The sequence below is a fragment of the Perognathus longimembris genome, chromosome 10, assembly GCF_023159225.1.
Source record: "Perognathus longimembris pacificus isolate PPM17 chromosome 10, ASM2315922v1, whole genome shotgun sequence".
Lineage (NCBI taxonomy): Eukaryota > Metazoa > Chordata > Mammalia > Rodentia > Heteromyidae > Perognathus > Perognathus longimembris.
In genome coordinates, this window is record NC_063170.1 from 31,516,897 (window position 1) to 31,588,660 (window position 71,764).

Genomic DNA, 71,764 nt, shown 5'->3' on the forward strand with positions numbered 1-71,764 from the left:
AACGAAATGTGGTAAGGCGAGATAAAATTGGACAACAAGCTTCAGCTTAGAAATGAAAATAAATGATGGTACTTTTTCTACTTATTTTTTTTCCTGAGGAGACTATTCACAATGGGAAAAGTAAATTTGGATAAAATAGATACATGCTCTCCTGTTATAATTCTAGTCCTTTTGTTATGCCAAGTCGCGAAACGACCACCAAGAAGGCCACCGAGACTCAGACATTCCGAAATGCAAAAGCAAGGCAAGACTTTATTCAAGCGAGCTGCAACTCAGGCTTTGTCCTACCCACCCACACAGCGGAGGTTAGGAGGAAGCCCCAAGCTGGGATTGCACAGGGCTTATAAAGGCAAAAAACAAAGTTACACCCATCAGGTGTTCAAGCAAGACAAAAAACAAAGTTACAGCCATCGAGTGTTCAAGCAAGACAAAGAAACAAAGTTACAGCAATCAGGTGTTCAAGCAAGCAAGATTAGGACACGGGTACAAATCTGATTGGCTCAGGGCTGGAGGCATTCTGGGGGCAGTTAGAGTTAAGCATTCCCAGCGTTTAGAGTTCTTGACCAGCTGGGCCCTAATAAGCTTGTCCTGGGTTTGCTCACAGGGCCTGCTTATCTCAGGTTCACGTGGTAAAGTAGGGGTAAAGTAGGGTTCGCGTGGTAAAGTGGGGCCTGACTTCAAAGTCTGGCTCTTCACTTTATCAAGAGTAAGGCTTTCTACAAGAGTTTCTTTGTATTCACTTGTCTTTGATGATTTAGAAATAATACTTTTTTTGATTGGTTGTAGGGCTTGAACTCTGGGCCCAGGCGCTGTTCCTGAGCTCTTCAGCTCAAGGCTAAGCACTCTACCACTGGAGACACAGCACCACTACTGGTTTTCTGGTGGTTAAGTGGAGATAAGAGTCTCACGGCCTTTCCTGCCTGGGCTGGCTTTGAACCATGATCCTCAGGTCTCAGCCTCCTGAGTAGCTAGGATTACAGGTGTAAGCCACCGGCGCCCAGCTGATTTAGAAATAATTGGCATAGTCAAGCACTATTCGTTTGTGCCTATAAGCCTAACTACTCAGGAGGCTGAGATCTGGAGGGTGAGGTTCAAAGCCATCCCAGGCAGCAAAGTTTGTGAGACTTTCATCAGGAAGCTGGAATTGGAGCTGTGACCAAAGTGGTAGAATTCCAGCTTTAAGCTGAAAAATCAAGACAGAATGTGAGGTCTTGAGTTCAAACCCCAGTACGTACACACACATACACACACACAGTATCAATTGATGTCAACTTTTTTCATTGATTCTTCATATGCAGAATTACTTTACAGCCAAACACCAGTGGTTCATGCCTGTAAATGCTATTCAAGAGGCTGAGATATGAGGATCTAGGTTTAAAGCTAGCCAGGTCAATAAAGTCCAGAAGACTCTGATTTCCAGTTAACTAGCAAAAAACTGGAAGTGATGCAATGGCACCAATGCTAGAGTACCAGCCCTGAGCTAAAAAGCTGGGGACCGGGCCTAGGCCTGAATTCTCAAGTCCACACAATAAAAAAACAAAACAACAACAAAAAAACCCAACAAACAAAAACCCAGATACTTACCTGGCAGGGGCGATACCATGTTCACGAAGGTGGTTTTCCCAAAACGAGGCTTAGCCATTGCACTTGAATGTGCTGCGTTCGCGCTCTCCCCTGGTCCTGCTGTTATAAAGTAGAATGGCGCTTTCTCTTCAGAATTTCCTGTTTCGTGTCCTTTACTGTTTCCTGCGAGGATGTAGGAGGTTCATGTTTGGGCTGAAGGTCTTGCTTTAGCCACCCCTTACGAGTTGGCCCTAACACGAGGCCGGTCCCACAATTTTCTGAAAGCCGTCTTTATGCGAGTCGTTGCCCACCGCCCGGCTCCGTGCGTCTGCTGGTATCTTGGCACAGAGCGTCCTCTGAGGTTTGCTAATGGGCGTTTTAATGCAGTGGGGCAGCTAAACGACAGGGCTTCTAACTTTGTGCTAAAGGGGCAGGCCTGCTTTTACCGCCCGGTGCGCTCAGTGCCAACTCACAAATGTGTCGACGCCGCCAGGCGCCAGCGGCTCACGACTGCCCACTCGGACTGCTGGAAGAGGCCTCCACGGGGATGGGGCCTGAGGAGCTGCCCAGGAGCCCCACGGCAGAGACTCTTCTTCCACGACACCAGCAAAATTTGCCAGACTGGACAGACAAGGGGGTGGGGGAAGACCAGGCAAAGCCACGACTGTCACACAACACGGACAGGTACTCACCCACTCGTGTCGCGCGTCCAGAACGTGGGCACACTTGCCTGACTACTTACTGACTTCCCCGCTTGAGGGTGTTCACAACCTTGCCTCTCGCGCGCTCCTGCCAGCCTGCCTATTCTTCTCTCTCCCTATCTTTGTCCTTGCCGGGCTGGATGGCCCTCAAGCTCGAGATCCCCACCTCAAGACGGCCCGCCCATGGGACAACGGGCTACAGGCTCAAGTTCCCGTGCCCCGCCTGTCTCCCTCGTAAAAGGTGTGCGAGTAAACGCCCGTGCTCACAGCTGTGGAGCGGGCTGCGGCCTGGCTAAATACACGGCGGCTAGAGTCCGGGGTCGGTCCCGATTGCACCGCGAGACTCGCGCGCGGACGGACCTCCCTTCCCGTGCATCTCCAGACGCGCGCACGTGGCCACGCAACCAGCGCGGGCCCGGTGAGGGCAGCACGCCCGGTGCGCGGCGGGGAGGACCCGCCCCTTCCGCCTCAGCCGACCCCGAGATGACCCCGGCCTGCAGGACTGTGTCACACCGGGCCTCCTCGTGCGCGAAGCGGGGATGGCCGTTCCCTCTCCTCCGGGGCAGGGAAGTCGTCTGGAAGGAGCCTTCTAGAACGCAGCTTTAGAAACGACATGGAGGGAGGTGGCAGGGGTGTGTGTGTGTGTGTGTGTGTGTGTGTGTGTGTGTGTGTGTGTCTTTTTTTGGGGGGGGGGGGAGGAGGAGAGGCTGTTTTTGTTCTTATTCCCGGGCTGAGGCCGGCTCGGGCGGGCAGCCAAGATGAATTAGGCACCCGGCCTAATTTTTTTTTTTTAAACGTCGCGTTTATTGCTTAGATGGCTTGATCCAGAACAGCTTTCTTTTCATTCGGAATTTGGAAGTTCTGTACAACTGCGTACACAAAGAGGAACGAACAAAAAGCACCCAAACCAAGACTGTGGCACTGTTGGTGTGGCACAAACCAGTTCTGTACATGACACTTGTCGGCTAAGTTCTCTTCAGGAAAGAAAAAAGGAATGATACACACTTAGCGTCTCCTGCAACGCGTGGGCTGAAGGAGCCGGGCTGTGTCGTAGAACTTTTCATCCTTCCTGAGTCCAGCTCAGATGGGCAAACATCCCTGGAGCCCCACAGCTATGTGCTTACGATTTGTGTCCCTTTGAGACTTGTGTTCCCCTTTGAGCTGGGCCATGCTCAGTCCATTGTGAAAATGTTCTAGCAGCCGTATTGTTTTATAAAGAAAACAGTGGCTTCTGGTTCTAGAGAGAGAAAAAGCAAGAAAGAAAAAGAGAAAGGAAGGAAAGAAATAGGAAGGGAGGGAGAATTTAGGATAAGCGAGATCATTAATCTCACTTGTTCTCCAGAAAGGACCTAAGCACTCACTTGGGCAGCTCTATGATATAGCACACTTAATGAAAGCCCCTTCGACAACCTGTCACACACACACACACACACACACACACACTCAGCAGGACTGAGGACTGTGATCAGAATACACATTCAGGTGCATGTGCACGAGAGACAGGGAGAGGGTGATGGGGGTATGAGACAGGTGAACGAGGACATGTTGCACTGTGTGAGACATTATGACCTGTGAAATATGTGTAAATGAAACTAAAAGGAACAAAATCTGGAGAGAAGGAAGGAGGGAATGCACCCCTAAGGGCAAAACAATATCCGGCATGCTGTCACCACCCAGGGGGCAGGGGAGAGGGGGTGCTGTAAACTCAGTGGCAGACATGGTCTTTAGCATGCCAGGCAAACAAAGCCTCACAAAGCCTGGGGCCACAAGTTTTCTGAGAAAAAAGGAGGTCATGAAAAACAAAATACCTTCTCAAGCCTGATTCTGTACCGCCTGGTGGAGAAAAAGTTTTGTATACAGACCCGGTGCGGGACCAATGTCATTGCTTTTATCCTCACTGCTAAGCTAGATGCTGTGCACATAAAATAATAATAATACCCCCCCCCCAAAACAAACAGAAAAACCCCACAAAATAATAACTTCCCCTGGTCACTTTCCAATTACGAGGATCCACTTAGGAAGTAATGGGAAGTGGTGAGAAGTATGGGAGGAATGAGAAATGCGGAAGGTGAAGTCCTGTGGAGATCCAAAGCACATGCTGAAGGTTTTAATGCTGTCTCTCTTGCAGCCCCCTTAGAGCCAGTTTGCATTTCACAATGTGTCCTACCATTTATCTCCTCCCCCCCTAGGCAAAATGAAGATGACTCTGGTGCAGGCCTCTTTGATGCTGTTTCTGCTGCTACTGGGGCTGGGGCTGGGGCTGGGGCTAGGGCTCCACATGGCTGCAGCAGTCTTGGAAGACAGTGATCAACCACTGAATGAGTTTTGGTCTAGTGACTCACAGGACAAAAGCTGGGCCACTGGAGAGGAAGAAGGCACCCGAACCCCAGAAATCCTGATACTTCGCATTAAAGAAATGGTGCGGCCTGGCGGGCCAGAAGAGCCCATCCTCAGTGAAGATGAAGTAAGAAGAAGCAAGATGATCAAGGCAGAGGCTCTTTTTCAGACAAATGAAGACTATCTTAGGTTTGACTTGAGTGACAGAGAGTGTAATGCCATGATGGCACCCAAGAACCAGGGGCACAATCGGAGCTGCATTGCCCAGTATACATTCATCCATGAAGACCCAAGCATAGTCACAGCTGTCTGTAAAAGTCCTGTTGTTGTCTGTGCTATCAAGGGGGCCAAATGTCACAGAAGTCCCCGTCCTTTTGACTTGACAATATGCAAACTGTCCAAACCAGGACTAGTTACACCTAACTGCAGTTACCTGACATTCATTATGGAAAAGGTCATTCTTATAGCCTGTGATGATGTAACCCATCCATTGTCATTAGGGCAATGAAGTAGCTCATTTTTTTTTTTTCTCTCACCTGGTCCTCTTCCTTTTCCTATTGCTTCCTTTTTCATGTTGCTCTTCTCTTCGAAATGTTGCTGAAAAGGTTCTGGAAAGAGAGGGTGGATTATTCTTTCCTTTAAAAAAACCTTAGCTTAGGGCTGGGAATATGGCCTAGTGGCAAGAGTGCTTGCCTCATATACATGAAGCCCTGGGTTCAATTCCTCAGCACCACATATATAGAAAAGGTCAGAAGTGGCACTGTGGCTCAAGTGGTAGAGTGCTAGCCTTGAGCAAAAAGAAGCCAGGGACAGTGATCAGGCCCTGAGTTCAAGCCCCAGGACTGGAAAAAAAAAAAAAAAGAAAAGAAAAGAAAGAAAAACCCTAGCCTACATTAATCCTACAGAGGGGGTTCACTGTGACATTTCTACAGTTGTATACAGTGTAAATCATCTCAACACCACCCCCATCACTGTCCTTCTTCCCATTCCCCCTTCTTAAAAACAATTTTGATAGGTTTCTTTGCTCTATTTTCATACCTGCAAATAAAGGAAGGGCTATTCTTTATTATTAATTTTGAAAATGTTTCTTCTTTGCCTCAGGGTTTATTCAACTTGTCTTTGGTTTGGGGCTCAGAGGTAACAGAATAATAAGTAGTTTCTCTGGGTTCTCTGTCTCTCCTCTCCAACTCTTGCCCTTGAGAGAGATAAGCAAAGAGCTGCTTTGGCGATGAACATAGCCCTACTTTAAGTCAGTTCCCTGGTCTCAGTTGGTGTCCAGCATGAATTGGAAGAGTTTAATACATCATTTCCCATCTCCTTCCCTGAAACCCACCTTGAGCTAAGATGGAAATCAGAGTCTTGGGATATCATTCTTAGGCTTGGCACAATGTCACTATCCTCTGTGAATGCAATTAAATGATTATATCAGTGACTGCATCTGGAAAAATATGTGGACTGGATTAATTGTGACCATTATGCCTCTAACAGCTATTTTGCTTCTATACCTTTGCTTGCTAACCCATGGGGAAGTGGAAAAATACCAGCAGTCTTCCTATAGCTACTCTGTAACCACATGCCCCCCTCCCCCACCCCTTCTGTGAACTCTGTACTACCTGACTCTGGCCATTATCTGGCCCAGGACGTGATTAATTGTCCACGCCTGGAGCCCACTCAAGGTTGGACACGACTAAGTGCCCGGTCTCAGACCCCGGCCCTGGATCTGGACACAGAGACAAGAACCATCTGGCCCCAGGAATGTGGCTACGTGACCACTCCTGGAGGCCCACCTGAATCTGTACTCTAAGTAAGGTTAAAGCCTTCTGGTGCCATACTTCGGCGGGAAGACCCAGGCCAATCCTGAGACAACCTGTAAACTAGGGCAAATGTCAACCAATCGTGTACTTGTAACCAGGGGTCTTCCTCATCTTCCCTCATCTTCCCTATACTTGTCTATAAAAGCTGTGCCGGAATTGTGCTCGGGGCCTCTCAGCGTCACTGACAATGAGTGCGCAGGGGGGACTGGGTTCGAATTCGCAATAAACAACCCTTGCGGTTTGGCTTTGACTGTGGACTTTGATGGTTGTGTTTGGGGGCCTTAAAATCTGGGCATTACATTTGGTTCCCTGACTGGGAAACCCCAGACCCACCAGACGCCTAGTCAACGGGTCGCTGAAAGCCGATCGGTAAGTGAGCTAGCTCTGTCTGTCTCTGTGTTGTCTGTCATTGTCTGAATCTGAGTCTGAGTCTGTAATCAGGCATGAAGTGAGAGTTCGTGCCTGGTCTAAGCTCTGTCTGTCTCTGTGTTGTCTGTCATTGTCTGAATTTGAATTTGCAATTTGAATATTTGTTGTCTGGGGAATTTTGAGGCTGGCGAATAGTCCTGGCAGACGTGCCCATAGGGCTGCCGGTGGGCCGGTGGGAGACATCCTCCGGACCCCCGCCATTTGGGGCTATTCAAGCCCGTTTGGTCAGGTATGGAGTGGCAACGTGCCTGCATTTGGGGCTATTCAAGCCCATTTGGTCAGGTACAGACTGCCTGCATTTGGGGCTATTCAAGCTCCTTTGGAGGCTCTTTTAAACAGGCAGCCAGGAGGCTGGATGCCCCCTGGGTTTCAGAGCTTCTGGATGAAAAAAAGGCTGAGGCAAAGTGTAAAAGCCTTGACTTTAAAGGCTTTTAAAAATACATTTCTAGATAAAGAATTTGAGCAGCCAGAGCGCTAAAGAGTAAATATTAGACTTTAAATTAAAACAAAATGCATTTCAAGGTAAGAGATTTGAAAGTAAAACTTGTCCTAAATGTTTGTTTCAAGTTGGATAGAGGAAAATTATGGCTACCAAAATGAATGTTTAATTGCCATTCCAGTTTGTTTGTAGGTTTTTTGGTAACAATTTCCAGCAGGCCCACAGAGAAGGACAAATGATTCCTACAAGTTTGTCAAGATCTAACATTGGCCCTTAATAAGTTCCAGGTAAGAGCATGCTTAAAAACTACTTCTGTGTGGACCACCTTGTTGCTTTTAATTGGAGTAAAGTGGCCTCTTGTAAGACTCATTGATCTGAATCTGCAATTTGTGGCCAGCCCGGGCAGAGAAATGTCCCGGTGAGAGTTTTCATGTCCAGTTGGCCAGCAGAAGTGCTGGGAACAGAGTCGTGAGTTGCTTTGAGGCTCAAAGTGGTAGGGTGCTAGTCTTGAGCTGGAGAGCTGAGGGACAGCACTCAGGCCCTGAGTCCAAGTCCAGTGACGGACCAAGAGAAATGCCAAAGGTGCATTTATACCAGCATGGAAAATCACTCCTGGGACAAAAGTGATGGAGCATCCAGAGGCAGTAAGCCCTTGCTTGGGTGGCAGGGATGGTGTCAGATCCTAGAGTCACTCCTGTTTGGCCTTTCAAAAGTTAATCAGAGCCGGGAGGTCCTAGAAGAATAGTTCATAAGCATGCCTTTCTAATGCCCATGTCTGTCTACTGGGTAGGAACTTGCCAGTCATCTGTGATAGTGGATAGTAAAGGTAAATTTGTCAAATGGAAGGATAGTTTGAAAATCCCAACCTTCTGCATCTGCTCAAAGCCCTAACTAGCAGTGAATTTTGAGCTGGTACACCTGCTCAGGAAAAAAGCTTGTAGACCTGAGATTGTATCCTTATTGGTATCTGCTAAAGGCCTGCAAAGGTAATGTAGACATTTTTTAGACCACCAGAGATCAGTTCCCCAGCCAGTCAGGAAACAGCTTTTACTAACTAGAACGTTAAAAGGCTAAACTGCAGTAGCCCAAAAAAAAGTCTGTATAGTTGAAAGTTAAAATGCTGAATGTAATTTCCAGTTTGGAGTAAAGCTCCTAATGGACATCTAATCCTGCAGCCCCTTGGTAAAGTAAAATAAAATTATAAATTCCTGGCGAGGTAAGGTTAACGTCTCTCAGTCAGCCTGAAGAAGTTACAGAAGATGGATGATCTTCACCCATCAGCCCCCCCCCCCTTAGGACCAAGGGACCAGAGTTGTTTTTGGGAAGGTGAGGCAGGATAGACTAGAGGCATGGAAAACAGAGGTAACAGTATACAGAGACTGCACTTGTGAAAAATGCCCAAGCCTTCTATGTTGATTTAAAAAAAATATTCCTAGCCTTATTGGAAATATCTGATTTAAACTTATTGCCCTGGCAAAATGACCCAAGGGCCATTGATTACCTAAAGCTGTCTTGACATTTAGTGATGTGCCAGCCTACAAAAGGAATCAGGAAAATACTAGGAAATTTGACTAAAGTTAGGCTTTAGGTTAACTTATGTTAAGCTTCTCTAACCAGTCTTTGGAGAAAGTTGCAGGTAACCCAGCAGAAGGTGTGACATTCTACTGGAACCACTGGTAGCCACTACTGCCTTACACCACCATGGCCCCTGCCCATTGCATTTGAGTGAGGATCAAGGAGAGTCTAACAGTCATCTGGAAGAATCTACATCTTCAGATGGGACTCTTATCACATGCAGCTGATTTCTGCTGGAAAGTGCTTCGGATCTGCTAGAACTAAAATTTTGGGGGGACATTCTTGTGTTGACTGGAGTTAGCTAGCTCTATTAAGAAAATTGGATATTGTAAGAAATTTTCAAGCAGACTGGCCTGCTGCTAAATTCAAAGCATGTATGACAGGCTGGAGAGTCACTTCCAGGCAATGCCTGGGGTGGGAGGGGTGTCCAAGAGTATTAAAATATGTCCAGATGGATTAGGATGGGACCTCAGAAAAGAGAGGGAGGTAACTGCCATCAGGTGTGTGTCAGTTACCAAGGTAGCTGGACAGAGATTTAAACTGTTGGGGGCATCTTCATGGAGCCCTCCTGGGGGTGGATCTTACAGATGCCACTGGCCAACCTTAAAACTCTAGCAGCAAAGGAGCCCCAGGAAATGTAAAGAGGAAAGTTAGTATAGAAAGCCTTGGAGAAAGGGATAAATGGTTTCCTCTGGATAAAAAAGGGATTTAAAAAGTCAATTATCACAGAATGTTCCAGTAAGTCGCTGATGGCGTGAGGAAGTAAAAGATGATGTGAGTGGGGACATGTTAAATTTTACTTTAGAGAGAAAATTGGGAAAGCAAAAAGTTTCCTTTAGATTAAAAGGTTTTGGCATGTTAAAAGTGAAAAAGACAATCCCTAGAAAGTTTGAGTATGTAACAAATGGTATCAGTATATCTTAAAATTAGAGCATATGAGTAAAGTTGGGGAATGGATCAGGTAGTAGAGAACAAGCTAATGAGAGAAAGTGACAGATACCAAGTTCAAATCCTAGTTTCAAAAAAAAAATGGGATTAGAAAGTAGAAGATATATCACACAGCTCTCCATAGATGTGGAATGAATGACATGGGAGGAAGTCTTATTCTCTTTCATCACCTTTATCCCTTTCTTGTTCAAAAGAACTAGGAAATTGGTGGAAGAATCATTTCAACAGAAAACGATTAGATCTACTTCAGGAGGGGTAAAGCTGTAGGACTTAACAGAGGATGGAAGTGGCTCCCTCAACCTACTTCTTAATTCAATGTATCAAAATTAAGTGCAGTTAGACATGCATGGGCCAAAGGAAATTTGAGAAAATGTTTTTGAGATTTCCTTCCTTCCCTTGAGGCATTTCTCAGCTACACCTCCCTAGATTGTAACAGTCTCAAGAGTCAGCAACATGTGTACCTGGGGGGACTGTATTTGCTTTACTCTGATCTGGATTTTGTTTTCCTCTCCTTTTCTTTCACCCCCCTCTCCCAAGTTGACTCCCATTTCCTTTATCCTTCCTGTTTCTCCGGAAGCAAGAGAGGTTTGAATGCTATTGTGTCTGGTGTCCTCCCAGTTTCCCTGAGTCAACATTTCCTTTTACACCTGTGACTCACCTCTGCTGGCAATGACCTCTTAGAATAGTGCTGTTTAGGTAGGAAGTCTGTCTGTTCTGTGCTGACATTTTAGAAGTAGGCAGATGAGTGAGAGTGATGTTGACCTAGCCAAGACAGGCTTCTTTCCTTTATTCCTTTCTTTCCCTTCCTTTTTTTTTTTGTGCCAGTACTGGGGCTTGGACTCAGGGCCTAGGCACTGTCCTTGAGCTTCTTTTTTCTCTAAACTAGCACTTTACCACTTGAGCCATAGTGCATGTAGCTTTTTCGGAGGAGATAAGAGTCTCACAGACTTTTCTGCCTGGGCTGGCTTTAAACTATGATCCTCACATCTCAGCCTTCTGAGTAACATGAACCAGCAGCAATCTGCTTTTTATTTTATTTTTTTTTGTGTTGGCACAGGACTTGAACTCACTTGGCTCTCACTTGGCTTTTTCAAGGCTGGTGCTCTGCCACTTGAGACACAGCTCCACTTCCAGCTTCTTGCTGGTTAATTGGAGAGAAGACTCTCATGGATTTGTCTGCCTAGGCTAGCTTTACATTACAATCCTCAGCTCTTGAGTAGCTAAGCTTACAAGTGTGAACTACCAGCACCTGGCCAAAATTCTAACTCTTAGAGACAAAAGATTGCTTGTGGCAAGGGAGAAAAGAGAGAAGTAGGGACAAGGAAAATGAGTATCAAACAAAACCAGCCACACTGGGAATTTGTCTAGTGGATGAACCCAGAGCCTTAAGATTGAGAATGAATGTGAAAGAGGCCCAAGCCCGACTTTTTACCTTTACTAAAAAGGCAATGGATGGAGAGACTGGATGTAAGTGACAGGATTCCTAGTAACAGAAAGCTGCATTCTGCATTCTTTGCCCTGCAGATATGACTAACCTCTCACAGTTTCCCTCAGCTCCTCTCTTCAGGGTTCCTATAATGCTCAATAGTAAGTTACCCATCTCCCACTCTGATCTCCATTCTGGACATATCTCAGTGGTCAGTTTTTACTATGACAGTGGAGATCAGCTCAGGAAAGCAATTTACTCCATAGGTGACTCCAGTATAATGTTAAGTCTCTATAGATGTCTCACCTTCTCAAGGTGGAAAATTAACTCATCATAGCTTATCATTCTTGCATCCCAGTGTAAATGCTCAGCCCATGTGGCAGGTTCCTGGTTTTGTAGGCACAGTTCCTAAGTCCTCTAAACTCTTAAAAACCAAGTGGCTTTGAAAATTACAGGCATGAGACACCGGTGCCTAGATCTTTTATTTTTTATTAGCATACATTAGTGTACAAGAGGGAATTCATTGTGCCACGCATACATTATACCCTGATCAGCTTCACCCCTCCCCCATTCTGCATTAATATGTGACAGTTGACTAAATTGATGGCATGAAGCTATTCCATTTTCTTTCTTCATGCTATGTGACCATTAGACATTCTATAATTGTGGTAGGGATTTTTTCCGTGTGTGTGTGTGTGTGTGTGTGTGTGTGTGTGTGTGTGTCTGTGTGCATGTGTGTGTGCGCGCGCATGCATACACAAACCTGTAGTGGGGCTTGAACTAAGGACCCTATATTCTCAAGCCTGCTGCTTTTTGACTTGACCCATATCTCTGGCATCTTGCTAGTTAAGTAGAGATGAAGGACTTTCAGATTTGTCTGCCCTGGCTTTCTTTGAACCACAATCCTCAGATCACAGCCTCCTGAATGACTAGGATTACAGGAATGAGCCACTGGTGCCTGGCTCTTTCCTTTCCTTCCTTCCTTCCTTCCTTCTTCTTTTTCTCTTTCTTCCTTCCTTCTCCTTCCTTCCTTCCTTCCTTCCTTCCTTCCTTCCTTCCTTCCTTCCTTCCTTCCTTCCTTCCTCTCTCTCTTTTTCTTTCTTTCTTCTGAGCATGCTTAGTTGTACTGTTGTGCCAAGTCACGAAACCACCACCAAGAAGACCACCGAGACCCAGACATTCCGAAATGCAAAAGCAAGGCAAGGCTTTATTTAAGCGAGCTGCAACTCGGGCCTCGTCCTACCCACCAACACAGCGGAGGTTAGGAGGGAGCCCCGAGCTGTGATTACACAGGGCTTATAAAGGCAAACAACAAGGTTACAACAATCAGCTGTTCAAGCAAGCAAGATTAGGACACAGGTACAAATCTGATTGGCTCAGGGTTCGATTCTAAAATGGGGCTCACGTGGTAAAATGGGGTTCACGTGGTAAAGTGGGGCCTGACTTCAAAGTCTGGCACTTCAGTACAAGGGGAGGTTTCCAGTGACATGTACACAGTGTAACCTGATCAACTTCAGCTCAATCATTCTCCACGTCCTCTTCCTTTGTTTTCTTCTTTGCGGGTACAGGGACTTGTACTCTTGCTTGCCTTTTTTTTGCTCAAGATAAGTAGTCTACCACTTGAGCCACACCTCTACTTTCAGCTTTTTGATAACTCAGATTTGTTTGCCTGGGCTAGCTTTGAACCTCAATTCTCTGTTCTCAGCCTTCTGAGTAGCCCATTCCCCTTTCTTTTCTTTTTTTTTTTTGGCCAGTCCTGGGCCTTGGACTCAAGGGCCTGAGCACTGTCCCTGGCTTCTTCCCGCTCAAGGCTAGCACTCTGCCACTTGAGCCACAGCGCCGCTTCTGGCCGTTTTCTGTATATGTGGTGCTGGGGAATTGAACCTAGGGCCTTGTGTATCCGAGGCAGGCACTCTTGCCACTAGGCTATATCCCCAGCCCCCATTCCCCTTTCTTATAACAATTCTACATGTTTCACTGTTTTATTTTTATACATGCAAATTAACCATATGAATAGGCCCTTGGGATTCCTTACACTTTCAAGTGCCTGCTACACAGGAAGATCCCTGTATCCTATTTCTCCTTAGAGCACTGCTTCCCCAGCGTCCCATGTATGGTCAATTAGATGCCTTGAAACAGTTCTTTTGTTTCTTTTTTGCTGGTCCTGGGGCTTGAACTCAGGGCCTGGGGGCTGTTCCTGAGATTCCTTTGCTCAAGGCAAGCATTCCACCATTTGAGCTACAATGCCACTTCTGCCTTTTCCTGAGTAATTTATTAGAGATAAGAGTCTCACAGACCTTTCTACCTGGGATGTCTTCAAACCTCTCAGCATCTTGAGTAGCTAGGATTATAGGTTTGAGCCACCAGCACCTAGCTTCGTGTTTTTTTTTTTTTTTTATTTGCCAGTCCTGGGGCTTGGACTCTGGGCCTGAGCACTGTCCCTGGCTTCTTTTTGCTCAAGGCTAGCACTCTGCCACTTGAGCCACAGCACCACTTCAGGCCATTTTCTGTATATGTGGTGCTGGGGACTTGAACCCAGGGCCTCATGTATACGGGGAAAGCACTCTTGCCACTAGGCCATATCCCCAGCTCCTCAGCTTCGCTTTTTGGAGGCAGAATTTTGTTATGCAGCCTAGGCTGGTCTCAAACTTTCAATCATCCAGCCTTAGTCTCTTGAACACTGGAAATGTGCAGGTAGACACCACTATGCCCTGTTTCTTGAAAGAGTTCTGAGATTGCATCTATTGAGCTATACTAGGTCTCCAAGGCTGGTTCTGGTTCGAGATTGGCCTGGCAAGTAGACTGCTCTACCTGGCTGATGGGGATTTTGTGATCATGTGGGATTCTACTGAATACTGTGAAATTAACCACGAGATTGGTTTGCTTTCATTCAATTCAGATTCTGTGTCTGCATCAGGCTGTCACCTGCTTGTTCTTCCCACTACTTCCTCCAGAGCCAAGTATAGTTAGGTTTACTTTGTTCATTTGGTAAGGAGGACTCTCCTCAGCTCTTTAATAAAGAAAACTTTATTTTTATTTCTAACTAGCACGTATTATTGGTAGACATATTTTTGAAATTATATTAAATGCTTAAATTATTTTTTGTCAGTCATGGTCTTGAACTCAGGACCTAGGTGCTATCCCTGAGCTCTGCTCTTCAGCTCAAGGCTAGCACTCTACCACTTGAGTCACACAGCACCACTTCCCATTTTCTGGTGGTTAAATGGAGATAAGAGTCTCATGGCCTTTCCTGCCTGGGCTGGCTTTGAACTATGATCCTCAGATCTCAGCCTCCTGAGTAGCTAGGATTACAGGGGTGAGACACTGGCATCAAGCTAAATGTTTAATCTTTAGCTCATTCAAAGGCTTTCATTTAGTTATATTACTATAGATTAATAGAATTAGGCTGCCCAAATTAGCTAGTGAAAGCCTTCTCACTCTGGTTTTTGCATACTTTTTGATATATTCCCTTAAAAAAACAATAGCAAAAAAAAAACAAAAAACAGATATAGGCTGTCACTGAACTCCCAATCTTCTTGTCTCATCTTCCTAAGTGCTGGGATTATAGACAGGCACCACTACATGTGGTTCCCTCATTTTTTAGGAATTTTCTTCCTTTGAGGAACAACAAGGTGCTTCAAACTTGTTCTATGTATTCCTTGCCCTGGAACCAGATGTTTCTCTACAACTTGGTTGTGTTTCATGCAGAGCAGTATTTTAAATTGAGATGTGACAAACTGACTTTACTACAGTCTACTCAGGGGAGAAATCCAATGATGTATACCTCACAGGATCAACTAGCTTACAGTCTAACAAAGTAAGTACCAAGCTGAAACTGTTAGAAGGTGAGAAAACAGAGAAGCCACATTTTGATAGGGCAAATTTTAGAGTCTTTATTAAAAGGCCAGAAACGGCATAGTAGACTCCTGTCTCAAAGACCAGCAGCCAGAAAAATGCACTTAACACTGTTAGGAAACTGAGCCATGAAGGCCAGAGAGGAAAGAAAGAACAAAAACAATACCAACAAGCCAATTCCGGATGCCATGGTGATCAGAGAAGAGCCAGGAGACAAAAGACAGAAACACAGACTCACTTTGCATGGCATCCTGGTGCCTGAGCTGGTCCGGGCCTAAATAGGGTCAAGTCAGTGGGCAGGATCACAGGAAATTCCCAGTCCCAGGCACTGGACTGACAGATTTAGTAACCTATTAGCCAAGTGCCCACCTCTGCCTCCAGGGATTCATCAGGCCCATACCCTACCATCCACCATGTGGCCAAGATGGCACTGACTAGACCTAATCATCCTATTTCAAAACATGTTGTCAGGAGCATGGGAGGTTGGGGAAGGGAGAGCATATGAGTGGTAAGAGGGAAGGTGGAAAAATACAGTCATAAGATTCAGTGTGAAAATGGAATCAGGTAACTTGAGAGAGATGTGTGGGGTTGGGAGAGATGGGAGAGAAGGATAGAAGGGGCAACATTATTCTTTTTTCTTTTATTTGGCCAGTCCTGGAGCTTGAACTCAGGGCCTGATCACTGTCCCTGGCTTCTTTTTGCTCAAGGCTAGCACTCTGCCACTTGAGCCACAGCACCACCTCTGGCCTTTTCTATATATGTGGTGCTGAGGTATCAAACCCAGGGCTTCATGTATACGAGGCAAGCACTCTTGCCACTAGGCCATATTACCAGCCAGGGGGCAACATTATTCAAGATGCATTGTACTCATAACTTATGGATCTGAAAACTATACATCTACACGATGATAATAATGCATTGTATTCATAAGATGATGTGTTAAATGGAGACTCTTTTGTACAAAAATAAATAAGTAAATAATAAAGTAAAGCAAACAGATAAGACTAAGATATGAGTACTAAGTATAAGACTAAGATATGAGTACTAAGTATAAGACTAAGATATGAGTACTAAGTATTTACTCATTACCATTGGGTTGGGAGAACACCAATCTGGCATTACTGCTCTCTGGTTCCTCCCTCAGATTCCTTCTACCTGCTCTGGTTCTCATTCTGTGCCAGGCTGCCCCTTACAGGATGCCCCTCCTTTGGGTCTAATGTCTTACACTCAGCCAGCCCTCACAGTGGAAACCTCCTTGCTGCTCAGGTCTGACTCACCATGCTGGACTGCCTTTGGCCTTTGACTTTCCACTATTAAGGCCGGACTGCCCCTCTACCTGTGTCCAGAACCACCTAAAATACTTAAGAGGGGAAGAGAAGGAAAGCAGTCTTCTATCTTTTGAAAATAAAATTATTTGACATTATTTTCCACATCATTGGATAGTTCTATGAAACTATGCCATCATAATTACAAATTTTTTCACCGCCCCAAACAGAAGCTATCCTATAGGTCTTGCTGTATATTTATCTTTGTGTGTACCTGTGTTCTAGACCTTGGGCTTGAACTCAGAACTGAGCTTCTTTGTTCTAGGTGAGCATTCTACAACTCCACTTCTGGCTTTTTTTCTGCTTACAGCTCCACTTCTGGCTTTTTTTTATGATTAACTGGAGATAAGAATATCTCACACTTTCCTGCTCAGGTTGGCTTCAAACTTTGATTCTCAGATCTCAGCCTCTTGAATACCTAGGAGTATAGGCATGAGCCACCAGAGGCTGGATCATTTTGTATTTAGCAAAAGTTTTTTTTCCATATAGAAATAGCCCCAATCTTTTATACCTTTTAGCTTGACATATCATTCACACATAGCTTTCCCCCCTTGGTACTGGAGTTTGAGTCAGGATTTCTGTGCTAGGCCCTAGGTAAGTTCTCTACCACCTGAGCGACACCCCCAGCACTAAGAGCTTGTCTCTACTCACCAGTTCCTAACTCTAGTACAAGTTCTAAGTGGCACCACTTCTTGCTCTTAATTCATATCACTTTATTCTCTACTTCTTTTTTTTTTTTTTTTTTTTTTTTGGCCAGTCCTGGGCCTTGGACTCAGGGCCTGAGCACTGTCCCTGGCTTCTTCCCGCTCAAGGCTAGCACTCTGCCACTTGAGCCACAGCGCCGCTTCTGGCCGTTTTCTGTATATGTGGTGCTGGGGAATCGAACCTAGGGCCTCGTGTATCCGAGGCAGGCACTCTTGCCACTAGGCTATATCCCCAGCCCCTATTCTCTACTTCTTAAGTTATTTATATTTGCTATGTCATTTATTTCCTTCCTAACTTAAGAACGTACTAGGCTCCTAGTGTCTGTTTCATATGAATCTTTATTATGTCCCCTGTCCTAGATGACACATATGGGTGAAAATACATGATAGTTATCTTGGTAGTACTGACATTTCATTGAACACAATAATCTCTAAAGCTTTAGCCTCTAATCTCTGCAATATTTCTTTTACTCCAATTTTTAGTGTTGAGTATCACACCACGTATTTCACACATAGTAAACAAGCACATCCCAGCACCTGATTTCATATTTTTGCAAGGGTAATCTTAAAAAAATTATAAATTAAAAAGCGGGCAATTCAATATGTGAAACTGTTGTGCCAAGTCGCAAGACCACCACCAAGAAGACCACCGAGACTCAGACATTCCGAAATGTAAAAGCAAGGCAAGGCTTTATTTAAGCGAGCTGCAACTCGGGCCTCGTCCTACCCACCAACACAGCGGAGGTTAGGAGGGAGCCCCGAGCTGTGATTACACAGGGCTTATAAAGGCAAAGAACAAGGTTACAACAATCAGGTGTTCAAGCAAGCAAGATTAGGACACAGGTACAAATCTGATTGGCTCAGGGTTTGATTCTAAAATGGGGTTCACGTGGTAAAATGGGGTTCACGTGGTAAAATGGGGCCTGACTTCAAAGTCTGGCACTTCATTTCTCCCTTTTTCTTTTTGGTACCTTGGGAGCCAATCATGGCTCCATTCTGTCCATTTCAATGGCTTGTATGTCTAGGGGATGATATAGAGATAAGGCATGGGCCAATAGGGCCTAAAGTAGTAACCAAAGGGCCTGTCACCATTTCTCACAAGTACAGTCTCTGTACCTCTGTTTTGCATGCCTCTAGTTTATCCTGCCTCATCTTCCCAAAAATAACTCTGGTCCCTCGGTTTTAAAGGGGGACTGATGGATAAAGATCATCCATCTTCTGTAACTTCTTCAGGCTGACTCAGGGGCGTTGACCTTACCTAGCCAGGAACATATAACCTTATCTACTTTACCAAGGGACTGCACGATTACTGCAAACTGAAAATTAACTTTCAGCTATACAGACTTACCATTAGCTGTATAGTGTTTAGTATCCAAATGTAAGCAACAAAATAATACATAAACTTCTCAGCTGTGCTCTAAGGGTCAGGTGGCTATACCCGTATTCCTGAGCAAGCCCAAAACTACCTAAAATAAGGGAGTGAGCTGCCAAAATAACATCAACATTAGCCTGGGTAGCAAGGAAAGAAGGCAAAAAGAAAATTATAACAATATTCAGTCTAACTTTCTTTTCTTGAGGCGAAGGTGAAGCGGCTGAGTTGGGTGCTTGGAGACCTCCCATGTTCCACCACGGTAGTCGTCGTCCAGGGCAAAGGGGTCAGCTGGCCTGGCGTGGAAGCAATGAACCCAAGTGGCGATGCCATCTAGGGTTCCTTCCACCGTGGTTCTAAGGATTTCAGTCCCCTGGTCTTAATAAATGGGGGGTAGGGACAGAAGCAGAATCATATAATGCCTTAAGTTGGGGTCACATTCTTGTGCACGAGCTGCAAATAATCAAATTTACACAAAAATTCAGCATCATCCCAATCAGCAAGCAATTCAGTCTGAAGGCTAGGGATAATGGGCGAGGGGTACCCGTACATCATTTCAAAAGGAGTAAAGCCAAGCTGATAGGGAGAATTTCTTACTCTAAGCAGAGAAAAAGGAAGGAGTGACACCCAGTCTGTGCCAGTCTCTAAGGCCAGTTTAGTTAAGGTTTCTTTCAGAGTCCGATTCATTTTCTCTACCTGTCCTGAACTCTGGGGTCTATAAGCACAATGCAATTTCCAATCCGTCCCCAGTGTGGCGACTATTCCCTGACTTACTTCTGAGACGAAGGCCGGTCCATTGTTCGACCCAGTGGTGGATGGGAAGCCATACCTGGGTAGGATTTCTTCCAGGATCTTCTTAATCACTACATTCGCGGTCTCATGCTTTGTTGGATAGGCTTCAACCCATCCTGAAAAGGTATCTACAAAAACTAGCAAATATTTGTATCCAAATTTTCCAGGTTTAAGTCTACTTCCCAATACACACCTGGCCTATCCCCCCAGAGGCGAGCTCCTTTAGTAATTTGTTGATTGGGGGCATTGGTAAGCTGACAGGCCTTGCAATTTTTAACAGTATCTTCAATAAGTTGATCTCCTTGTCTAATTTTCATTTTGGAGTGTCGGAGCAAGTCCTGCATTTTTCGGGTTCCCATGTGAGAAGCTCAGATTCTCTTAAGGATCCCCTTACCCAGCCCTTGTGGCAGGATAAGTTTCCCTTCACAAGTTTTCCACCAGTCATTGTTTCCTTCTCTGTCCAGGCGTTTTGTGGGCCATGGGAATTTTCTTTATCCACTCCAAGCCTTCTTGGGAATACTGGGGCACAGGAGGCAAAGCTCATGGCCCTGGGTCTACTAAAGTCTGTTCCCAGGAACTCTCACTTGACATTCTCAGCAAACCCAGGTATCCACAGCCGGCAAAAGCCTGCTGTTGCTGTTCCCAGGAACTCTGACTTGTCTGGCTGATTTAGGCACAGGGATTTTCAGCACAGTCTGTTTACGTGCATCTGACAGCCAATGCTTGCCCTCTTTTAATATGAAGCCCAGATGGGTGACTTCAGGTTTACAAATTTGTGCCTTTTAACATTCTAGTTTGTAAAAGCATTTTCCTGATTGGCTGGGGAACTGATCTCTGATGACCTAAAAAGTTACCTCTGCAGGCCTTTAACAGATCTCAATAAGGACACAATCTCAGGGCTACAAGCTTTAAACAGATGTATCAGCTTAAAATTCTCACTGCCAGTCAGAGCTTTGAGTAAATGCGGGGGGTGGTGGTGGTGGTGGTGGTGGTGAGATTTTAATCTATCCTCTCATTTGACAAACTTCCCCTTACTAACCACTATAAGGGTCAGTATTAGATCTCGACAAACTTGTAGGAATCACCTGTGCTTCTCTGTGGGCCTGCTGGAAACTGTTACAAAAAACCTACAAAGAAGCTGGAATGGCAACTAAACATTTTGGTAGCCATAATTCTCCTTTTCTCACTTTGCAATAATTATTTAGGACAATTTTACTTCCAAATTTCTTATCTAGAAATGTATTCTTGATTTCCAAAGCCTTTTTTTAACACTAACACAACATTTTAGCTTTTATCTGCATCGGAAAAACTGAAGCTCACAGGCATTCTGAAACCAGGTGCCGCCCTTTGCCTACGGGCTGCTTGTTTCAAAACAGCCTCTTTTTTTTTTTTTCTACAGTCCCAGTTACTGCATGGCATGAAGACCTTTGAATTTTTCCTTAATGCAAGAATTACAATTAGAAATACTTATCCATTCAGCTTTCCAATATATTAGTGAGAAACATTGGCCCATTTTGCCTTTTCTTCCTACGTACATAGAGTTAATGAGAGTTTACTTCTATCCCCATTAGTTTTATATATATATATATATATCCTTTTAAATCCAAATTTCTGACACTTAGCTCTGATATTTTTTAAATTTTAATTAAAGAACCCTGAGAAATCCTTTCTTAACTCTAGTTCCTCTTTAAAACAATGCAATAATACCTTTAAAGCATTTGGTAATGCCCAAACTTGATGACCATTTGAATTTAAACTTAAACTTAGTTTTGCATCATACCGCAATCTTGAAAATGTTCACACTCACACATATACACACACATACATTTTCAAAAGCTCTTAAACCACGCTGAATAAGCATTGGCCGTACATTTTAAGACAAAAACCTTTAACAAATGATTTTAGCATTCTCCAGCCTCATTTTCCATGGCGTGATAGTTTTAGTAAAACAGTTTTAGTCTTAGTAAAACATTTTAGCGCACCTAACAATTTTCTGCTTAAGGAGGCTGGGTGGGGGTCCCCCTAGAGTTCTTTTTTGCGGACACTCTCATTGATTGACTGATTGTGGGCTGTCACCTATACATCTTTCCAGTGACCTAAAGTCAAGTCCTGGGGAGTGGAAGGAACGTTCCCCATCATCCGTTTGTCAGTCAGGCACAGCGCAAGAAAGAAACACACAAAAATAATCACAGGCACAAAGACCAGACAACACTTACAGACAGACTTAGGAAGCCGCGGCTTACAGGTTCGACTGTGTCTCTCCTGCCCCTGTGAGGAGGCAGACCACACAGTCTCACTGTGCCTCTCCTGCCCCTGTGAGGGGGCAGACCACACAGTCTCAATGTGTCTCTCCTGCCCCTGTGAGGGAGCAGACCACACAGTCTTGAGGCTCTCTCTCTCCTGTTCCTGTGTAGGAACGGACCAGACAACCCCGAATATAGAGTGGACTAGACGGGCGCCCGTTAGAAGGGCCTCCCAGTCCAGTCCTTCAGGTTCAGGGTGGTAGTGGGAAGCCTGAGCCCCCTGTGGAGGGCTTGAGGTGTTCCCCAAATCCTCCAGGACTGCCCATACGAGCGTGTCCACTCCGGCTGGTCCTTCACTACCTACAGGTTCAGATTCAAGCGGCTGGCCTAAACAGAAAACAAAACTACAAATCACACAGACACAGACACACAGAATGAACAGCGCTATTTTCTTACCTTCGGAGTCTGGGGTCTCGGGGGTCTCTGGGGCCATCCCGGATGAAACCCCAAATGTTGTGCCAAGTCACGAAACCACCACCAAGAAGACCACCGAGACCCAGACATTCCGAAATGCAAAAGCAAGGCAAGGCTTTATTTAAGCGAGCTGCAACTCCGGCCCCATCCTACCCACCGACACAGCGGAGGTTAGGAGGAAGCCCCGAGCTGTGATTACACAGGGCTTATAAAGGCAAAGAACAAGGTTACAACAATCAGGTGTTCAAGCAAGCAAGATTAGGACACAGGTACAAATCTGATTGGCTCAGGGTTCGATTCTAAAATGGGGTTCACGTGGTAAAATGGGGTTCACGTGGTAAAATGGGGCCTGACATCAAAGTCTGGCACTTCAAAATGGCAGTGTAATGGGGGTCCCCCCCAAGGGAGGGGACCACAATGTAATGGGGTCTGATGTGTGTGTGAGAAATCCCCCATCCCTCCAAGAGTCCACCACTGATAGACAGTCTCAAGTAAAAAGATGGATTTATTGGGGAAGTATTCTGAAGGGCTAACTGTCACAGCCCAGACTTGGGAGCTGCCACCACAACTGTGAAAAGCAGGCTGGCCGGCCAGGGCCACAACCCAGACTGGCAAGGGCCACAGCCCAGACTCAGGAGCTGGGACCATAATCCAGGGGGTCATGGGCTTGGGGTCAGGTTATAAAGGCAAACACCACATGGTCAAGCCTGCCATGCACGGGTGGCCAATGAGGTTACAACACGTACAGAGCATGCCAGGTCACACACAGGTGGCCAATGGAGTTACAATGTGCCCCATAGCAACTGTTTGAACCAACCTATCATTTTAGTTGGACTTGGCACACAGATTTGGCGGGGCTCACATGATGCAAGCCCTACTCATGGGAGGGCACAGGTTTAACCTTGAGCATTCCACTACTCAGGTGGTTAAGCAGTTTACACAATCTTATCATAGCGAAGGGGAACTTCCCTAGATAGGGCGGGGGAGATCTTACTGAAGATGGAGTCGGCTTATGTTCTCTTTAACTAATCTGAGATGGAGTCACTCTGACACCCCTCAACAGCCAATGATGGCGCTGGCCAGATCTGACCTCCATGTTACAGGCAGGACCTTGCAAACATAGCTAATTCTACATCCTTGTGTAAATAAATTTTTGTTTAAAGTAAATATAAATATTAAAATTTTACACTCACACACAACATGTTAGAAGTTTACAGTAGCTCTCATTTTTTCTTGCCTATAGCAAGCATAATGCACACAACATATGTGCCACCAGATGGCGAAAGCATACCAGTCCCTTGATGGAATTGTGGAAACAAGAACAAAAAAGTCCCTGCAACTTCACCTTCACAGCATGCCGCTTTCTAAAAATTCAAAAGGGGGGCTGGGGATATGGCCTAGTGGCAAGAATGCTTGCCTTGTATACATGAGGCTCTGGGTTCAATTCCTCAGCACCACATATACAGAAAACGGCCAGAAGTGGCGCTGTGGCTCAAGTGGCAGAGTGGTAGCCTTGAGCAAAAAGAAGCCAGGGACAGTGCTCAGGTCCAGGACTGGCCAAAAAAAAAAACAAAAACAAAAAAAAAAGGACATGTACCAACAATTTAACTGTAATTTTCTCTGGATGATGGATTATGGTTAAATTTTATTTATCTATCTTTCAAAATTCTTTTAAAGTTAATATCTGCTGCTCTACCAGTTGAGCCACACCTGTACTTCAGGCCTTTTGGTGGTTAATTGAAGATGATAGTCTTATGGACTTTCCTGCTCAGGCTGCCTTTGAATAGTGGTCCTCAGCTCTCAGCCTCCTGAGTAGCTAAGATTATACACATGAGCAATAGGTACCCAGATAAGAAAAAAGTTTAAAAATAATATTAAAAAGAATGGTTTCTTTTCTCCTTTTGTTTATTTTTTATTATCTTTAAATAGTTATAAAAGGGGCCTAGCATTCAGCATGCCAACCTGCCAGTTTATGAGTACACTGTGTCTTGATCAATATCACCTCTTTCATCTTCTTTCCCATCCCTCCTGGGAGGGAGGATTTCTCTTTTATTTCTCCTCAGTACAGTGATATTTATTCATGCATAAAGTGTAGACATTTATTTTTTATGTATCTTTTGTTTATTGAAAAAGTAATGCCTGATACAGGGGCAACTAGTCCTCACATTCCAAGCCATCATCACCTTTGCTAGTAACAAAAACTTTGTAAGTCTCCTTGTCAGATGCAACCACTCAAAACCAATCACATAGGTTACTCTTCTTCTTGGTAATGTATTTCAAATACCTGTTAGAGAACTGTTTCTCTGAACAGCAGTGATATTGTTTTTGAAGTGTTCAATGTGAACAACATTCCCAAGATTTCTAGTTTTCTTATTAATTTTAACCCTCTGAAGACACTGTTCAAAATTTCCAGAGTCCAAAAATTCCAAATCCAATGGATATTAAAAAGACAAATAATTACAGTTAGACATGATTAATTAAACAGCCTTCTAAACATTCACACACTGAGAACAAAGGAAGATATTCTTAGGAGAGGATCACAAGGCTCAATAGTTACATGCATACAAGCTTATAAAGTTATAGAATGAATGAATTACAAGAAATGGAAACAAAAGAGTTTTTTATTGTTTGTAGTTTTTCCCCTCTTTGGTTTGTTCCCTTTTGTCTCTGTTTTTTATTTCTGTAGTCTTTGTCTTGTATGTAAGTTTGTCTGATTTGGAGAGGGGAAAGGAAAGCATAGAAATGGTGGGACAAAGGGTAAACTAATTCAGCAGTGATATTCACTAGACACTATGTTGGAAATGAGCTATACAGCCTTCCTCCTAACCTCCGCTGTGTCAGTGGGTAGGATGAGGCCCGAGTTGCAGCTCGCCTGAATAAAGCCTTGCTTTTGCATTTTGAAATAAAAAAAAAGAAAAGAAATGAGCTATACAACTTGGAGGGGAAGAAGTTGGGAGGCAAAAAACAGTGAGGGACTGAGGGAGAGGATGACTGTTGAAAGGAAATATACTTATTACCTGATTTATGTAACTGTAACCCCTCTGTACATCACCTTTGTAATAATATTTAAAAATAAAAATTTCATTGTCTCTTGGGTGAGTAAGGCAGTAAGACCTCTTAGGCTTCTTATCTTTTGGCACCATCTTGCCTGCCAGCCGTAGGGCAGGAGGATTTCTTAATAAGATACAAAAGGTCTCAACCATATAGGAAATTATAGCTACATGCAATCATAAGAACATCAAGATTATTTTATTCACTATAGCCTTTGAGCTAGTGTTGTGTCTTTTATTTAATGATCAAGTGAGTCCAGTCAGGTAGCACAGGAGGGGCTCTGAAAAATAAAATGTGTTATGTTAAATTGCTAGGCCTTGGGGGTGAGGTAATTATGCCACAGACAAGGGGTCATGGATAAGGAAACATGCTTTGGTCAAGTGGCAGAAGATCAAGGCAGTGGGGAGTACTGGGTCATAACCTTTACTGAGATGTCAGTGGAAAGGCAGGTCAGGGAAGCATAAAGTCCAAGATTTGCTCTTGTGAATAATGTTGGCAGGCTTTAAACTTTAGGGATTGTCCCTAGGAGCCTGGCACCTGCTCCAGGCACAAACAAGGCAGAGAAATTTGTCTTCTGTAGATGAGGGGCAGTTATAAATGGTCTGGTTCTGATTGATTTGTTTACATATCAAAGGCACAGGTTGATTCCTTTTACTGCACATAACCAGGAGATATTGTTTCTTCTCAGCTAGAAGGATTTTTAAAGATGTTAGAACATCATAATACAGCCAGGCTCTAGTTGCTTACTTGCCTGTTGTCTGAGATTTGGGAGGCTGAGATTGGGAGCATCTCAGTTCCAGGCCAGTTTTGGCAGAAAAGCTTCAAGAGAGCTTTTCTCAAGTAATATCTGGGTGTGCTGTGTTATCCTAACAACATGGGTGTTGTTAACATGGGTGTTCTCAAGTAATAGCTGGGTGTGCTGTGCCTGTCATCCTAACAACATGAGAAACTGAGATTAGAATTGTAGTTCCAGGTTAAGCCTGTGAGACTCCATCTCAAAGGAAAAAAGCTATGTGAGGTGCAGCTGGCCTGTCATCCTATCTATGGTAGGAAGAAGAAAAAAAAAAAGGAGGATTGCAATTCAATCCTGGACAGGATGTGAGACACTATCTCAAAGGTAATCAGCATATGACAGGTGCTGGTAGCCCATGCCTTGTAATCTTAGCTACTCAGCAGGCTACTCAGATCTGCCAGCCCAAGTAGAAAATGCTGCAAGATTTCATCTCAAAAATAACTAAGTTACTAGCAAAAAGCCAAAATTGCAGAGCAACAGTGGTAAGCAAGAAAGCTGAGCAAGGGCTCAAGGCCCTGAATTCAAACTCGGGTACTGAAAAAGACAAGTAAGCATGAACAAAAATACCCAGCAAAGAAAAGGTGCTCTACCTGAGCACCTCTGATGCTCAGAGGTAGAGCACCTGCCTTGCAATTATAAGGCTGTGGTCTCAAAACTCAGCAATGCAAAAACAAAACCTATGTAACACACTAAAATTCAAAATAAAGACAAAAGGGCTGGGAATGTGGCTTGGTGGTAAAGTGCTTGCCTAGCATTCATGAAGTCCTGGGTTTAATTCCTTAGTACCACATGAACAGAAAAAGCCAGAAGTGGTGCTGTGGCTCAAGTGGTAGGGTACTAGCCTGGAGCAAAAGAAGTTCAGGGACAGTGCCCAGGCCCTGAGTTCAAACCCCAGGATTTGCAAAAATAGAGAATTAAAAAAAAAAAACCACCACTTTGGCCAGGTGCTGGTGGCTCATATCTGTTATCCTAGCTACTCAGTATGAAGGATTGACCCCCACCCTATTGCCTCAGGCCCATACAGACACCAGGCAGGAACCTCAATATGTGAACCTGCTTTTATATGCAGGGAGTGAAATGCCCAGATTTTAAGGCCCCCAAAGACAACCATCAGAGTCCACAGTCAAAGCCAAACCGCAAGGGTCGTTTATTGCGAGTTTGAACCCGGTCCCCCCTGCGCACTCATTGTCAGTGACACTGAGAGGCCCCGAGCACAATTCCAGCACAGCTTTTATACACAAGTACAGGGAAGATGAGGAAGACCCCTGGTTACAAGTACATGATTGGTTGACATTTGCCCTAGTTTACTGGTTGCCTCAGGATTGGCCTGGGTCTTCCCGCCGAAGCATGGGTCAGATGACCTTAACCCTGGGGGTGGGCCTCCAGGAGTGGTCATGTAGCCACATTCCTGGAGCCAGCCGGTTCCTACCTTGGGCCGGGGTCTGAGAGCTGACACTTAGTTATGTCCAACCTTGAGTGGGCTCCGGGCGCAGACAATTAGTCATGTCCCGGGCCAGATGGCCGTTATCTTGTGCTTGGATTCGAGTATGTACAGAGTTCACAGAGGGGTGTGGGGGGTTACAGAGTAGCTATAGGAAGACTGCTGGTATTTTTTCACTTCCCCATGGGTTAGCAAGCAAAGGTACAGAAACAAAATAGCTGTTAGGGGCATAATGGTCACAATTTTATTCTCTACACTCTTCATTCCCTCCTTTCTATTGAACCTTTAAGAGCCAATCTTGGATCTTACATATTTGAGTCTCTAATTTTAGGGTCAATGGGTTGGAATTGGGCTCTAAGAACCATGAGTTAATCCTATCATTAACAAAAAGCAGCTAACTTATTAATAATACAGGATACTATAATCAGAACAAGCATAATCACAAACAAGGGGCTGGTCACAACTGAAAGTGTTTTACGGTGGGGCCATGATCTCATGACTCCAGTAGGAGTAATAATAGTGGCCAGGGGAGTAACAGTAGCTCATCCCCAAGTCACCCATAGGTAAGGTTTATGAGTGTCTAGGCTCTCTCCATAGCTACGGAAGCACCAACCATACATAGCAGGCCTAGCAAGGTAAAGTTAGCCAAGTCCATCTTTTGGTACACAGCCTCTGTTGTGCCACCAGGGTAGAATATTCTCTCCCACTGCAAATGACTCCACAGGCTCCAGTAATCCAAGTTTCCTTGTGGTGGCGCTTTACTCAGTTGGTAACCGCTGTGGCTCAGCTCAAGAGGAGGTTCAGTCTCATAAAGGGCCCTTAGCTTGGGCCAGATCTCTTGGTGGACCTGCTATAGGGCTCTGAGGGGGGACAAAAGCTCATAACAAATGCGATTGCAAGTTAGGAATTATGGGAGGGGGATCCCAAATCTGATCCTAAGGCTACACATGAGCAAATCCAACCTTTAACATACAAAAACCATCTTAGCAAGGGAATCAAGTAGTTAAAGATACATGAGATCTTTCTGGTTAACATTTAGATGACATCACCCAAGTCCCTTAGCCCTGCAGATGCAGGTACAGATAAACATAGTGTCACACCGAAGTCCCAATTTTGACCCTATTTATATTATAGCCAATTTGATTACATACCAACTTTACTCATATGCTCTAATTTTAAGATATACTGATACCATTTGTTACATACTCAAACTTTCTAGGGATTGTCTTTTTCACTTTTAATATACCAAAACCTTTTAATCTAAAGAAAACTTTTTGTTTTCCCAATTTTCTCTCTAAAGTAAAATTTAACATGTCCCTACTCACATCATCTTTTACTTCCTCACGCCATCAGTGACTTACTGGAACATTCTGTGATAATTGACTTTTAAATCCCTTTTTTATCCAGAGGAAACCATTTATCCCTTTCTCCAAGGCTTTCTATACTAACTTTCCTCTTTACATTTCCTGGGGCTCCTTTGCTGCTAGAGTTTTAAGGTTGGCCAGTGGCATCTGTAAGATCCACCCCCAGGAGGGCTCCATGAAGATGCCCCCAGCAGTTTAAATCTCTGTCCAGCTACCTTGGTAACTGGCACACACCTGATGGCAGTTACCTCCCTCTCTTTTCTAAGGTCACACCCTAATCCATCTGGACATATTTTAATACTCTTGGACACTCCTCCCACCCCAGGCATTGCCTGGAAGTGACTCTCCAGCCTGTCATACATGCTTTGAATTTAGAAGCAGGCCAGTCTACTTGAAAATTTCTTACAATATCCAATTTTCTTTTTTTTCTTTTTATTTATTTTTTATTTATTTTTATTTATTTGTTTATTAATTGAACACAAATTTTTTGACAAGGTGTTGTGCAAAAAGGGTAGAGTTACATAGTAGGGCAGTGTGTACATTTCTTGTGATATCTTACGTCCTGTTTTTCTATCTCTTCTCTAGGTCAGGTAGACATATATACAATATACAATGTATCAAGAACATATACAGGGGCTGGGGATATAGCCTAGTGGCAAGAGTGCCTGCCTCGGATACACGAGGCCCTAGGTTCGATTCCCCAGCACCACATATACAGAAAACGGCCAGAAGCGGCGCTGTGGCTCAAGTGGCAGAGTGCTAGCCTTGAGCGGGAAGAAGCCAGGGACAGTGCTCAGGCCCTGAGTCCAAGGCCCAGGACTGGCCAAAAAAAAAAAAAAAAAAGAACATATACAGTAGCCATGTGGCCACGCCCAAGAAAGTTCGCCTAGGGCTTTAAATGTAATGTCAATATTAGACCATATGTCGACAGTAGTCTTATATGAACGTATATACCTAGCTTTTGAGCTATTGTATTCCCCTGAGAGGTCAATTTTTGACCTTTATATGTTGAGTAATTGTTTGGTTTTAGTTACATACTGTTGGGTCGCTGCCCCAGTCCGGTGGGAAATCCTATTTGACAAGCAGTTTTTGTGTCACAGACTTGGTCTCTACTGTCTCTCCGTCTCCCTTTGTTAACAGTCATATATCAGGGAGATCATGCCCCTTTGTTTTCTGTGTTCTAGGCTTGTCTCACTCAACATTATTTGTTCGAGTTCTGACCATTTCCCTGCAAATAACAATATTTCACATTCCTAATCGCTATGTAGTATTCCATTGTGTATAAGTACCATATTTTTTGGATCCATTCGTCTGTGCAGGGGCATCTGGGTTGTTTCCATATTTTGGCTATTGTGAATTGTGCCACGATAAACATGGAAGTACAAATGTCTTTTTGATATCTTGGGGTTTGCTGTTTAGGATAGATGCCTAGGAGTGGTATGGCTGGGTCATAGGGTAGGTCTATATTGAGGTTTTTGAGAAACCTTCATATTGTTCTCCAAAGTGGTTGTACTAATTTGCACTCCCACCAACAATGGAGAAGGGTTCCTCTTTCCCCGCACCCCCTCCAGCATTTGTTGTTGGCTGAGTTCAGAGTATAGGCCATTCTAACTGGGGTGAGGTGGTATCTCAGGGTTGTTTTTATTTGCATTTCCTTTACTACCAGGGATGGTGAACATTTCCTCATATGTTTCTTTGCCATTTTTATTTCTTCTCTTGTGAAGCCTCTCTTTAGCTCCTTTGCCCATTTCCTAATTGGTTTATTGGGCTTGGAGGGGCTTAGTTTTTTTGAGTTCTCTGTAGATGATAGATATTAGGCCTTTGTCTGTTGCTGTGCTGGTAAATATCCTTTCCCATATCGCTGGCTGTCTTTCTGTTTGGGTGGCTATGTCCTTAGCTGTGCAGAAACTTTTTAATTTGTAGTTGTCCCATTTGTCGAGTCTCTCCCCTACTTGTTGTGCCCCTGGGCCTCGATTCAGGAAGTTCCTTCCTATGCCTGTAAGTTCTAGCGTCTTTCCTACTCTGTCCTTCAGTAGTTTGAAGGATTCAGGTCTGATATTGAGGTCCTTGATCCATTTTGAGTTGATCTTGGTGCATGGTGATAGGCTTGGGTCTACTTTGAGTTTTCTGCATATGGCTGCCCAGTTCTCCCAGCACCAGTAGTTGAAGAGGCTATGTTTATTCCACTGTATGTCTTTAGCTCCTTTGTCCAATATCAGTTGGCTGCAAGAATGCAGTTTTATTTCTGAGTCTTCAATTCTAATCCATTGGTCTTCCGATCTGTTTTTATACCAATACCATGCTGTTTTTGTTATGATGGCCTTGTAGTAGAGCTTGAAGTCTGGTTTTGTGATACCTCCTGCACTGCTTTTTTTTTGCCTAGATTTGCTTTGGCTATTCTAGGTTTTTTGCTGTTCCATATGAATTGATGGATTGTTTTCTCTATTTCAGTGAAGAATGTGGCTGGGGTTTTGATAGGTATTGCATTGAATTTGTATAACAATTTGGACAATATGGCCATTTTCACTATATTGTTTCTACCTACCCATGAGCATGGGAGGTCTTTCCATCTCCTTGTGCCTTCTTTGATTTCCCTTATTAGATTTTTATAGTTTTCACTAAATAGGTCTGTCACGTCCTTGGTTAAGTTGATCCCTAGGTACTTTATTCTTTTTTTGGCTACTGTAAATGGAATTGTTTCCATAATTTCCTTTTCTGGTTGTCTATTGCTGGTGTACAGAAAAGCTACTGACTTTTGTGGATTGATTTTGTATCCTGCTACTTTGCCAAATTGGTTTATTAGGTGTAGGAGTTTGGGGACTGAGTTTTTTGGGTCCTTCAGAAATAAGATCATGTCGTCTGCGAATAGGGATAACTTGATTTCTTCCTTGCCGATGTGGATCCTTTTGATGTCCTTCTCTTGCCTTATTGATATGGCTAGGGATTCCAGCACTATGTTGAAAAGAAGTTGGGAGAGTGGGCATCCTTGTCTTGTTCCTGAGTTTAGGGGGAATGATTTAAGTTTCTCTCCATTTAATATGATATTAGCAGCTGGTCTGTTGTATATGGCTTTTATTGTTTTGAGGAATGTTCCATTTATTCCTGTTCTCTCCAAAGCTTTTAATAGGTATGGATGTTGTATTTTGTCAAAGGCTTTTTGGGCATTGACTGAGATAACAATGTAATTCTTAATTTTAGATCTGTTTATGTGGTGAATTACGTTGATTGATGTACGGATGTTGAACCATCCTTGTGACTGTGGGATGAAGCCTACTTGGTCATGATGTATGATTTTCTTGATCAGTTTCTGGATCCTGTTAGCTAATATTTTATTGAGGAGCTTTGCGTCTGTGTTCATTAGTGATATTGGTCTGTAGTTCTCTTTTTTTGTTGGGTCTTTGCCTGGTTTGGGAATGAGTATGATATTAGCTTTGTAGTATGAGTTTGGGATTTCTCCCTCTGTTTCTATTTCACGGAAGAGTTTGAGGAGTATTGGTATTAGCTCATCACTAAAGATTTTGTAGAATTCGTTGGTGAATCCATCTGGGCCTGGGCTTTTCTTTGTTGGGAGGTTCTTGATTTCCTCCTGTATCTCACTGTAAGTTATTGGTTTATTTAGTTGATTTATTTCTTCTTGGTTCAGTTTGGGCAGTTTGTACTTCTCTAAGAATTGATCCATTTCTGTAAAATTATTGTTTTTTGCTGAGTAGAGGTTTTGGAAATAGCTTCTTATGATTATTTGAATATCGTGTGTACTTGTTGTAATTTTTCCAGTGGATTCCTTGATTTTACGTATATGAGTCTCTTCTCTTCTTTTTTTTGTAAGTCTTGCAAGGGGTCTGTCAATTTTGTTTATTTCCTCAAAGAACCAGCTTTTAGTCTTATTTATTTGTTGAATGGTCTTTCTATTTTCAATCAGATTTATCTCTTCTTTAATCTTTGTTATCTCTCCCCTCCTAGTCATTTTAGAGTCTGTCATTTCTTGTTTCTCCAGTTGTTTTAGTTTCATGGTGAGGTTATTCACCTGCTCTGCTTCCATTCTTTTAATGTGAGTGCTGAGCACAATGATCTTGCCCCTCAGTACTGCCTTAGCTGTGTCCCATAGGTTTCTTTGTGATGTGTTTTCTTTGTCATTGTGGCTTATGAATTCATTGATTTCATCTTTAATTTGGTCTGTGGCCCTAGTGTTGGATAGCAGTGTGGGGTTTAGCCTCCAAGAGTGTGTATAGCCTCTGTGGTATCCTTTGTTGTTGAGGGTTACCTTTAATCCACTGTGATCAGATATAATACATGGGATGACGTCAATACTTTTGTATTTGCTGAGGTTCTTTGTGTGGGCTATGAAGTGGTCTATTTTGGAATATGATCCATGTGCTGCTGAAAAGAAGGTGTATTGGGTCTCTGCAGGGTGGAAGATTCTATATAGGTCTGTCATATCCATTTGGGAAATGGTGTTTCGTAGGTCTTCAGCTCCCTTGCTAATCCTCTGGGTGTTGGATCTGTCTCTTGGAGAGAGTGGACTATTAAAGTCTAAACACTATGATTGTGTTTGTATCTATCTTGTTCTGTAATTCTGTGAGAATTTGCTTGACATATGTAGGGCCTCTTTTGTTCGGTGAGTATACATTTGTCACCGTGATGTCTTGATTCTGGATTTTTCCTTGTATTAATATGTAGTGTCCTTCTTTGTCCTTTTGAGTTGATTTTAATGAAAAGTACAGCTTGTCTGAGATCATGATGGCTACACCTGCCATTTTGGTAGGTGCATTTGCTTGGTAGATCTTGCTCCATCCTTTCATTGGAAGCCTGTTTTTGTCCCTTGCTGTAAGGTGGGTCTCTTGTAGACAGCATTTGTCAACTTTTTGTTTGCAGATCCATCCTGCCAGTCTGCTCCTCTTTATCGGGGAGTTTAAACCATTTATATTTAAAGAGATCAAGGATAAGGGTGTTTTTTCTCCTTCCATTTTCTTGTTGGGCTGTTTTTTCCTCTTTTTTTTTTTTCTTGTCTTTAGTGAGTTGTTCTTTCTGTTGGACTTTGGCTATTGTAGTTTCTTTCTGTTTCTGTCTGTGTGTCTTGAACGATCTCTGTTGGGTGGGGCTCCCTTCTTAAAATTCGCTGTAGGGCTGGTTTTTTATTCACATACTCCTTTAGCTCCTCTTTGGTGTGGAAAGATCTGGTTTTCCCTTCGAATGTAAACTCCAATTTTGCTGGATATTTGATCCGAGGTTACATATTGTTAGCCTGAAGTACTTGGATGGTGTTCTTCCACTCACTTCATGGTTGGTAAGTTAGTGTGGATAAGTCAGCTGTTATTTGAATCCTCTTCCCAGTGTAGAAAATTTCTTTCTTCGCTTTGGCTGAAGTCAGAATTTGCTCTTTAATCTTGAGGTCTGAAGTCTTGAATATTATGTGCCTTGGGGTGGCTTTTCTGGGGTCTGGCCTGCCAGGTGTCCTATAGCCTTTGGTTACCTGGATGGGGTCCCCTGTGAGACTGGGAAAGTTTTCTGCAATAACTTTATTGAGAACATTTTTAAGCCCTCTGCTCTGGTGTTCGGCTCCTTCTTCTATTACAGTTATGCGCAGATTATATCTCTTGTCTTTGTCCATTAGTTCCTGGATTAGTCTGCCCTGAAGCTTCACTGTTTCTTGGAGTGTGGTCATTTTCTCATTGTTGTTGGCTGCTTCATCGTCCAGGCGAGAGATTCTGGATTCCATATGGTCCACTCTTTGTGTTATGGTTTCAATTGCGGAGTTTATGGATGTCAGAGAGGTATTTATGGTTGTCAGATCAGCTCTGATCATGGAAATTTCTTCCTTTATAGAGTTGCATTTTAAATCTATTTTTTCACGCATTTCAATTCTCAGTATGTTAAGATTTTCTTTAAAGGAGACTTGCATTGTATCCATTTTTGCTTCCATTTCTTTAAAGGAGGCTTGCATTGTATCCATTTTTGCTTCCATTTCTTTCTTGGCTTCCTGGGTGTCCTTCAAGATTTCCGCTCTAAACTCCTGGAATTGTTTTCTGATTTCATTTCTGACGCTTTCGATCATTCCTGTTAACATGGCCTCGTTTGCTTTTTTAATCTCCATCTCCTCTTCAGTCGTGCTGCTTTTTGGAGCTGGCGAGTTGGCTTGCTCTTTGATGAACTGAGTTATGTTTCTTTGTGATTTGCGCATCTGGAGATCTGTGGATAGCTTCTAAGGTTTGGTTTGTAGCTCTTCCCTCCCTCCTGTGTAGGTGCGTCTACCAGAGCAGATGCTGCCACTGTGGCCCCGCCCACCAGTGCGGGGTACGCCTACCAGAGCAGGCGCTGTTGCCGGGGCCCCCGCCCACCTGTGCGCTGTGCGCCCGCTACAATAGGCCCTGGCGCTGTGGCCCTGTCCACTTTAGCGGGGTACGCCTCCCAGAGCGAGCCCCGGGTTGTTGTGTTGTGTTTGTGCCCTCCCACGAGTCCGTTGGGGGGGCGGTATGTGTGGGGCCTAGTGGGATGGACTGTCTGGGTGTGGGCTAGCACCCTCAGACCTCGCCTCCGCTGCGAGGGGGCATCGTGATCAGGCCCAGGTGTCCCTGCTCTGCTAGTATTGCCCACCAGTGCCTGTGATTTTAGTTGTAAATGTCCTCGAGGTCCAGGCACCTCAGGTGGGGCTTGCACTGCTGGCCAGCCCCTGTTGGGAAGGGGGCAGGGCCGATTCGGCCAGATCTGAATCCTGTGTGGCCTTGGGGCTGCTCCGCCCTTCCCCTGCTAAACTGACTTCCCAGCGCCTGATGGGAGCTTTCCGCCTGATTTGGGGGTTCTTTGTTCCCTCGGGGTGGGGAGGGGGAGGGAGGGAGATCTAGCTTCTTGTAGGGCTTGGATCTCTGATAGCTGGTCTCCCGTTGGGTGAGGGGGTAATGGGGGACTCACTGACCTGGGCTGTGTGTGTGTCCCGTGCAGCCGTTGGTCTTTCAGGGGGTGGTGAAGTGTCGTGGTGGCTTCCCCAGTTCCCTCCTTCTGCCGTGCTGGGTTCCCCAGCCGCCGTCTGTCCGAACTCAGTGTGGACCCGAACTTCTCCTCGCTGCCGTTGTATGTCTTGGTCCGCACCCTCCCTAGTGACCGTGGGTTCTCCCGCTGTCTGAATTCCGCACTCCGGGCAGCCTGTCTGCCGATTGCCGGGTTCCCCTTTCCCAGCCTGGCCCTGTTTGGGCCAGGGTCAGCTGATGGGTGGAGGGTGCCATGGAGATTCTCCGGCTCTGTGTAGGTTTTCGGCTCTTCTTTTTTACTCCTTTGTATTTTCCTGCGTATCTCCACTGCTTCTGGCTGCTGGTTTTGCTGGGTTCTTGATGGGCTGTTAGGTGTTGGAGTTCCCAGCTCGCTATTCAGTTGTAGTGAGTCGGGTGTCTCCCTACTGTGTCGGTGCCATCTTTCTCTCCCCCCAATTTTCTTAATAGAGCTAGTTAACTCCAGTCAACACAAGAATGTCCCCCCAAAATTTTAGTTCTAGCAGATCCGAAGCACTTTCCAGCAGAAATCAGCTGCATGTGATAAGAGTCCCATCTGAAGATGTAGATTCTTCCAGATGACTGTTAGACTCTCCTTGATCCTCACTCAAATGCAATGGGCAGGGGCCATGGTGGTGTAAGGCAGTAGTGGCTACCAGTGGTTCCAGTAGAATGTCACACCTTCTGCTGGGTTACCTGCAACTTTCTCCAAAGACTGGTTAGAGAAGCTTAACATAAGTTAACCTAAAGCCTAACTTTAGTCAAATTTCCTAGTATTTTCCTGATTCCTTCTTAAGCACACTAGCTTTTGTAGGCTGGCACATCACTAAATGTCAAGACAGCTTTAGGTAATCAATGGCCCTTGGGTCATTTTGCCAGGGAAATAAGTTTAAATCAGATATTTCCAATAAGGCTAGGAATATTTTTTTTTAAATCAACATAGAAGGCTTGGGCATTTTTCACAAGTGCAGTCTCTGTATACTGTTACCTCTGTTTTCCATGCCTCTAGTCTATCCTGCCTCACCTTCCCAAAAACAACTCTGGTCCCTTGGTCCCAAGGGGGGGGGGGCTGATGGGTGAAGATCATCCATCTTCTGTAACTTCTTCAGGCTGACTGAGGGACGTTAACCTTACCTCGCCAGGAATCTATAATTTTATTTTACTTTACCAAGGGGCTGCAGGATTAGATGTCCATTAGGAGCTTTACTCCAAACTGGAAATTACATTCAACATTTTAACTTTCAACTATACAGACTTCTTTTTGGGCTACTGCAGTTTAGCCTTTTAACGTTCTAGTTAGTAAAAGCTGTTTCCTGACTGGCTGGGGAACTGATCTCTGGTGGTCTAAAAAATGTCTACATTACCTTTGCGGGCCTTTAGCAGATACCAATAAGGATACAATCTCAGGTCTACAAGCTTTTTTCCTGAGCAGGTGTACCAGCTCAAAATTCACTGCTAGTTAGGGCTTTGAGCAGATGCAGAAGGTTGGGATTTTCAAACTATCCTTCCATTTGACAAATTTACCTTTACTATCCACTATCACAGATGACTGGCAAGTTCCTACCCAGTAGACAGACATGGGCATTAGAAAGGCATGCTTATGAACTATTCTTCTAGGACCTCCCGGCTCTGATTAACTTTTGAAAGGCCAAACAGGAGTGACTCTAGGATCTGACACCATCCCTGCCACCCAAGCAAGGGCTTACTGCCTCTGGATGCTCCATCACTTTTGTCCCAGGAGTGATTTTCCATGCTGGTATAAATGCACCTTTGGCATTTCTCTTGGTCCGTCACTGGACTTGGACTCAGGGCCTGAGTGCTGTCCCTCAGCTCTCCAGCTCAAGACTAGCACCCTACCACTTTGAGCCTCAAAGCAACTCACGACTCTGTTCCCAGCACTTCTGCTGGCCAACTGGACATGAAAACTCTCACCGGGACATTTCTCTGCCCGGGCTGGCCACAAATTGCAGATTCAGATCAATGAGTCTTACAAGAGGCCACTTTACTCCAATTAAAAGCAACAAGGTGGTCCACACAGAAGTAGTTTTTAAGCATGCTCTTACCTGGAACTTATTAAGGGCCAATGTTAGATCTTGACAAACTTGTAGGAATCATTTGTCCTTCTCTGTGGGCCTGCTGGAAATTGTTACCAAAAAACCTACAAACAAACTGGAATGGCAATTAAACATTCATTTTGGTAGCCATAATTTTCCTCTATCCAACTTGAAACAAACATTTAGGACAAGTTTTACTTTCAAATCTCTTACCTTGAAATGCATTTTGTTTTAATTTAAAGTCTTTAATATTTACTCTTTAGCGCTCTGGCTGCTCAAATTCTTTATCTAGAAATGTATTTTAAAGCCTTTAAAATCAAGGCTTTTACACTTTGCCTCAGCCTTTTTTTCATCCAGAAGCTCTGAAACCCAGGGGGCATCCAGCCTCCTGGCTGCCTGTTTAAAAGAGCCATTTTTTTTCTTCAGTCCCAGCTACTGCGTGAAGACCTTTAAACTCAAATGACAATTTTTCTCATGCAAGAGTTACAACTAATTACAATTACAAAATTAGAAATATTTATCCATTCAGCTTTCCAATAAATTAGTGAGAAACATTAGCTCGTTTTGCCATATTTTTCCTACATACAGAGAGTTAATGAGAGTTTACTTTCATCCTCATTAGTTATATATATATATATATAAATATATATACATAAATATATATATATTTTAAAATACTTACCTGATCATATGTAACTTAAGATAGTTAAGAGTCTTACTTATTACATCACAGTATACACATAAAATTTAGTACCTGAATCCTTAAACTGATATCCAAAACAATTGTAAAAAAAGTACTTTTAACAGTTTACCATAATTACAAACAGAAGAAATTCAGTCTCAGCATCTTTGCTTTTTCAATATATCTGAGTTGCAAAAATAGCACAGGAATCAAATCACATCAGGTAAATAAACTTTTTTAACTTAGTACCTCTCAAGGGGCAGTTTTAGAAATTTTAGTCAAATCATTTGTTTTTACCACCAGGTTTCCAATGTTTACCTGAAAACAAAGAGACAAAAGAAAGCCCTCTATTGGCTCCATCTTGACTCCATAGGGCTTGATGAGTTCACGACCACCTGCCCTTTTTTAAATCAAATCTTAATTCATTAAGATACCTCCCTTTTTTTTTTACTGCTAATTAAAGAACCCTGAGTAATCTTTTTTTAACTCTAGTTTGTTTTGTTTTATTTTTTTTAAACATTTGGTAATGCCTGAACTTGATGATCATTTGAATTCAAACTTAAACTTAATTTTGCATCATAGTATGAACATGTTCACACTCACACATGCACACACACACATACATACTCAAAAGATCTTAAAGTGCACAAAATAAATATTCGCCATACATTTTTTTCATGGCAAGAGATATTTTTGCCAATCTTACTCCTGCAACACACAAATTTTAAGACAAAACTTTTAACAAATAATTGTAGCATTATCCAGCCTCATTTTCCAGGGCTTGATAGTTTTAACAAAACATTTTAGCACACTAAATAATTTGCTGCTTAAGGAGGAGGCTGGGTGGGGGTCCCCCAGAGTTCTTTTTGCAGACATTCACTCTGATTGTGAGCTGTTACCTGTAAATCTTTTTAATGAGCTAAACATAAATCCAGGGGGTTAAGGGAGTCTGTCCCATTTTGTCCGTCACAGTCAGGAGATACAGAAAACAGAGACCAGTCCAGACCAGAACAATATAGGCAAGCAATTTTTTATGGCTTCTTCCCTTAACATCCTTAAATTTTTAAGTAAGAGAGTTAGGGGAGTGCTCTGGATCTGCCCCATCTGAGAGGGAAAGCAGTGAGTCAGAAAGACAAACAAGGAAAGGAGGAGAAGGGCGCCCAGGAAGGACAGAATTCGGCAAAGGTGCCGATGCAGGGGCTGTGAGATAAATGAGCAGATAAGGAAGTCCTCCTTCACCGGCCAGGGTGAATCTGCAAGTGAAACTGGTTAGGGAACACAGAACACAGGACAATTTGCAGGCGCGCTTCAGTGTTTCAGGCCACCCCCCAAAACAGAGAAGCAAACACAATTCGCAGGATGGGCTAGAGTGGCTCCAGGCCACAGAAACAAACGCAGGCACGCTGCTCCTACATGCCTGACCAGACAGGCTGAAAACAGCCCCAGAACACAGACGCAGGTGCATTTCAAGCCACTCCGGGCTTGACCAGTCGGGCTGAAAACAGCTTCCAGACTCAGACTCAGGCACGAACTCACTTTGTGTCTGACCAGACGGCTGAAAACAGCCCCAGATTACAGACTCAGGCACAAACTCTCACTTTGTGTCTGACCAGATGGCTGAAAACAGCCCCAGACTCAGACTTAGGCATGAACTCACTTCGTGTCTGACCAGACGGCTGAAAACAGCCCCAGACTCAGACTCAGGCATGAACTCACTTCGTGTCTGACCAGACGGCTGAAAACAGCCCCAGATTACAGACTCAGGCACGAATTCTCACTTCGTGTCTGACCAGACGTCTCCTACCGGCCCATCGGCAGCCCTATAGGCACGTCCGCCAGGACTATTTGCCAGTCTCAGATTCCCCAGAAGGACTCAGACACAGGCACAAACTCTCACTTCGTGTCTGACCAGATGGCTGAAAACAGCCCCAGATTACAGACTCAGACTGAGGCACGAACTCTCACTTCGTGTCTGAGAACACAGACATAGATTCAGACAATGACAGACAATACAGAGATAGACAGAGCTAGCTCACTTACCAATCAGCTTTCAGCGACCCATTGACTAGGCGTCTGGTGGGTCTGGGGTTTCCCAGTCAGGGAACCAAATGTAATGCCCAGATTTTAAGGCCCCCAAAGACAACCATCAGAGTCCACAGTCAAAGCCAAACCGCAAGGTTCATCTATTGCGAGTTTGAACCCAGTCCTCCCTGCGCACTCATTGTCAGTGACACTGAGAGGCCCCGAGCACAATTCCAGCACAGCTTTTATACACAAATACAGGGAAGATGAGGAAGACCCCTGGTTACAAGTACATGATTGGTTGACATTTGCCCTAGTTTACAGGTTGTCTCAGGATTGGCCTGGGTCTTCCCGCCGAAGCATGGGTCAGATGACCTTAACCCTGGGGGTGGGCCTCCAGGAGTGATCACGTAGCCACATTCCTGGAGCCAGCCGGTTCCTACCTTGGGCCGGGGTCTGAGAGCTGACACTTAGTTATGTCCAACCTTGAGTGGGCTCCGGGCGCGGACAATTAATCATGTCCCGGGCCAGATGGCTGTTATCTTGTGCTTGGATTCGAGTATGTACAGAGTTCACAGAGGGGTGTGGGGGGTTACAGAGTAGCTATAGGAAGACTGCTGGTATTTTTTCACTTCCCCATGGGTTAGCAAGCAAAGGTACAGAAGCAAAATAGCTGTTAGGGGCATAATGGTCACAATTTTATTCTCTACGCTCTTCAGGAGGACATCCCACCTAGGCCCAGCTGTAAAGAACCATTTGTGGGCCAAACGGAAAAGCCCCAACTTCCTAGACCTGATGGCGCTTTCAATAACCTGCCTCCTTGCTCAGGCCTGGTGCCAGATTCACCCCCTCCCTCAACCTCCACACCTTCAGGAAGGTCTGTGCCCCTTGCTGTTCCTCAGTAAACAGTCCTCCCCTGTTGAGGATCAAGTCTGGCCTATTCCATTTTGTGGCGTCCACCTCGGCCAGCAAGGAAGACACAACACCGGATTCTTCTCTCAGCAGTTTATTCAGGACCTTGTAATCATCTTCTTCCCCGGGAGCTTCCCGTTTTGCCCTATAAACCCTCTGGTTAGCCAACCCCAGTGTGTCACGTGGCAATCACCGATAGGTCCAGGTATGAGGAAGAGAGCCAGACAGCAAGCTATACCCATTTAAGGAGTTGTTTATGACAGAGAGCACTCGCCGGCGGGAGGGCGGAAGGCGGAGGCCAGCGCCATTTTAGGGCGCAGCCGTTCGCAGCTCTCTACAGTTCCCCCTTTTTACTTTATTAGCTGCAGGCAAGAGTAGAGGTCAGATCTCTGTGAAAAATTACTTTGAGGACATAATACTGGTCTTCACTTAGGAGGCGCCTTCCTAAGGACTACCAGATCCGTCCAATGCCTTTTTTACAGAGGTGGGGCCCAGGGCATCAACCCACATGCAATCTGACATGCTCTTCTTGGGACAAGCGCCGGGATGCGTCTCCCAAGTGCAGTGCACTAGCCTCGCATCCTGCGCTATTCCTTGAGTGTGGCAAGCCACGCATGGGGGGACTGTCCGGCCTCAATGGCAGTGAAAGCTTGAACTATCATGGCTGCACTGCGATGCTGGAAACCTCTAATATGGCAAATACACCATAGACACACCAGGATGACCATAGCCAGAAGGCCGATCAGGGCTCCCAACCCTGCCCACTCCTTCAGGTGGTTCATGGCGTTTGAGATCCAGGAAGACAGCCCGTCCGTCAATCCGGCATCCACACGGGTCGAGTTCACGGTGGTAATGGCAATCCTCAACTGCTCCATCAGCACATCAAACCCTCCTGTCCAATTTCCTAAAAGATAACGAGATAATTGTTTAGATAAATTTGCCGCACGGGTATAATTTTCATATTGTATACTTGTTACACAAAGTCCAGCATACTTCCACTGGCAGCCAAGCTGAGCAAGCTGCCAAAGCGTATCAAGCTGTTCCTGTACAAGGTCCACCCGTTGGTTGAGGACCATCAAGCCTCCTTTTAACTGGGCACTTATCCCCTTTTGCACATCCAAGGCTTGTGCTACATTGGCAGAAAGAATATTTAAGGTTTGGGCCGTCTGCACCGTATGGCTCATGGCAACAGCCGCGGTGGTGGCTCCGACCGCAGCAAGGGATATGGCGGTGACGACAGCGGCCGTAATGCCAAAATCTCGCTTTTGCCTAAACTGCACCATGACATTGGGTGCGTCCACGGGCACTGGCACCCATCGAGGCATGCGAGCAATCAAAGCAAAAGCATTCTTAGAAGCATTCCAGCACTGCGCATAAAAGCAAGTCTCATTATCGCAAAAGGAAAGGTCTTTCTCACTAACAATAAACACAAAAGGAGGATATACACACACTGGGGTAGGTTTATATACCTTTGTCTCGTTCCCACTTCTTCTTTTCTTTCTGGGCCTTTCTTCCTCTTCCTCTCATCTCCTCCAGTTGTTCCAAAATGGATTCCACTTCCTCCGAATCCGTAGACTCAGGGGAATCTAACTCCGCCAGATCAGGATATAGTCCCCTCTTAGTGCCCTGGCCTTCACTCGCGGCCTTCTCTGATCTTTCTTCCTGCAACTTCTCCAAAGCCGCCTGCCCATTTTCTACCGCTTCACTGCAGCGTTGATCATCAAGACAGCCTCTTACTAGTTTCCATATGGGCTTAACCCCACCTTTTAAAGTTCCATGCTCATGGGCAAAATCCAGGTCCCTCCCTAGTTTCTCCCAGGAAGCCACAGTAAGGCTCCCGGAAACTGCGAACCAGGGGGCGGCCATGTCGCATTCAGCCAAAAATCTCTCTAAAGTACCTTTGCTGATTTCCAGCTTCTTTGAACGCAAGAGCTCATTAAGAGCCAAAAAAATTGGGTGCGAAGAGGAAGCGCCCATAATTACACACCTTTATTTTTGCTTTTAATCTTTCTATTTTAATTCCCCTATTCCTCCACCCCAGGGGTCTTTGCTCCTTCTTTATCTACAGCGAGGAGCCAATTTTCCTTTACCGCTTTTGTCGCGGGTCCCCACCCTGTTATTTTAGGGGACTTACCGGTGCACCACCCTGGCTGCGGAGAGTTCTGAATCCTCGTAGATGGTCCCCGTACGGGCCACCACTTGTCGCGTCCACCTCGGCCAGCAAGGAAGACCAAACACCGGATTCTTCTCTCAGCAGTTTATTCAGGACCTTGTAATCATCTTCTTCCCCGGGAGCTTCCCGTTTTGCCCTATAAACCCTCTGGTTAGCCAACCCCAGTGTGTCACGTGGCGATCACCGATAGGTCCAGGTACGAGGAAGAGAGCCAGACAGCAAGCTATACCCATTTAAGGAGTTGTTTATGACAAAGAGCACTCGCCGGCGGGAGGGCGGAAGGCGGAGGCCAGCGCCATTTTAGGGCGCAGCCGTTCGCAGCTCTCTACACCTTTTCCCTTCTCCATTTCCCCAACACATGGTGCACGAAACCTGGGAGAGGAAAAGCGCCTGAAGTAACTGGGTCCCTCCACCCACTTCCTGGCTGCGTCTCATCGAACCTTTTTTCTTCTCTTTCAGAGGCCTTTCTCCATCTGGAGTGCAGAGCCTGCAGAGCTTACTTTGGGCCAAACAGCAGCCTGAACCGACCTTGTAGCCTTTGCCTCTGTAAGCAGTGCATGCCTCCTTGAAGGCCACCTCACGTGGCTTGCGGTATTACTGGGCCCCTGCATAAACTCAGAAAAGACATCATCTCCCCCTGTTCTCTCTCCCTCAGCTGTCCCTGGTCTCTGATCCCCAGGCAGGAGTCTCTTTGCCATTTGACCGACTCCACCCACCATCACCTAAAAGCCTTCAGGACAAGGTAACCAGCTCGGTCCATGACCTGGGGACTCCAGGAGTTCCCCACCTTCCTGTCTGTAGAGTCCCCAGAGACTCCAGGAGTCTCATTCTTTTTTTTTTTTTTTTTTTTTTTTTTTGCCAGTCCTGGGCCTTGGACTCAGGGCCTAAGCACTGTCCCTGGCTTCTTCCCGCTCAAGGCTAGCACTCTGCCACTTGAGCCACAGCGCCACTTCTGGCTGTTTTCTGTATATGTGGTGCTGGGGAATCGAACCTAGGGCCTCGTGTATCCGAGGCAGGCACTCTTGCCACTAGGCTATATCCCCAGCCCCCAGGGAGTCTCATTCTTGCTGACCCTCTGACACCCTTTAATTAGGACCTTTGGGGAGGCCCTCTCCTAATTATTGGGATTGTTCCATTTGCCTTCCCAAAGCCTCGGGAACATATGATGCAGTGGGACCAAATTTTCCAAATTGTCTCCCAGAGACACCCAATTGGCTTGCCTGTGGCATAACCTTAAGACTCTCAGGCTGACTGATTTACAGTCTAAGAAAACTGACTTGTTTGCCTACCACAATCCAGCTTCAGTAAACCATGACCTCCATTGGCCTGAATTCTGAACCTTCTATTTTACTCATACTGATTTAAACACTTCTCCAATGAAATGGCAAGGGGTCTGAGGCCTCCTACATCAAAGCTCTTCTTTGCCTCCATTCCAGAGACACCCCACCCCCACCGCATTTGTCCTATCCTGCCCACCAAGTCCTCTGCTGAAGTCTGTCCGCTCTGCTCTCCTGCCTTGCTGTTATGGGGTAAGAAATATTACAGGGTTCAAGGGAAGGGGATTCCATCCCTCCAAGAGTCTATCACTCAGAGACAGTCTCAAGCAAAGAGATAGATTTATTGGGGAAATAAAAAGCGACCTGACTGGCCAGGGATGCAGCACAGACTTGGGAGCTGAACTGCAACAATGAAAAGCAGGCTGACTGGCCAGGGACACAGGTCAGACTCAGGAGCTGCCACTGTGACCCAGAGCAGTCCTCAAATTGGGGTTTGTAAAGGTAAAAGCATAGCACAGATGTAGAGGCTTGACACAGGGGGTAGAGCAAGCAACAAACAAGTTAAGCAAGCCATTTACAGAAGCAGATTTTTGGGGTTAGGTTGACCTAATCTACTCCCCACATTTCCTACTGTGGGGATGCTGGCTGTATATGTAGAGGGGTGGTCCCCCGACTGACCCTCCTCTCTTCCTGCCCTGGGGCCGCATGGCTGGAAGCCACTCCTACGCCTTCCGGGTCTGGAACCGGAAGGAGTAGTTGTGGCTCAGCCCCGCCTCCCATCTCGATCTTGGGTCCACGTGGATGCCTCCAAGATGGCACCACCGGAGCCCAGAGGCGGTTCTATTGGGGCATGATGTCAGCCCGTGGGGGAAGTCCCAGGGTGCCACTCTTGTCGAACAGCCCGGCTCCACCAATCACTAACTTCCAGCTAGTCACCCCAAGTCCCTCTCCTTCCTGCCTTCATCACCTTAATAAATTCTTCTGCCCTCCCTCTGAATAAACTTTTTTTTTTTTTGGCCAGTCCTGGGCCTTGGACTCAGGGCCTGAGCACTGTCCCTGGATTCTTTTTGTTCAAGGCTAGCACTCTGCCACTTGAGCCACAGCGCCACTTCTGGCCATTTTCTGTATATGTGGTGCTGGGGAATTGAACCCAGGGCCTCATGTATACGAGGCAAGCACTCTTGCCACTAGGCCATATCCCCAGCCCCTGAATAAACTTGAGACTGGTGGAACATCCAAACTGGCTCCCCGAAATCTCTTTCCTGCATCTACTCCGGACACGTGAGAGGGGGTGCGGGGGAGGGGGAGGTCTCCGCATCTTTTCTCAACTCAGCATAGCCCGTAAAGACACGCTTTGTTCCTTCTGCAGGTGGGAGGAGTAGAGCCAAGTTTCTTTCACAATTTGGGATTTTACATCTCCCTGGGTGAAGTGGGGAGATGGGGTCTTGAGCCCCGCCATCCTACCATGTTTTTCTAATCAAAATGGCATCAGCTCCTCTCCCTACAGCATCCCTCCTTTCCTTTCAGCCTAGTCAATCCCTTGACTCATTTCATTAACATTTAGGGGTGTGTACTGGATGCATAGGACCATCAGTTTTATGGCCCAAATTCTTTGTACAAATGAAAATGTGTTAACACTTGGGCCAATCCAGCATCCTATGTCTCTAAGTGCCTAAGGTTGGCCAGTGATATCTGGGAGGATCACCCCTAGGAGCGCTCCATGCAGATGCTCTCACCTATTTAAATCTCCAGTTATCTAGGTAACTGGCACACTGGAGCCAGTTATCTCCCTCCCCTGTCTGAGGTCACACCCTAATCCATCTGGACACACCCTAATATACTTGGACACACCTCCCACCCCAAGCACTGCCTGTGAGTGACTCTCTAGCCTGCCACACATGCTTTATCCAATTTTTAAATAGAGCAAATCAACTCCAGTCAACTCAGAAGTGGGAAGGTTACCATAGAAAGAATTTCTCCCCCAAATCTTAGTTTCAGCAGATCCAAAGTAGCCTTCCAGTGTTATGCCCAAGTCACGAGAAGACCACCAAGAAGACCACTGAGAGCCAGACATTCCGAAATGCAAAAGCAAGGCTTTATTCAGGCGAGCTGCTGATCGGGCTTCGTCCTACCCACCAACACAGTGGAGGTTAGGAGGAAGGCCCCAAGCTGAGATTTCACGGGGCTTATAAAGGCAAAAATCCAAAGCTACAGCAATCAGGTGTTCTCAGGGCTAGAGACATTCTGGGGTGATTAGAGTTAAGCATTCCCAGGCGGTCAGAGTTAAGCAGAGTTAAGTATCCTGACTATCTGGGCCCTAATAAGCTTGTTCTGCTAGCCAGGATAATTGGTAGCCTGGGTTTGCTCACAGGGCCTGCTTATCTCATGTCAGCATAGTCATTTTCTGGAATTTATGTGAATCTGAAGTCAGCTATAGTACAAAGTGGGGCCTGACTTCAAAATGGCTTTAGTCTGCAGGAAGCAGCTGCATGCTATAGAGTCCCATCTGCTTTTACCATGGTAGGGGTACTCAGGATGCAGATGTAGATTCTTACAGATGACTGTCAGGCCATCCTTTATCTTAACCCAAAAGGGATGGGTAGGGGATCTGGTGGCAGCAGGCAGCAGTGTCTCCCAGTGGCTCCAATAGAATGTCATACCTTCTGCTGAGTTGCCTGAAATTTTCTGCATAGACTGGTTAAAGAAGCTTAACCTAAGGCCTGACTTTAGTAAAAATCCCCTAATATTTTCCTGGTTGCCTTAAGTACACTGGCTTTTGCAGGCTGGCGCCCCATTGAATTTCAAGACAACTTTAGGTAATCAATGGCCCTTGTGTAATTTTGCCAGGGCAATAACTTTAAGTCAGATATTTCCCAATAGGCTAGGATTTTTTTAGGCCAACATACATAGAAGGTTTGGCCTGTAACCATCTCTTACAAGTGCAGTCTCTACACTTGTTATCTCTGTTTTCCATGCCTCTAGTTTATTCTGCCTCATCTTCCCAAAAACAACTCTGGTCCCTTGATCCTAAAGGGCAAAAATCATCCATCTTCTGTAACTTCTTCGGGCTGACTCAGGGGCATTGATTGACTTTACCTAGCCAGGAACCTATAACCTTTGTTGGGGTCCATCTTCCCCCCTAGATGGAAGGGGCCTGATGCACCTCCCCCAGCTGGGGAATGCGGCCCTTCCATCCTCTCTACATTGGAATCCGGAGAAACCGGTTGGGCAAATAGACCCCCGACTTAGCTGGCAGCCAGCCTGGCGCCTACCAGTCCCGCCCTGGTTTGGCGCGCTCAGAGTGACGTAGCCCCTTGGAGGTCAAGTGACCAGCCCCTTGGAGGTCACGTGACAGCCTTTTGGCCTATCAGAATCCTGGCCAACCCCTTCCCCCGGATCATCTCCCCTTGTCCTTCTCTCAATAAAGTTAGTTCGCTCTCAGAAGCTTACTCCGTGGTCTATGTACGTTAGCTCCCAGGGTAGGATAGCGGTCACATTGCCACGCGGGTCGCGCGCACGCCAGGACGGAGCCGCCCTACGTCTCACCCTGACAGACCTGCAGGCCGAGGGTTAGGGGAGAGGACGATACGAGGGTAATAAGAGAGAAAATAAGCATTTGAGCCGGAGCAGAGAAAGCAGACCCAACAACCTTAGTTTACTTTTGTTATGCCCCAAGTCACGAGATGACCTCCAAGAAGACCACCGAGAGCCAGACATTCCAAAATGCAAAAGCAAGGCTTTATTCAGGCAAACTGCAGCTTGGGTCTCATCCCACACACCGACACAGCAGAGATAGGGAGGAGGACCCCGAGCTGAAAACTTACAGGGTTTATAAAGGCAAAAACCACAAAGTTAAAGCAACCAGGTGTTCAAGCAAGATTAGGGTTTGGGCACAATTCTGATTGGCTCGGGGGTAAAAACATTCCAGGGTGGACAGAAGTTACCAAAATAGTCCTTCGGTTGTCTGGGTTCTGACAGCCGGCCCTGCTAGGTGGAGTATTTGGCGGCCTGAGTGGGCTCATAGTACCTGTTTATCTTTGGCCAGTATGGCTGTTTCTCAAATCTTGTGCAGGCCCAAGGTTACAGGCACAGAGTGGGGCCTGGCTGATTTTAAGATAGCTTTGTTTAAGGAATTTACAGCTTCAACAGTTTCAGCACAAGCAAGTCTAGATTTTACAATTTAACATAAACAACAAGATGGCTACGGTTTCACTGCTGCCTCAAAGTATGATTTACCTTCACTCTTCACTTTACCAAGGGGCTGCAGGATCAGATGTCCATTAGGAGCCTTAATCTAAACTGGAACTTACATTTAACTTTTTAACAACTATACAGACTTTTTCTTGGGTTACAGCAGTGTAGCCTTTTAACATTCTAGTTTGTAAAAGCAGTTTTCTGGCTGGCTGGGGAAACTGGTCTGTGATGACCTAGCAATGCCCACATTACCTTTGCAGGCCTTTAATAGGTTTCAATAAGGACACAATCTCAGGTCCACAAGCTTCCTTTCCTGAACAGATATACCAGCTCAAAATTCACTGCCAGTTAGGGCTTTGAGCAGATGCAGGGTGTTAGGATTTTAAACTATCCCCGCCTCCCGCCCCATTTGACAAACTTAGCTTTACTACCCACCTTCACAGATGACTGGCAAGTCCCTGCCCAGTTACAGAGTAGACAGACATAGGCATTAGAAAGGCCTGCTTATGAACTATTCTTGTAGGACCTCCAGGCTCTGATTAACTTTTTTTTTCTTTTTTTTTATTAATTGAACAAAAATTTTTTTACAAGGTGTTGTGCAAAGAGGGTGCAGTTACATAGTAGGGCAGTGTGTACATTTCTTGTGATATCTTACAACCTGGTTTTCCATCCCTTGGCTAGGTCAGGTAGACACATATGCAATATACAATGTATCAAGAACATATACAGTATTCACAGACTTGGTCTCTACTGTCTCTCCGTCTCCCTTTGTTAACAGTCATATATCAGGGAGATCATGCCCCTTTGTTTTCTGTGTTCTAGGCTTGTCTCACTCAACATTATTTGTTCGAGTTCTGACCATTTCCCTGCGAATAACAATATTTCACCATTCCTAATCGCTATGTAGTATTCCATTGTGTATAAGTACCATATTTTTTGGATCGATTCGTCTGTGGAGGGGCATCTGGGTTGTTTCCATATTTTGGCTATTGTGAATTGTGCCGCGATAAACATGGAAGTACAAATGTCTTTTTGATATCTTGGGTTTTGCTGTTTAGGATAGATGCCTAGGAGTGGTATGGCTGGGTCATAGGGTAGGTCTATGTTGAGCTTTTTGAGAAACCTTCATACTGTTCTCCAAAGTGGTTGTACTAATTTGCACTCCCACCAACAATGGAGAAGGGTTCCTCTTTCCCCACAGCCCCTCCAGCATTTGTTGTTTCCTGAGTTCAGAGTATAGGCCATTCTAACTGGGGTGAGGTGGTATCTCAGGGTTGTTTTTATTTGCATTTCCTTTACTACCAGGGATGGTGAGCATGTGTTTCTTTGCCATTTTTATATCTTCTCTTGTGAAGTCTCTCTTTAGTTCTTTTGCCCATTTCCTAATAGGTTTATTGGGCTTGGAGAGACTTAGTTTTTTGAGTTCTCTGTAGATGACCGATATCAGGCCTTTGTCTGTTGCTGTGCTGGTAAATATCCTTTCCCATATCGTTGGCTGTCTTTCTATTTTGGTGGCTATGACCTTAGCTGTGCAGAAACTTTTTGTTGTTTTGTTTTGTTTTTGTTGCCAGTCCTGGGCCTTGGACTCAGGGGCTGAGCATTGTTCCCTGGCTTCTTTTTTGCTCAAGGCTAGCACTCTGCCACTTGAGCCACAGCGCCACTTCCGGCTTTTTCTATATATGTGGTGCTGAGGAATCGAACCCAGGGCCTCATGTATACGAGGCGAGCACTCTACCACTAGGCCACATTCCCAGCCCCTGCAGAAACTTTTTAATTTGTAGTAGTCCCATTTGTTGAGTCTTTCCCCTATTTGTTGTGCCCCTGGGACTCTATTCAGGAAGTTCCTTCCTGTGCCTATAAGTTCTAGTATCTTTCCTACTCTGTCCTTCAGTAGTTTGAAGGATTCAGGTCTGATGTTGAGGTCCTTGATCCATTTTGAGTTGATCTTGGTGCATGGTGATAGGCTTGGGTCTACTTTGAGTTTTCTGCATATGGCTGCCCAGTTCTCCCAGCACCAGTAGTTGAAGAGGCTATGTTTATTCCATTGTATGTCTTTAGCTCCTTTGTCGAATATCAGTTGGCTGTAAGAGTGCGGTTTTATTTCTGGGTCTTCAATTCTAATCCACTGGTCTTCCGATCTGTTTTTATACCAATACCATGCTGTTTTTGTTATGATGGCCTTGTAGTAGAGCTTGAAGTCAGGTATTGTGATACCTCCTGCACTATTTTTTTTTGCCTAGAATTGCTTTGGGTATTCTAGGTTTTTTGCTGTTCCATATGAATTGATGGATTGGTTTCTCTATTTCAGTGAAGAATGTGGCTGGGATTTTGATAGGTATTGCATTGAATTTGTATAACAATTTGGGCAATATGGCCATTTTCACTATATTGATTCTACCTACCCATGAGCATGGGAGGTCTTTCCATCTCCTTGTGTCTTCGTTGATTTCCCTTATTAGATTTTTGTAGTTTTCATTGAATAGGTCCGTCACGTCCTTGGATAAGTTGATCCCTAGGTACTTTATTCTTTTTTTGGCTATTGTAAATGGAATTGTTTCCATAATTTCATTTTCTGTTTGTCTATTGCTGGTGTACAGAAAAGCTGCTGACTTTTGTGGATTGATTTTGTATCCTGCTACTTTGCCAAATTGGTTTATTAGGTGTAGGAGCTTGGGTACTGAGTTTTTTGGGTCCTTCAGATATAAGATCATGTCATCTGCAAATAGGGATAACTTGATTTCTTCCTTGCTGATGTGGATCCCTTTGATGTCCTCCTCTTGCCTTATTGCTATCGCTAGGGATTCCAGCACTATGTTGAACAGAAGTGGGGAGAGTGGGCATCCTTGTCTTGTTCCTGAGTTTAGGGGGAATGATTTAAGTTTCTCTCCATTTAATATGATATTAGCAGTTGGTCTGTTGTATATGGCTTTTATTGTTTTGAGGAATGTTCCATCTACTCCTGTTCTCTCCAAAGCTTTTAATAGGTATGGATGTTGTATTTTGTCAAAGGCTTTTTGGGCATCGACTGAGATAACAATGTAATTCTTAATTTTAGATCTGTTTATGTGGTGAATTACGTTGATTGATGTACAGATGTTGAACCATCCTTGTGACTGAGGGATGAAGCCTACTTGGTCATGATGTATGATTTTCTTGATCAGTTTCTGGATCCTGTTAGCTAATATTTTATTGAGGAGCTTTGCGTCTGTGTTCATTAGTGATATTGGTCTGTAGTTCTCTTTTTTTGTTGGGTCTTTGCCTGGTTTGGGAATGAGTATGATTTTAGCTTTGTAGAATGAGTTTGGGATTTCTCCCTCTGTTTCTATTTCGCAGAAGAATTTGAGGAGTATTGGTATTAGCTCCTCACTAAAGGTTTTGTAGAATTCGTTGGTGAATCCATCTGGGCCTGGGCTTTTCTTAGTAGTGAGGTTCTTGATTACCTCTTGTATCTCACCGTAAGTTATTGGTTTATTTAGTTGATTTAATTCTTCTTGGTTCAGTTTGGGCAGTTTGTACTTCTCTAAGAATTGATACATTTCTGTAAAATTATTGTTTTTTGCTGAGTAGAGCTTTTAGAAATAGCTCCTTATGATTGTTTGAATATCGTGTGTACTTGTTGTAATTTTTCCGGTGGAGTCCCTGATTTTACGTATATGAGTCTCTTCTCTTCTTTTTTTTGTAAGTCTTGCAAGGGGTCTGTCAATTTTGTTTATTTTCTCAAAGAACCAGCTTTTAGTCTTATTTATTTGTTGAGTGGTCTTTCTATTTTCAATCAGATTTATCTCTTCTTTAAACTTTGTTATCTCTCCCCTCCTAGTCGTTTTAGATTCTGTCATTTCTTGTTTCTCCAGTTGTTTTAGTTTCATCGTGAGGGTATTCACCTGCTCTGCTTCCATTCTTTTAATGTGAGTGCTGAGGGCAATGATCTTGCCCCTCAGTACTGCCTTAGCTGTGTCCCATAGGTTTCTTTGTGATGTGTATTCTTTGTCATTGTGGCTTATGAATTCATTGATTTCATCTTTAATTTCGTCTGTGGCCCAAGTGTTGGATAGCAGTGTGGGGTTTAGCCTCCAAGAGTGTGTATAGCCTCTGTGGTATCCTTTGTTGTTGAGGGTTACCATTAACCACTGTGATCAGATATAATACATGGGATGACGTCAATACTTTTGTATTTGCTGAGGTTCTTTGTGTGGGCTATGACGTGGTCTATTTTGGAATATGATCCATGGGCTGCTGAAAAGAAGGTGTATTGGGTCTCTGTAGGGTGAAAGGTTCTATATAGGTCTGTTAGATCCATTTGGGAAATGGTGTTATTTAGGTCCTCAGCTCTCTTACTAATCCTCTGGGTGTTGGATCTGTCTCTTGGAGAGAGAGGAGTATTAAAGTCACCCACTATGATTGTGTTTGCGTCTATCTTGCTCTGTAATTCTGTGAGAATTTGCTTGACATATGTCACGCCTCTTTTGTTCGGTGAGTATACATTTATCACCGTGATTTCTTGATTCTGGATTTTTCCTTATATTAATATGTAGTGTCCTTCTTTGTCTTTTTGAGTGGACTTTAAAGAGAAGTCCAGCTTGTCTGAGATCAGAATGGCTACACCTGCCGTTTTGGTGGGTGCATTTGCTTGGTAGATCTTGCTCCATCCTTTCATTCGAAGCCTGTTTTTGTCCCTTGCTGGAATGTGGGTCTCTTGTAGACAGCAGATGTCACCTTTTTGTTTGCGAATGCATTCTGCCAGTCTGCTCCTCTTAATCGGGGAGTTTAAGCCATTTATATTTAAAGAGATCAAGGATAAGGTGTTTTTTCTCCTTCCATTTTCTTGTTGGGCTGTTTTTTCCTCTTTTTTTTTTTCTTCTTGTCTTTAGTAAGCTGGTCTTTCTGCTGGACTTTGGCTGTTGAAGTTTCTTTCTGATTGTGTCTGTGTCTTTTACGATCTCTCTTGGGTGGGGTTCCCCTCTTAATATTCGCTTTAGGGCTGGTTTTTTATTCACATACTCCTTTAGCTCCTCTTTGGTGTGGAAAGATCTGGTTCTCCCTTTGAATGTGAACTCCAATTTCACTGGATATTTGATCCGAGGTTGTAAATTGTTATTCTGAAGTACTTGGATGGTGTTCTTCCACTCACTTCGAGCTTGGTAAGTTAGTGTGGATAAGTCGGATGTTATTCGAATCCTCTTCCCATTGAAAAAAGTTTCCTTCTTCGCTTTGGCTGAGTTCAGAATTTGCTCTTTAATCTTGAGGTCTGTAGTCTTGAATATTATGTGCCTTGGGGTGGCTTTCCTGGGGTCTGGCCTGCCCGTTGTCCTATAGGCTTCGGTTACCTGGATGGGGTCCCCTGTGAGATTGGGAAAGTTTTCTCCAATAACTTTATTGAGAACATTTTTAAGCCCTCTGTTCTGGTATTCGGCTCCTTCTTCTATTCCAATTATGCACAGATTATATCTCTTGTCTTTGTCCATTAGTTCCTGGATTAGTCTTCCCTGAAGCTTCACCTTTTCTTGGAGTGTGGTCATTTTCTGGTTGTTGTTAGCTGCTTCATCGTCCAGGCGAGAGATTCTGGATTCTATATGGTCCACTCTTTGTGTTATGGTTTCAATTGCGGAGTTTATGGATGTCAGAGAGCTACTTATGGTTGTCATATCAGCTCTGATCGTGGAAATTTCTTCCTTTAAAGAGTTGTATTTTAAATCTATTTTTTCACGCATTTCAATTCTCAGGATGTGGAGATTTTCTTTAAAGGCGGCTTGCATTGTATCCATTTTTGCTTCCATTTCTTTAAAGGAGGCTTGCATTGTATGCATTTTTGCTTCCATTTCTTTCTTGGCTTCCTGGGTGTCCTTCCAGATTTCCGCTCTAAACTCCTGGAATTGTTTTCTGATTTCATTTCTGACGCTTTCGATCATTCCTGTTAACATGGCCTCATTTGCTTTTTTAGTCTCCATCTCCTCTTCAGTCGTGCTGCTTTTTGGAGCTGGCGAGTTGGCTTGCCCTTTGATGAACTGAGTTATGTTTCTTTGTGATTTGCGCCTCTGGAAATCTGTGGATGGCTTCTCAGGTTTGGTTTGTAGCTCTTTCCTCCCTCCTGTGTAGGCGTATCTATGGCAGCAGGTGCTGCCGCTGTGGCCCCGCCCACCACTGCAGGGTACGCCTACCAGAGCGGGCTGTCGCCAGGGGCCCCGCCCTCCTGTGCGCTGTTGTCCACTACAACATGCACTTTAGCGCGATATGCCTCCCAGAGCGAGTCCTGGGTTGTTGGGTTGTGCTTGCGCCCTCCAGCGAGTCCGTTGGGGGAGGCTGTATGTGTGCGGCCCAGTGGGATCGACTGTCCAGGTGTGGTTTGGCACCCTCAGACCTTGCCTCTGCTGTGAGGGGGGGGACGTGATCAGGCTCAGGTGACCCTGCTGGGCTGGTGTTGCCCACCAGCGCCTGTGATTTTAGTTGTAAGAGTCTGCGAGGTCCAGGCGCCTCGGGTGGGGCTTGCCCTGCCGGCCGTCCCCCGGCCCCTGTTTCGAAGGGGGCGGGGCCGGTTCTGCCAGTTCAGGAACCTGTGGGGGCTTGGGGCTGTTCCGCCCTTCCCCTGCTAAACTGGCTTCCCAGCGCCTGATGGGAGCTTCCCGCCTGATTTGGGGGTTCTTTGTTCCCTCGGGGGTGGGGAGGGGGAGGGAGGGAGATCTACCTTCTTTGTCGGGCTTGGGTCTCTGATAGCTGGTCTCCCGTTGGGAGAGGGGATAATGGGGGACTCACTTTTGCTGCTTTGTGTGTGTGTCCCACGCAGCCTTTGGCCCTTCAGGGGTTGGCGAAGTGTCGTGGTTGCTTCCCTGGTTCCCTCTTTCTGCCGCGCTGGGTTCCCTTGTCCGAACCCGGTGTGGACCCGAACTTCTCGTCGCTGTTGGTGTGTGTCTTGGTCTGCACCCTGCTTTGTGTCCGTGGGGTCTCCCGCTATATGAATTCTGTGCTCCTGGCAGCCTGTCTGCCGATCGCCAGGTTCCCCTTTCCCAGCCTGGCCCTGTTTGGGCCAGGGTCGGCTCTAAGTACGTCTTGGAATTCTGATTAACTTTTGAAAGGCCAAGCACACATGACACTAAGATCTGACACCATCTCTGCCACCCAAGTAGTGGCTTTCTGCCTCTGGATGCTCCATTTGTCCCAGGAGTGACTTTTCCACTTTTATGGTCACTGGACTTGAACAGCCTGAGTGCTGTCCTTCAACTCTCCAGCTCAAGGCTAGTACTCTGCCACTTTGAGCCTCAACACAACTCACAACTCTGTTCCCAGCACTCTGCTGGCCAACTAGAGATGAAAACTCTCACAGGGACTTTTCTCTGCCCACGCTGGCTTCAAATCGCAGATTTCAGGTCAATGAGTCTTACAAAAGGCCACTTTATTCCAATTAAAGCAACAAGATGGTCCACACAGAAGTAGTTTCTAAGCATGCTCTTACCTGGAACATATTAAGGGCCAAAGTTACATCTGACAAACATGTAGGAATCGTCTGTCATTCTCTGTGGGCCTGTTTGCAACTGTTACAAAAAACCTATAAACAAACTGGAATGGCAATTAAACACTCATTTTGGTAGCCCTAATTTTTCCTTTATCCAATTTGAAACAAATATTTAGGACCATTTTCACTTCCAAATTTCTTATCTAGAAATGCATTCTTGATTTCTAAAGCCTTTTACTAACGTTTGCTTTAACCCTTACATTTTGGCTTTTATCTGCATTGGAAAAACTCTGAAGCTTACAGGCATTCTGAAACCAGGTACTGCCCTTTGCCTCCTGGCTGCCTGTTTTAAAAGCCATTTTTTTTCTTCAGTCCAAGTTACTGCATGAAGACCTTTGAACTCAAATGACATTTTTTCCTTAATGTAAGAATTACAATTACTATTACATCAGGTAAATAAATTTTTTAACCATTAAAAAAAAACTTTTCTAATTCCTAGTACCTCAAGGGGCAGTTTTAGAAATACCATTCATTTTTACCATCAGGTTTCCAGTGTTCATCTTCAGTTGGAAGAAAATGATTACTTGAAGCTGATCTCTCTTCCCCTCTGTCCTCCTGATCCTAGGGGACCTGGGGAGGCTGTTTGGAACTCAACACCAGCAGAGGCCACTTGTTCCATGTCTTGCTATAAAATAAGTTAGATCACAACCAACACATACCTCCACTATGAGGACCTTCAGAGGGGGGTCAAGATGTCCCTTGACCACCTGGCTTTAGAGAGCTCTGCTGCATCCAGCTTCTCTCTGTATCAGGCCTACAGATGGTGCACCTTTCAGACTCACATGGTCCCAGTCAGTGCTTCCCAGCGTACTCTTACACAGGGGCCTACCCAGTTGGGCCCCACACAGTGCACTTCCCAGAGCACTCTTATAGATGTGCCCATTCAGGCGGCCCACAGACAGCCTTTCCAGGCGGTGCACTTTCCAGTGCACTCTTGCAGATGGGCCCACTAAGGTGGCCCTACAGACGGCCTTCAGACACAGACACAGATATAGAAACAGATTGGTTGGCCAAGCTCAGACATAAACACCTACACCTCCGAAGGTTTCTTTTTTTCTTCACCCGGGTGTCTTCCCCCAAAAAGAAGGTTGTTAAGGACTCTTCCCAGCCAATGCACCAAATGTAATGGGGTCCCCCCCAAGGGAGGAGATCACAATGTAATGGGGTCCGAGGGGGGGAATCCCCCATCCCTCCAAGAGTCCACCACTCAGAGACAGTCTCAAGTAAAAAGATGGATTTATTGGGGAAGTAAAAAGTATACTGACCGGCCAGGGTCATGGCCCAGACTTAGGAGCTGGGACCACATGCCCCGGCCCACATTCGGGGTCGGGTTATAAGGCAAATACCACATGGCCAAGCATGCCATACACAGATGGCCAATGAGGTTACAATACTTACAGAGTATGCCAGGCCACATGCAGGTGGCCAATGAGGTTACAATCTGCCTAATAGCAACTATTTGAACCAACCTATCATTTTAGTTAGACTTGGCACACGGATTTGGCGGGGCTCACTTGATGCAGGTGGATAAGCCTACTCTTGGGAGGGTACAGGTTTAACCTTGAGCATTCCACTACTCTGGTGGTCAAGCAGTTTACACAATCCTATCACAGCAAAGGGGAACTTCCCTGGATAGGGCAAGGGAGATCTTACTGAAGATGGAGTAGGTTTCTGCTCTCTCTAACTAATCTGAGAACGGAGTCACTCTGACACCCCTCAACAGCCAATGATGGTGCTGGCCAGATCTGACAGTACTGACCCTGCTACTTCTTCTTTCCTTCTTTGGCCACTCTTCTTCTGGCTTTTTGCTTCCTGGAGAATCTGGCCTTTCTCTTCAGGGGTGAAGAGAACGTCTAAGAGTTGCTGGCCCAGGTGGGTCGGTGAGTCAGAAAAAGAGTAGCAAGCAAAAGCAGAATGGAGAACAGATACAGATAGACACAACTATACACAGAACGAGGAACAAGATCAACATACACGTCCTCCATTGTGAGGACCTTCAGAAGCCGGTCAAGGCATCCCTTGACCAACCCAGCCTTAAAGAGCCTCCAGTTTCTCTCTGTCTCAGGCCCACAAACAGTGCACTTTTCTAATACAGAAACAGAAACTGAGACAAAACAAATTGGTCAATCAAGCTCAGACACACACCTACCGTTGTGCCAAGTCACAAGACGACCACCAAGAAGGCCACCGAGACTCAGACGTTCCGAAATGCAAAAGCAAGGCAAGGCTTTATTTAAACGAGCTGCAACTCGGGCCTCATCCTCCCCACCGACACAGCGGAGGTTAGGAGGGAGCCCCGAGCTGTGATTACACAGGGCTTATAAAGGCAAAGAACAAAGTTACAACAATCAGGTGTTCAAGCAAGCAAGATTAGGACACAGGTACATATCTGATTGGCTCAGGGTTCGAGGCATTCTAGGGGTGGTCAGAGTTAAGCATTCCCTGTGGTTAGAGTTCTAGACCGACTGGGCCCTAATGGGCTTATCCTGAGTCTGCTCATAGGGCCTGCTTATCTCAGGTTCACGTGGTAAAGTGGGGTTCACGTGGTAAAGTGGGGCCTGACTTCAAAGTCTGGCACTTCACTTCCTCCTTTTTCTTTTTGGTACCTTGGAAGCCAATCATGGCTCCATTCTGTCCATTTCAATGGCTTGCATGTCTAGGGGGTGATATAGAGATAAGGCATGGGCCAATAGGGCCCAAAGTAGTAACCTAAAACAACTCTGGTCCCTTGGTTTTAAAGGGGGGCTGATGGGTGAAGATCATCCATCTTCTGTAGCTTCTTCAGGATGACTGAGGGACGTTGACCTTACCTAGCCAGGAACCTATACTTTACCAAGGGACTGCAGGATCAGATGTCCATTAGGAGCTTTACTCCAAACTGGAAATTATACCCGTATTCCTGAGCAAGCCCAAAACTACCAATGCCTTCTTGCTTACGTGGGAATTTACAGGATTCCTGTTAGTTGCTAAAATAAGGGGGTCACTCCACTTTGGAGTGTGCTGCCAAAATAACATCAATAACATTAGCCTGAGTAGCAAGGAAAGAAGGCAAAAAGGAAATTATAACAATATTCAGTCTAACTTTCTTTTCTTGAGGCAAAGGCGAAACGGCTGAGTCGGGTGCTTGGAGACCTCCCATGTTCCACCACAGTAGTCGTCGTCCAGGGCAAAGGGGTCAGCTGGCCTGGAGTGGGAGCAATGGACCCGTGGCAAAGCCGTCTACCTTAGTCAGTAGCACTAATGTAGGGTCCCTTCCACCATGGTTCTAAGGATTTCGGGTTATGCCTCCGGATGAACACCCAGTCCCCTGGTCTGAATAAATGGGGGGTAGGGACAGAAGCAGAATCATATAATGCCTTAAGTTGGGGGCCACATAATCTTGTGCACGAGCTGCAAATAATCAAGTTTACACAAAAATTCAGCATCATCCTAATCAGCAAGCAATTCAGTCTGAAGGCTAGGAATAATGGGCAGGGGGTACCCATACATTATTTCAAAAGGAGTAAAGCCAAGCTGATAGGGAATATTTCTTACTCTAAGGAGAGCAAAAGAAAGGAGTGACACCCATTCTGCGCCAGTCTCTAAGGCCAATTTAGTTAAGGTCTCTTTTAGAGTCCGATTCATTCTCTCTACCTGTCCTGAACTCTGGGGTCTATAAGCACACAATGCAATTTCCAATCCGTCCCCAGTGCAGCGGCTATTCCCTGACTTACTTTTGAGATGAAGGCCGGTCCGTTGTCTGACCCAATGTTGGATGGGAAGCCATACCTGGGTAAGATTTCTTCCAGGATCCTCTTAGCCACTACATTTGCGGCCTCATGCTTTGTTAGATAAGCTTCCACCCATCCTGAAAAGGTGTCTACAAAAACTAGCAACTGTTTGTATCCAAATTTTCCAGGTTTAATTTCTGTGAAATCTACTTCCGAATACACGCCTGGCCTATCCCCATGGAGGCGAGCTCCTTTAGCAACTTGTTGATTGGGGGCATTGGTGAGCTGACAGGCCTTACAATTTTTAATAATATTTGCAATAAGTTGGTCTTCTTGTCTAATTTTCACTTTGGAGTGTCGGAGCAAGTCCTGCATTCTTCGGGTTCCCATGTGAGAAGCTCAGTGGATTCTCTTAAGGATCCCCTTACCCAGCCCTTGTGGGAGGATAAGTTTCCCTTCACAAGTTTTCCACCAGACATTGTTTACTTTTCTGTCCAGGGGTTTGTGGGCCATGGGAATTTTCTTTATCCACTCCAAGTCTTCTTGGGAATACTAGGGCACAGGAGGCAAAGCTTGTGGCTCTGGGTCTACTAGAGTCAATCCTTCTCTGGGCTGAAGGGCTGCCTCCTAACCTTCGCTGTGTCGGTGGGTAGGACAAGGCCCCGGCCATGGCCCCACTTAAATAAAGTCTTGCCTTGCTATTGCATTTTGGAATGTCTGAGTCTCGGTGGTCTTCTTGGTGGTGGTTTCACGACTTGGCACAACACTACACCTCCGGAGGTTTTGTTTCTTTACCTGGGCATCTTCCCCCACCCCCTAAAAGAAGGTGGTTAAGGACTCTTCCTGGTCAGGGAACCAATGTTACAGGGTAAGAATGTAGAGCCAGAGTGAAGGGCCAGAGTAACTCCATATTGTACTAAGATCCCATTCTGTACCTGACTGACCTTACTGTAAGCACTAACCCCCCACCCCTCGTTTTCTAGTAAAGACCATAAAATGCCCCGGGACAGATAGTTCTCAGAAAAACCATAAACACCCATAAGAATGACTGGCAGAGAAGAAAAACAAGTTTTGGAGTTACCAGAACTCCCCACCCAGGTGTGGTTTCCAGTATCTAATTAAAATGCTGCAGCTGTGCACATATCCCCCTTGCTACACCCCTATGGCTTAACCAATCAATTTTAAATGCATCGGTCCCTTGATCTGACCAATGACCCTTTCCAGATTCCTTCCCGCCACCAAATGTGCCAAACATGCTTTAGAATTATTTTATAATTTTCCCGTGATGTGTGTTGATTTGTTAAAAGATGCTATGATGTATTCTGCCTTCTCCAAAGAATTTATAAAACAGCTGGAAGCCCTAGGCTCAGGGCCTCTTAGTGTCACCAGCTTGCTGAGTACATGGAGGACCGAGCTAGCCTGAAATAAATGCCCTTTTTACAGCTTGCATTGGTCTTGGTCTCTGGTGGTTTTGGGGGATCTGAACTCGAGCATTTGAAGAAATGTTACGGGGTTTGAGGGAAGGAGATTCCGTCCCTTCAAGAGTCCACCACTCAGAGACAGTCTCAAGCAAAAAGATGGGTTTATTGGGGAAGCAAAAAGCGACCTGACTGGCCAGGGATGCAGCACAGACTCGGGCACTGACACTGTGACCCTGAGCAGTCCACACATTGGGGTTTATAATGGTAAAAGCATAGCACAGATGTAGGGGCTTGACACAGGTGGTAGAGCTAGCAAGCGTGGCACAAATGTAGGAGGTTGACATAGCGGGTAGAGCAAGCAACAAACAAGTTAAGCAAGCCATTTACAGAAGCAGAATTTTGGGGTCAGGTTGACCTAATCTACTCCCCCCCAACATTTCCCTAATCAAAATGGAGTCAGCTCTGCTCCCTACAACAGCTCACCAAGTCCTTCTCCACTGTAAGCCTCCCGGCACTCTCCTCTAGAAAGGGAACTTTCCTTGCTTTGTAGCAATCTCCATCTCCCCCCTCCTCTTTGTCTGTCTGTCTCTGTCTCTCTGTCTCTGTCTCTCTCTCTCTGATCCCCTCCAGACCTGAGATCATTTACCATTACATCACCTCTGTACCTGCTGATAGCCCTTGTGCCCTTGAGAGTAAGACAGGCAGGGTCACAGGGACCCCCACTAGGTTCTCTCTCGCTTTTTTTGTTTTTTCATTTGCTATTTTTTTCTTTAATGTCAAAGTGTGATACAGAGGGGTTACAGATTCATATGAAAGGCAGTGAGTACATTTCTTGTTCTACTTGTTACCTCCTCCCTCATTCCCCCTCCCCCTTCCCCATTCCCTCTCCCTCCAAGAGTTCTGCAGTTGGTTTACACCAAATGGTTTCTAAGTGTTGCTTTTTGAATGGTTTGTCTTTTTGTTCTTTGTCTCTCGATTTTGGTATTCCCTCTGCAGTTCTACTACCCGTATAAACAGTATCCAGGGTACTCGGATGTAGTACAGTGGTAGCAAGGGTACAGCCACAGGAAGGGAGTACAAGAGAAACAAAACTAAACAAACCACTCAGTCAAACAGACAAGAAAAAAGAGAAAAATGATTCTCTCTTAAAGTCTGGCCATCCTGGATTAGCATTCCATAGCCCAAATTTTTCTCCCTCTTGGGTCCTGTAACTGCATTCCTTTTCTCTCTAGCTGGTCTGGATTCTCTAAGTAAAACTGTCTGCTCCAAGAAAACTTCTGTTGATCTTTGCTCTCTCTTATGTCTCTCCTTTTTCCTTCACCCGCCCCCAAATCACATAGCATACCCCAAACAAACCTATCCTTTTTGCCTTTGGGACTCAGACACTAAACCATTTCTTTTCTCTTTCCTGGGCCTACCCACTTCAAAATCTGGATTCTTAATTTCTCTCTTAAGGTAAGCTCCTAGGAAGCTGCAGAGTAAAATCTCTCCCTCTCACCTCTACCCTATATGATAGCTCTATTCCATTGCCTTTTCTCCTTAAAAGTCTGTTTAGCCATCCCCTTCCCTTTGCAGGTCTTGGAGACTGACACCTAGGTAGAGACATAGGACACATGGGGAGTTTCTACAACCTCCTACTCTTCCACCAAGCTTACTCTTCTCTGTTCTAGGTGCTTAAATATCCCAATTCATAAATTGTTGGGATCTGGCCCTTAGGCTTGACGCCCCTCCCCCAAGCCCTGGGGGAATGCGGAAGCAGGCTGTCCTCTCTGGGTCCGCCCTTGCACCTAGCCCCCAACTCTCCAGCCAGCCCAGGCATCTCCCAGCCTAGCCAGCCCGGCACCTACCAGCTCCGCCCTGGCTCGGCGCGCTCGAGTGACGTTAGCTCAAGGGGAGATCATGTGACAGCTTTCAGCCTATCGGCATCCTGGCCAATCCCCTCCCCTCGGAATCATTTCCCATTATCCTTGTCTCAATAGTTAGTTCGATCTAAGAAGCTGACCCCGAGACATGCGTACTCCTGACTTTGTCTAAAGGGGGCAGGCTCACATTCTCGAATCGGCCATGCGCGGCAGGTCGGTGCTGACTCCCCCGCTCCACCCTAGCTTCATCTGCGGGCCAGGTGACTAGGGGAGAGGGCGTGAAAGGGAGTGTGGAAAGAAGAGTACCCGAGCCCAACATTGTGGCGCCCACGTGGGTTCCCAAATCCACGCGAGGAAGTCCGGCTCCCGACCGACCCTGACGAAATTAGGGTGGGAAACCCTGGGACGCGTGGCCCTCCCATTCCAGGTAAGAGGATGGGACAAGTCGAAAGTCAGCGAAGCAATTCGCCTCTTAAAATCCTAAAGTTCACCCTCCAAAACGCGGGGATTAATATCTCAGAGCCCTGCGCTATACGAATTTGGGAGGAATTGACCCTCAGGGTCCCGTGGCTAACTGGAGCCAACCCACTCTTGTGGGAAACTTGGGACCGACTACAGCCGGAGGTAGAAACGGCAGAATGGGGGGAACTCCCACTGCGAGCTATTAAGACTCACAAGGCTTGCCTCTCTTGGGACCCGGGCGGGGAATCCCTGGATTCAGGAGAGAGCAGCCGGAGGGAATTTTGATTTGGAGAGGGCCCTGCTGCCCCACTCTGAGAGGCCCAGGGATGAACATATGTTTGGTCCCTGGGACCCCAAGCCGCGGCAGCCAGGAGACGAGCAGCGCAGCGGCAGGCTTGCTACCCCTCCCCCATGGGAGGCTCAGCTTGGCTCTATACATATGCAGATTTTGGCAGCCCCGAGCCACAGTGGCAACGGCGGTGGCAGCAGCGCCAGCGCCCTGCAGCAAAAAAAAAAAAAAAAAGAAACGGCCTGGCCACTTTTAAATTCAGAGGCCTTCTTGGGAGTTGCAGAAAACTACCGATTTCCATGAGTTCTGGAGGATGGTTCTTGAGAGAGGCGGGCCGAATGCGCCCTGGAGAAAACCTCTGCTTTACGGCCTGACTTTCAGTTTCCCCACCAACCAAGGCAATAAACAGCCTGAATCCCCTTGCTGGGCAGTCCCCATTTCCCCCGAGATAAGGCCAGAGACAGTAATCATGATATTTGGAAAGAAGTTCCGATTCTTAATTGATACAGGAGCAGATCAGACCATATTAAAGAAGGAGTTAGTGCCTCCATGGTGTGACTTAATCCCCGCCCCCAGATCTCGGGGGTGGGAGGCTAATAGTCCTGCCTTCTGCCAACATTATGTGTCACAAGTTCTTCAACCCCTTCAAAACCAGCCAGATATTATTTTATGCATTTACATGGACAACATTATTATTGGATCAGCATATGTTCAAGTGCTAGACTTGGCCTATAGCAAGGTACAAACACTCCTACAAAGAGGAGGGCTGCGTATAGCCAGTGACAAGTTTCAGAAAGTATACCCCTTTAAGATCTTGGGGGCAGAGCTTAAACTAGACTCTGTATGCCCACTTAAGCCCCAGTTATCCTTCCAGGCAACTTATACTCTGGTGGAGATGCAAAGACTGTTAGGTGAAATTAATTGGCTAAGACCCTGGCTTCAACTGCCTACAGAGGAGCTGCTTCCGCTCCATGACTCTTTGAAGGGCAAAGTGCCCACTGATGTTATTACAATAACTCCATCATTTCAAACAGCCTTCCAGAAAATCCAATTGGCCCTAAATAAGGCACAGCTGGCACGCTACAAGCCTGAGTGCCCACTTTGCCTTTGGATCCTCCCCGGGTCTGAACTTTCCTCAGCTGCAATTATGCAATCAGGTGAGCCCCTTCAATGGGTGCACGCATCAGTGGGAGGAGCTCCCAGAGTTTATTCCCAGCTAGACCAGCTAGCTGACTTGGTAATTTGCTACTCAACCTGGTATGTTCATACATTAGATTAGATAAAAAAACCCAATCACTCCTCTGATGATCCAAGTCAGGTCTCTGTTAAAAGAGCGGAGTGAGCCTATATTTTTACAGCACCTTCGTGGACACCAAGGACTGCCTGGGGACCTGGCACAAGGTAATCATATGGCTGACCAGCTGGCCACTAATGGAACCATCATAGCTCTGGCCATTGTACAACCTCAAAACCTCCAAATGGCCAAAGGACTCCATGAGCGTACTCACTTAAATTGGAGAGGGTTACATCAGAGATTTCCTTCAATTTCTATAAAAGACTTAAAAAAGATTATAAGGACTTGCAAATCATGTATGCCCTTCGTGCAAGTCCCTCCTCTGCAATCTCCAGGGGTGAACCCAAGAGGCTTGAAACCTAACCTAATTTGGCAGACTGATGTAACCCACTACGCTCCTTTTGGAAGGCTAAAATATATATTTATGTCTATTGACACATGCTCTGGCGCGTGTTGGGCCTCTCTCCATACTGGGGAAAGAGCACGGCATGCTGAAAGCCACTTCTTACAATGTTTTGCTATCCTAGGGCTGCCTTTACAGGTTAAAACAGATAATGGACATTGCTTCACCAGTAAGCCTTTACAGGCATTTTTCCAAATGTGGAATATTAAACATACCACTGGAATACCTTATAACCCAAAGGGTCAAGCCATAATTGAGAGGCATAATAAGACCCTGAAGGATCAATTATTAAAACAAAAAGGGGGGGGAAGCCCCCATGACCAGCTGAGGACAGCGATGTTTACATTAAATATTTTAAATTTCTCTAAGGACCAACCTCTGTCAGCTTTCCAGAGACACTGGTCAAGCCAAACACCCTACTTAAAAGTGGAGGTCCGGTGGAAGGATCCCCTTACAGGGGTGTGGCGAGGTCCAGATCCACTTATCAGTGCCGGAAGGGGCTTCGCTTGTGTTTTCCCCACTGGGGAACCGAATCCAATCTGGATACCTGCTAGAGACGTAAAATATTGTCCATCAGAATGACCACCCAAGGGCACCTGCCTTTGAGGGATGTCTCCCCTTGTTTCCTCTCAGGAAAGCAAAGACCGTGGTGGAATTTTCTATGGAGAAACGGGAAAGCCTGCCTGTACCAGCGATGGACCCAGTGTCGGCCCTGTTTCTTCCCTGGACCCTGCCTGATGCCCTTTGGAGTAACGTTTGCTGTGGCAGCCTTGCACAAAGACCAAAGGGAAATCTTGCATGCTGTTGTTCCTCCCTTCACTCCTCCCTTTTGCTGCTTATCTCAGGGGTCCCCATTGGAGGGAAATAGGAGCTAAAGGACTTGGACACTTTAATGTTTTATGATAAATGTTTACAATAAGCAAGGGATTGGCACCTTGCTGCAATGTTTACTATTAAGTGTTTACTAACCTCAGTTGTCAAGTTACCAGCACCATGGCTGCCACATAGCCAGGACCTGAACCCGCCTCTACCTCACCATCAAGGGAAGGGAGATCCATCTGTGCTACCTTGAGCGACACCAGACTGGACCAGGATTCCTCTATTTCCTATGGACTGAGCCAGATAAGAGACCCTCCATTGCTTTGTGCCGGTGTTGTAATTGCTCATGTGTTACAGTTGCTCATGTTTGCATTTGCCTTGTATTACGATTGCTTATGCTCAAGTCTGCTTTATGCTCCCATTTACACTATGTTTACATTTCCCTGTGCTAGACACATGGGTCTCTTATTGTAAGCAATGGGCCAGAGCTGTCTAGGTGCCAAGTGGCCTTTGATATAGGAACCCCACGAGGCTCGTCACTCGACCCCTAGGACCTGCTGCTTACTGAGGTCCGCTGGCATGGGAGAAAATCATCAGGGCTTTCTTTCAAGTGCCGATCCCACTCTCCCCGAGGCCTCTCATCGGGCCCGCCAGCCAGGCAGGAAGGTCAGCCTGAAGAGCTAGGGCGTTAGCCCAAGACGGGTACGACTCCCCTTGGGGGGGCAACCTAAGACATGGCACGCTCTCAAGTAGGGCGCCTCCTGCTGTTCAAAGAAAAAAAATATAAAAGAGGCAGATGTTGGGATCTGGCCCTTAGGCTTGACGCCCCTCCCCCAAGCCCTGGGGGAATGCGGAAGCAGGCTGTCCTCTCTGGGTTCGCCCTTGCACCCAGCCCCCAACTCTCCAGCCAGCCCAGGCATCTCCCAGCCTAGCCAGCCCGGCACCTACCAGCTCCGCCCTGGCTCGGTGCGCTCGAGTGACATTAGCTCAAGGGGAGATCATGTGACAGCTTTCAGCCTATCGGCATCCTGGCCAATCCCCTCCCCTCGGAATCATCTCCCATTACCCTTGTCTCAATAGTTAGTTCGATCTAAGAAGCTGACCCCGAGACATGCGTACTCCTGACTTTGTCTAAAGGGGGCAGGCTCACATTCTCAGATCAGCCACGCGCGCGGCAGGTCGGTGCTGACTCCCCCGCTCCACCCTAGCTTCATCTGCGGGCCAGGTGACTAGGGGAGAGGGCGTGAAAGGGAGTGTGGAAAGAAGAGTACCTGAGCCCAACAATAAATGAATGTGCTTTAACATCAAAATTGTTTTAAAGTGCCTCAGCATCAAAGGTGGGTTTTCTGTTCTTGCTATCAATGTTTGTTTAAGCATGGAGATTCTATTAAATTCTGTTTGTTGTTTTCCAAATCTTAGTTTTGTCTTGTATTCTGTCTAGTATTGCTTGTTTATCAAAAACTGACCACATGGTTCTATCATATTAGGCAAAATAATCATTTTGTTACTGGAATTCCAGAAAACTTTTAGCCATTCCTTTCTAATAATGCCTCAGTGTCCCCTACCTTTATTGGGAAGGGACTTGCTTTCTAGACTTATAGTTTCCTCATATATACCTCCCCTAAAATCCACCACTGTTTTCCTCCTCCAGATGAAAATGGGCCTGGTTGAGCTCCCTCCTCAAATCCAATCATCTGCCTTCCCTTCCCTGCCCTCCTCCCAGAAGTAAATCCCCTAATCTGGGTCACTTCACACCCTGCTATGGCCTCCCTCCAACTGGTCTTTATTTCTCTTAGAGACCCTACCACTTTTGTAATCCAAAACCAATATCCACTTTCTCCCACTACCTGCCAAGGGCTAAAGCCTATTATTCTCCAAAACCTATTATTTTCTTCCTTCTCTCAGCCTCTCTCCTAACTCCTATCCATTCTCCTCATAACACCCCAATCCTGGGAGTCAAAAAGCCAAATGGCTCCTATTGCTTGGTTCAAGACTCCCCAGAGGCTGGGAATATGGTCTAGTGGCAAGAGTGCTTTCCTCATATACATGAAGTCCTGGGTTCCATTCCTCAGCACCACATATATAGAGAATGGCCAGAGGTGGCACTGTGGCTCAAGTGGCAGAGTGCTAGCCTTGAGCAAAAAGAAGCCAAGGGACAGTGCTCAGGCCCTGAGTTCAAGCCCCAGGACTGGCAAAAAAAAAAAAAAGACTTCCAAAAAAGTAACCAGGCAGGGGCTGGGAATATGGCCATATGGCCTAATGATAAAGTGCTCACCTCATATACATGCAAGCCCTGGGTTAGATTTCTCAGACCACATATATAGAAAAAAGTCAGAAGTGGCTCTGTGGCCCAAGAGGTAGAGTGCTAGCCTTGAGCAAAAAGAAGCCAGGGACAGTGCTCAGGCCCTGAGTCCATGCCCCAGGACTGACAACAAAAACAAAACAAATAAACAAAGTAACCAGGCAATTGTTCCAATGTGCTCTATTGTGTCCAATTCCTACACCCTACTCTCCCATATCTCCCTAAATTACTCATTCTTTTCAGTCTTTGACCTAAAGGATGCCTTCTTTATGATCCCCACACACCCCTTCTCTAGGCCCCCTTTTGCCCTTACCTATGAAGACCCAGACACCCTCCAAGCCCAGCAGCTATTCTGGACTGTGCTTCCCCAAGAGTTCTGTGAAAAGAATTTAGTCTCATTAGCACTCTCCCCCAGCCTTCCCCTCCAATATGTAGATGGCTTTCTTCTCTGCAGCCCTTCTGCTGACCTAAACCTCAAACACTCTACTCTTTCCTTCTTAACTCCCTTGCTTCTTGGGGTTATAGGGCCTCCAAAGACAAAGCTCAGATATGCCAAAGATCAGTTATATATTTGGGACTAGCCATTTCCCAAGAGGGACAAGCTATACCTCCCCATAGGGTTCAGGAGCTCAATTATCCCCCGCCTCAATCCAAGGGAGACCTCTTGGCCCTCCTCTTTAACTTTCATATCTGGATCCCCAACTTTTCTCTTTAGCCCAACCTCTGTACTCTGCCAGTAAAGGGCCCCTTGACAAACCCCTCTGGTTTCCCCAATCTCTCTCACCTCCTATTTGCCAACTTCAGCTCCTATCCTCCACTGCCACTGTAAGCTCTCTGTCCAAGGCCTCAACCCTCTCCCTCCCAGACCTGAACAAACCCTTTTTTCCTTTTCTATTGTCTGTCAAAAGGGAGAAGACACCTTTCACCCCCTAGGGTGTTAGTATTCCACCCCCCACCACCTCAGGTCCTCAGTCCCTCCCACTAGCCCCCAGCATTGCCCATACCCAAACTCCCTGCCCTAGAGCTGTAATTGGCCACTCCCACACACCACTTAGACCTACCTACTTCCCCTCTAACCCCAGAGTTATATAAACTGCCACCTGGATTAAGGTGCAGAGGCCATGGGAGATATGGCCCCACTAATAAACCTCTTTATAAGCTTTCTTCTCCTGTCCCTGAGTATCTCCGCATGGTCCTCTGGGGTGGCTGGGATAGGTTTTTTCATAGGGTACCTATCCAAACAACTGGATAAGGTGACACCCCTGGCCCCATTGTCTCCAGGTTCCAGTAGCTGTGGCACTAATACAGAGGCCCCACAAATTTTCCTCCACAGCCCACTCCACATTCTAACTTTACTCCCTTAAGGATTTCCTCAGCCACAAAGCCTTTCTCTCCTTGCCTGTCTCCCTCCCAAATCCAGACTCTTCATGCCTTTCTCCTTGACTCTACCCTATTCTTCAAACAAACTCCCCCTCTAAGCCCTGCTACTCTCTTGTGCACCTCAGCATAAGAACCAGAACCTCTCATACATTCCTGCTTCAACACCTTAGATCTCTCTTTAAACCCATTTTCCCACATCTCAGACCTGCCTATCCCTGGAACCCCTGACTGATTTGTTGATGGTAGCTCTCTTAGTTGCTCCTCCTACATAGCAGGATATGCCATTATTCAAGGTAACCCGGAGGAACCCAGCCATCCTGTACACATAGAAGTGAAATCTTCACTCCCCATACCACCTCACAGCAGGTGGAGCTGGTTGTTCTAACACCTCCATCATGTTGCTGGGTGGGAAAGGTAAAAAAAGTTAACATCAACATCTATACTGACTCAAAATATGCATCTAACATCATTCACTACAAAATCTGAATTTGGATAGAAAGAGGATTTTTAACTCTAGAAGGATCCCCTATTGCTAATGCCACCTCCTGGATTCTGCACTGCTTTAGGTGCAGGCAGCCATCATTCATTGTCTGGACACCAAAAGGGGAAATATATTTCCCTCCTTAACAACCTTTTAGACTCACTAGCCCAAGAGGCATCTACTGCCCTGCAGCAGAATAAGGCCCAGCTCCTCTTCTGGACAGCAGTGATGAAAAGAACCAGTAAGGAGAAATGTAAATCAATAGAAAAGTTAGTTGAGAGAGCCTTGGAAAGATAAATTGAGGAATCAAGAATTGGTTTCCTCTGTATCAGAATGGATTTGGAAAGTAACAATTGCCTTAAAGGTATGTTCCATGGGAATTAAGACAAATGCCAAAAAGTTTGAGTATGTAGCAGATGGTATGAGTATGTCTTAAAAGATGGAGCTTGAGTAAAGTTGGTATGTAATTAAGTTGACTGTGATTTACAGCAAAAACTACCATCTCATTCTTTATGTCCCATCTATGAAAGTAATTGTGTAAACCAAAGTTCACTTAAATGTTTGTTTATGTCAAAGTCCTCCTAATGAACACTTTTCAACTCAAATGCCATTTTTCCTGTTTAATATGTAAGCTACCCTGTTGATGATCGAGTCCAGCCTAATCCTTTTCTGTTCACCTCCATTTTCTCAACAGGGAGGCAGAGATCTGAGGATTGTGATTCAAGGCCAGATGAAGGCAATGAATCCAACTATTTCATTTCTAGTTATATCGAATTGACAAAACATTTTCAAATGCAGTTGCAGTTATGTGGACTATTTTTTTCTTTCTTTCTTTTGGTCAGTCTTGGGGCTTGACCTTAGAACTTGGGGGCTGCCCTTGAGCTTCTTTTGCTCAATGCT

At 45.5% G+C, this 71,764-nt stretch overlaps 1 protein-coding gene and 2 pseudogenes across 1 annotated transcript; 2 read left to right on the forward strand and 1 right to left on the reverse strand.

Moving 5' to 3' along the window:
* Positions 1-1,576: 1,576 nt before the first annotated feature.
* On the forward strand, positions 1,577-1,726 carry LOC125358902 (annotated as a pseudogene).
* A 2,727-nt stretch (positions 1,727-4,453) lies between these two features.
* Rnase10 (ribonuclease A family member 10 (inactive)) lies at positions 4,454-5,109 on the forward strand. The gene has a single exon (XM_048355717.1). It carries the CDS (start codon positions 4,459-4,461, stop codon positions 5,107-5,109), a length of 651 nt encoding a protein of 216 aa, XP_048211674.1. The 5' UTR covers positions 4,454-4,458.
* A 19,039-nt stretch (positions 5,110-24,148) lies between these two features.
* LOC125358533 lies at positions 24,149-25,137 on the reverse strand (annotated as a pseudogene).
* Between the last annotated feature and the right edge of the window lie 46,627 nt (positions 25,138-71,764).

Bases quoted from the DNA above. Each gene is read 5' to 3' on its own strand.
- Rnase10 (XM_048355717.1), top strand. From the start codon at position 4,459: ATGAAGATGACTCTGGTGCAGGCCTCTTTGATGCTGTTTCTGCTGCTA.